This window comes from Papaver somniferum, unplaced genomic scaffold (genome assembly GCF_003573695.1).
Source record: "Papaver somniferum cultivar HN1 unplaced genomic scaffold, ASM357369v1 unplaced-scaffold_21, whole genome shotgun sequence".
NCBI classification, from domain to species: domain Eukaryota; kingdom Viridiplantae; phylum Streptophyta; class Magnoliopsida; order Ranunculales; family Papaveraceae; genus Papaver; species Papaver somniferum.
Window position 1 is genome coordinate 10970224 of NW_020631041.1, and position 72089 is coordinate 11042312.

General features: G+C 36.2%; 3 protein-coding genes and 1 long non-coding RNA gene across 4 annotated transcripts; 2 read left to right on the forward strand and 2 right to left on the reverse strand.

Annotated features, from left to right (window-relative positions):
• Positions 1–11401: 11401 nt before the first annotated feature.
• LOC113339276 (protein ECERIFERUM 1-like) lies at positions 11402–16129 on the forward strand. The gene is made up of 9 exons (XM_026584577.1): positions 11402–11536; positions 11683–11909; positions 12003–12235; positions 12326–12545; positions 12654–13074; positions 13197–13307; positions 14879–15235; positions 15349–15558; positions 15670–16129. Exons 1-9 carry the CDS (start codon positions 11477–11479, stop codon positions 15874–15876), a joined length of 2046 nt encoding a protein of 681 aa, XP_026440362.1. The 5' UTR covers positions 11402–11476; the 3' UTR covers positions 15877–16129.
• Positions 16130–17668: 1539 nt separating this feature from the next.
• On the reverse strand, positions 17669–18488 carry LOC113339584 (transmembrane emp24 domain-containing protein p24beta2-like). Its single transcript, XM_026584826.1, has 5 exons — positions 18386–18488; positions 18258–18301; positions 18002–18187; positions 17797–17905; positions 17669–17727 (listed from the first exon to the last, which is right to left on the reverse strand). Exons 1-5 carry the CDS (start codon positions 18486–18488, stop codon positions 17669–17671), a joined length of 501 nt encoding a protein of 166 aa, XP_026440611.1.
• A 10969-nt stretch (positions 18489–29457) lies between these two features.
• On the forward strand, positions 29458–33007 carry LOC113340194 (protein ECERIFERUM 1-like). Its single transcript, XM_026585406.1, has 9 exons — positions 29458–29971; positions 30096–30328; positions 30426–30664; positions 30757–30976; positions 31069–31480; positions 31567–31674; positions 31915–32250; positions 32404–32592; positions 32682–33007. Exons 1-9 carry the CDS (start codon positions 29912–29914, stop codon positions 32868–32870), a joined length of 1986 nt encoding a protein of 661 aa, XP_026441191.1. The 5' UTR covers positions 29458–29911; the 3' UTR covers positions 32871–33007.
• A 14522-nt stretch (positions 33008–47529) lies between these two features.
• Positions 47530–48061, reverse strand: LOC113340261. The gene is made up of 2 exons (XR_003355422.1): positions 47871–48061; positions 47530–47772 (listed from the first exon to the last, which is right to left on the reverse strand). It is a non-coding gene; the product is annotated as an uncharacterized LOC113340261 (long non-coding RNA).
• Positions 48062–72089: the final 24028 nt, after the last annotated feature.

Below are 72089 nucleotides of genomic sequence, written 5' to 3' on the forward strand. Positions count from 1 at the left end.
TCTTGATTTCTAGCCTACATAGCTAAGTCTCGGACTAGGATAGAAAAGTGTAGTTGAGCTCAAGCACTTCATGGCGATTCATCATACAACGACGAATATCTATACAAGGAACCGTGGAACTTCATCGACAAAAAGGTATGTGGAGACTTGAACTTATCTATCACTCAAAAGTCTATCTCTTCTATCTCCTACTTTTTATGAGACAAAAGTCATATGCTATATAGACTAGATCATACACATTTGACATTTCGAGTTGAGCATTCATTGCTTATCTTTTATCTCGAAATAGTGTGTTGGTAAATCGTTTCGCTTTGATCAAGTTTATCTTCACCTAGTGACGAAAGTCATGAAAAGTTTCAATTACTTTGAGAATTGCTCTGACGCTAAACGGTCTGTGAACAACGGCTATATAACGTCCTCTGAGAATGTCTCAATGACTGGAATGAGAGTTTAGATTACATAACCATGTATTCCTTAATCCGAAGTTTTCGAACTTTGTTTATTGATAGAAACCGGTGGAATTGGATTTGCCAAGTCCCTGAACCCAGTCCGCGAACTGACGGAAGTTCTTGTACCGAGAATTTATGCTGGGATTTTCCAAAAACTCGTTTGCGTGTAAGTCCACGAACACAGTTCGCTAACCTAGTCCACGAACTGGCGAAAGTCTCTTTGCCGAGATTTCTTGCTGAGTTTGGAAAACTCCACCGGTTGTCTTAAGTCCGCGAACTTGTTTGTGAGATTAAGAGTTTATGATCTAAAGATGTCTCTGAACATGAAACTTAAATTACTAAGGAATGTTTTATGCAAACCGTGGCTATAAAGTTCATGATCCGGTTCAATCGAATCGAATCATCTTTGTTTCAATTGTGTCTTGTGTAGTTACATAAGATCTCATAGCAATTGAACAACTCTTTAGCTAGTTCATTTGAGTCAATTGAACTAGTTATGGTGAAGAAGAACAAGGTTAATATGAAATTCTCATATGGTTAACCTTTTGGGTTGCTATGTTGAACCAACATACACGTACACGTTTGGGCATAGTTTTCACAAACCCACTAAACGTCTACCCAAGTGTGTGTGAAAAGTTAAGTTTTCAATCTAACGGTTGAGAAATATTAGCTTGAATCTAAATCAGGTTTTCATCTAACGGTGAATATGGATTGCTTTGTAACTAAGGCAAAACCCTGATTTGAAGACTACATAAATGAGACATCTAGCATTGTGCAAAACTAATCCCCACACGTCTGTGATATACTAGTGCGCTCGCTAGAGTCGATTCTCCTTTAACCTTTGGTTTTCTTCTCTAAAACCAGGTTAACGACTTAAAGACTTCATTGGGATTGTGAAGCTAGACCGATACTACTTTTATCATAGTTGTGTCATCTGATCTTGCATCTTCTATCATACGAGTACGATCTTTGATTGACTTGAGATCGTGAGAGTTCTCCGATAGGAAAGATAAAGAAGTCACAAACATCTTCGTCTCACTGTTTGTGATTCCTCGACAAACCGCCTGCGTAGTCAGGAAGGATTGTAGAGAGGTGATTGATTAATCTAGGCTGTTCTTGGGGAATATAAGACCGGATTATCAATTGATTCATGTTCACCTTGATTTCATATCTTAAGACGGAAAAAACCTAGGGTTTATCTGTGGGAGACAGATTTATCCTTTGATAGACTTTTCTGTGTGAGACATATTTTTTTATTATCAAGTCTGCTATTTTGGGTTGCAACAACTCTTGGTTGTGGGTGAGATCAGCTAAGGGAATCAAGTGCGAAGTATCCTGCTGGGATCAGAGGCGTAGGAGTACAACTGTACCTTGGATCGGTGGGAGACTGATTGGGGTTCAACTATAGTCCAGTCCGAAGTTAGCTTGTAGTAGGCTAGTGTCTGTAGCGGCTTAATACAGTGTGTATTCAATCTGGACTAGGTCCCGGGGTTATTCTGCATTTGCGGTTTCCTTGTTAACAAAACTTCTGGTGTCTGTGTTATTTATTTTCCGCATTATATTTTATATAATTGAAATAATACAGGTTGTGCGTTAAGATCATCAATTGGAAATCCAACCTTTGGTTGTTGATTGATATTGATTGATCCTTAGATATTGGTATTTGGTACCGTCCAAGTTATTCCTTGTGTTTGATTAAAGACTCGCTATTGTTTTAGCTTGAGTAAATCAAAACAAGTGAGAGATATTGACTCCTTGAGATACTTTAATCTAGATTGAGTCTGACTGTCTAGTTGATTTTCTAGCAAAGTATTTCGGAGTTTGTCCATACAGATTGCTAATCGAATTATTGGGTGGTGTTGTTAGACCCCCGCTTTTTCAGATATGATTCCTAGTTTAGATGAGTTTTTAAAACTCATAACTTTATTTCTTTTCCAGCAAGTTTACATCCATATAAAAGGAGGAGACTTGTAGGCTAGAAAAAAAAGAGAAAAACGAGAGAGAGTGCATCCATAGTTTTAATTTGTAATAGAGTTTTTCTTTCAAAGCAATAGAAGAAGAAGTTAGAAGAATCAATCGTGTTCTTTTCTTTGTATTCTGTTATTTTTCTTTGCGTTCTCCCTAACTTCTTATTAAGCAACACTGACTTTAGGTACCCTTGATCGATTACGTATCAGTATACAAATGGAACAACGTCTCCACCACCACCTTGCACAACCAACTATTCTTTTATTTTCCCTACTTATTTATGAATTACACTGCACTAATTGCACATGTAAGGAGCCAGCTTTAGAAAAACGAATGAGGGAATCAAGTACTGTCAAATATGAATATTAGTACTGTATGCATTTTTTTCTTTCTTTGTTTGATTTTCATATATATGAGCTTCTACTAATTAAGTAGAAACTATGATCAAATTAAGTTCATTTGTTATTCATTTTACATCCTCCTTTACACAGTAAGTACTGGTGCAAGACACGGAGGTTGCCTTGTGTTTTCTAATTGTAATAAATAATAATAATTTAAGTAGCTAGCTAGCATATCAAAAGCAAATCCGATTTGTCATGTTCTATGTATAAAATGGGGAGGAAAACGGATATGCTTACTTCCTTGTCATCGTTTTCATTATCACGCCTGTTTAATTACCACCTAAGTTTTTGTCATCTTCTTCACCTTCATTATTTAGTATTTGTCCAGGATGAATTATTTTTCCATTGTCCTAGTTAGAGGTATAAAACGTGTCGGTCCGGCATAGCCCACGAAGTCACGTGTTGCGTGTTATTCCATCCTAAATGGCGTGTTGCGAGGGCTGTGCTAGAGATTCAAGCGTGTTGTGATGTGCCGTGCTACTGTGTTGTGTTGTGTTAGAAAAATAAACGTGTTGTGCCGTGATGTACTGTGCTAGCCCACTTATTTTATGTTTTCCAAAATAATTACTTCCTAAATATTTTAGTTAATATATGTATTATTATAGAAATTAATCAACATAACGAAAAAAATGTCAAAAACCGACTAAAATAAAGACTTTTTTTTGTGAAATATATATGCATGAAATGTGATGTATTGTGTAGTTTTTTATGCATGATATGACGTGCTTTTTTCGCGTGATGTGCTGTGTCACGTGCTGTGCCGTACTGATGTGCCTATTTGTATGGCACAACACAACACACTTAGCTAACGTGTTGCCCGTGTTGTGCCAGATCATGTGTTATGCCGTGTTGTGCTCAAATTTTAACGTGATGTGCCATAAATGTGCTGGCCCGACCCAATTTACACCTCTAATCCTAGCCCAATTTACACCTCTAATCCTAGCCCTCTCATGGCCTTACCCGAAGATCTCCATCTCCATTAGTGTAGTGTTATAGCCAAACTAGGATATATATAGCTATGTAGTCTTCAGAATTTAGGGAAATTTATCTACCCTACGATGACGGGTGAGCTTTTTGGCCCGTAATATGCGGATTAAACCAGGAACAACCGTATTTTTGTGGATGGATGCCCAAACCGTTCGCTAATGAGTTGGATGCAGATGATATTTTAAAATTCAATGGATTACGGATGGGGTCCAGATACAACCTTGAAAATTCATTATACCCGTTAGATTAGGGGGTATTTATATAGTTTTTAGAAAGTATATATATATAGTTTAGGAATTCTTAAGGTGTTTGCTTGAAGTGTTGTCCATGACACTTTTATATTCATATATATATATATATTGAATGTGTAGGTTCTAAAACATTCAAAAGATAAAGCAGCAATCTAGTCCACTAATAAAACATTCAAAAAGAAGACTCTATTATCTGGGGGTCAACTGGCAATGGAAGGTTCACTGTCAAATCCTTATATGAAAGTAAAATACATTATAAGTACAAGAATGATGCTCAAAATGCTGCATGGAGTCAGATATGGAAACTTCACACCTCTCCTTCTATTCATATGTTTGTGTGAAAATGTGCTCAAAAAATTTTAACAACAAATGCCAAAACTGCTAGCATCCTAAATTACATTGACTCCACCTGCACATTATGCAATAATGCTAAAGAAGATATCACTCACACAATTATTTCCTGCCCTTATGCCCATGAAGTCTGGAGAATAATTTTTGGTCATTATCATCAAATCTTCAGTAACTTCAACGATTTTACTCATTGGCTTAATAGTTGGTTTCATCCCTAAAATCATCATAAAGATTGGGTTCCAATATTTGCCACTATATGTTGGTTTATTTGGAAAGAATGCGACTTCGTCTTTAACAAGATCAAACCTTCTGCTAGCATAACGGTCAACAAGATCTCTCAGCATCTCTGTTCCTTCAACAGGGTCACGCATAATACAACATTCTTAAGGATATATATTATAAGAGGGAGAATCAGCAGAGGATGGATATGATAACTAATGATGATAGACAAAAATTTGGTTAAACTATCAGCATAAGCTACATGAGCTTTATTTACATGGAGCACAATACTGATATTATATCGTATACTAACTGTTCCCTTATTGCCATGAACTACGCAGGAACGTATGTGGGAGTAAGAAATGTCAAAGACTCAATCACTGGAGTCGGAAGAACCAGACGGGGAGATTAACTAGCCATTCAATGTGCCAAAGAAATGCAGAGAAGTAATGTGGATTTCCAGGCAGAAGATAGCACAACTCTGACAAAAATACAAGACATTTATCAAAATGAAGTACATCAAAGATTAAACCAAAATCATCAAAGAGATGGAAATTTTAAAGCAGTTTCTTTTGTTCTGGGCAAGTTGATCAAGATAGACAGGCAGCTTAACGCTGCGGCAGTTAAACTTCACACTTGGCTTTTAATTCTAGTGGCATTGAAAACTTTAATTGGAAAGGACCAAATCTTGTGTATCTCTTTAATCAGATTCAGTCAACAGAGATCCAACCTGGTACGCTAGAAAACTCTATTCGTATTATAGCAGAGTTAGATGATATTGATGGACATTCAAGTGGTATCGTAACTGCCCTTTCCTAAGGGTTCGTTTTTGTATATAAAAAAATATGTTCTATAAGAAATTATCTATGTTGGCTTTGTTTCTTCATTTAACTTAAACAAATTCATTGGATTATCCGTACCCAATCTCTTATTCGTGCATCCATTGGATGTTGGATTGGATGCAGATGCCAAATTCGAAATCCGTAATGAATTGGATTGGATGGAGATGAGGGAAAAACAGGCCCATGCTTACCCGTTGATGATGAATGATTTTTTGTGGACCATTCTTTTACTTTGGGTAGGACATTATGAATTAAAGTTCAGCACCCCTTATCCACAAATTTTAGTTAATGGTCAAAATACCCTTATATTTTTTATTAATTTTTTTTTTAACTTTTTTTCTAATTTTTTAATTAATTTATTTACCCCTTTTTACCCCAATCAGAATTTATTTATTAGAGTCCACAGTGGTGCCTGCCGGGGCGGGCTCTACACTCTTTGGCTATTTAAGTTATTAAATGTACGATCTTCATTGACTTTCGGAAAAGAAGATGCATGTTGACGCTGATTACACGAGAGGGTACAGGAAATCCTTTTAATGGCCGCCAGTACTGTCTTAGCTAACAAATACATCGGAGCAAACCATTTAGGCTTTCGAACAGGGCTTCGTTTCTCACAAACGAGAAACTAATATTTACATATATATATATATATATATATATATATATACCATGTCGATTGATTCAACCGGTAGTTATTTCATGCATGGTTCGTTAGAGAGATCCATCTGAAGTGTGGCTCAAATTTGATCGAGTCACAGTACATAAGTTTTGTCGACGAACCAAATTCAGGAAAAGCGATATCTGTACACATGTATATAGTAGGAAAAATTGGGCTAGCAAGCTAGACCAGTAAATGTGGCAGTGATGATGGAGGGACTAAATCTATATGTATCTCATCTTGGCCTTACCGTCCCAACTCTCATCCGACGGCTGTTGCGTTTTTAACCTCTTTAATTTTCTGCATGCTAAATGAAAAAGGTCGGTTGTGTACTCGGTAGCATTAAAATCTGATAACTTTTCCATTCCATTTAATGGTGTCTCCGTACATACGTATGTATTCTTTTCATGCATTATATGTGTAGAGTTTAACCAAATTGATGAAACATATATAGCCATCTGTCTTACGCTGCATAGATACTTAACCCCATTACGTATCTATCTATGTTGGGTGTCATTAATGCATGCATATGGTGGTGATCGATGATGGTGATGCTACCACGTGAAATTGCTGCTTCTGATTGTGATTTTTTTTTTGTTGGAGAAAATGAGTTATTTAATAAATAATTTTTTTGGTCTTGGTGTGGTTTGATCTAATGATATAAGGGTCTAAGGATACTCACTCATTTTTGAGTGAATGAAATGGAACCTTTAGCCCCACATTGTGGAAAATTAAAGAGGTGCTCCACTATATTACCATGTTCTCATGGATATGTTGTAAAACAATGCGGGTGGAGCTTGAGGAATGATAAGCCTTATCATTCCTCATCTTGAGGAATTTACCATGTTCCCATGCCCATGCGCTTGTACCAAGCACCAAGTTCGTGTCTACTTGAAATCATTTTTTGCAAGTTTTTTAACTTGATAAATAATTTATTTAAGAGTTTTATTTATGGAAAAATTCTTTTTTTGTGTTTAATTGTTTTACAAGAAACAAAACTCGTTTTATAAGAAAAAACCTAAACCTAACTTGATTTGAAAGTTAATTTTCCTATAAATACAACTCGAAAATATTTTTTCAAAACACACAAGCAGCGACCATCTCTAGGTCTTCTTTTCTTCATCTTTTTGCTTTTATTTTCGTGCGGCGTTTTACTTCCATCCCCGTTGCGGAGTTTAAGAGTGGGTAACTTGTATTGTACTAATACAAGTTATATCGGGCAGTCTTATCCTGGACACATCTTCACACGTTGGGGTTTAGCATTACTTTAGAGTATACCCGCAAACTAATGTGTTAAGGACAGCTTGTTGAACCTGTGATTCTTCCCTCATCAATTTGTTCGTCGTAGAGTTGTTTGATACGGTTCTTTATATTTATTGTTTGATACATCTGACGTTTCTTCTATTGTTGCAAGACGCCAACAATCTTAACACATTATTTTATTCCTTGTAACAATGGGAAAGAACGACGTTGAAAGACCACAGAAGTTTAATGGAAAGGATTTCAAGATATGGCAATCCAAGATGTTGTTTTATCTAAACCATCATAAACTGGATTATGTACTTGTTCCACATGATGAATTGATGAATGCTGAAGCTTTAACTGAGGAGGTGATCGAGTATAACAAGCGGTGTAATTTTCTGGCGAAAAATCGTATCATGAATGGTTTGGAAGATACGATGTATGATTTTTACAATGCTAAAGAAAATTTCAGTGCTTATGATTTGTGGACTGCGTTAGAAGCAAAGTATCAAGCGGAGACTGCAGGGAGCAAGAAATTTCTGGTGGCGAAGTTTATGGACTTCAAGATGACGAATGATAAGCCTGTTGTTGATAAATTCCTCGAATTTCAACAGATTATTAATGAGATTCTTGCTGAAGGTATGGTCATTGATGAGACGTTTCAAGTATCTGCGGTAATTGAGAAGTTACCAACTTCCTGGTCTGAGTACAAGAAAAAGCTAAGACATGAAACTGGCGAGATCAACATGGTTGAATTAGGGAAGAAGATTCAAGTGGAAGAGTTGTTGTTCTCCAAAGATAAGAACGTGTCTTCTGCAAGGGACATGAGTAATAAAGCTCACATGACCGAACATAGATCTTCCAAAGATGGAAAAGGTGATAGTAACAATCGTAACTCTAAGCGTGGTCCTCCCAAGAAAGGTATGTTTCGAAAACCAGAGTCTAGCATTACTAAAATTAAGGGTGCTTGTTATGCGTGTGGAGTTACTGGCCATATGGCAGTTCACTGTAGACATCGTAAGGAAAGAAGGATAATGCTAACTTGGTTGAAAAGAACAAGGATGAGTTTTCTGCTGTAGTGTCTGAAGTTAATTTGGTGACCAATGTGATGGACTGGTGGGTAGACTCTGGAGCTACCAAGCATGTTTGTGGGAACAGAGACCTGTTCACCTCCTACCAGAGGGTAGGGGAAGGCGAGAAACTCTATATGGGTAACTCATCTGCATCATAGGTTGCAGGAAAAGGAAAGGTCGGTCTGAAGCTCACATCTAGAAAGACTCTCACATTGAATGAAGTTCTTTATGTTCCAGACATCTGCAAAAATCTTGTTTCTTGTTCTGTTTTAGATGATAAGGGTTTTAAAGTTTCAATTGAGTCTGGAAAACTTATAGTAACTAGGGGCAATGATTATGTGGGTAAGGGTTATAAGACTGGGGGTCTTTACAAACTTAATGTAACCTGTCCTGAAGTGAAATTGAATGATTCTTCTGCTTACATGTGTGTGTCATCGAATATTTGGCATGGTAGACTTGGTCATGTAAATTACAAATCAATGCATAAACTGGCTAGCGTAGGCTGCATACCCAAATTCACTTTAGATAAAAGTCATAAGTGTGAGATTTGCGTAGAATCTAAGCATGCTAAGAAATCATTCAGGAAGAATGTCCAGAGAAACACTAAACCCTTAGAATTGATTCATTCAGACGTAGTTGACATGAAGTCAGTTAAAACTAAAGGTGGTAAGAAATGGTTTGTCACTTTTATAGATGATTGTACGAGGTACTGTCAGGTTTATTTGCTTAGAGGGAAGGACGATGCCTTAGAATCTTTTAAGATATATAAACGTGAAGTTGAAAACCAATTGAATGCTACCATTAAAACTTTTAGGTCTGACCGTGGTGGTGAGTATCTAATTCCTATTGGAGATTTCTGTGAAGAATATGGCATAATACATGAAATTACAGCCCCTTATTCACCTCAATCCAATGGTGTAGCTGAATGAAAGAATGCTATGGTTTGGTAAACAATTTTTTTTTTTCATTAATCGTTTTCCAACAATTCTACTTCTTTTACGAAAAAATCATTTATTAAATATCTATGTTGGGTGTCATTAATGCAGGCATATGGTGGTGATCGATGATGGTGATGCTACCACATGAAATTGCTGCTGCTGATTGTGATTTACCAAACCATAGCATTCTTGCACGTAGGAAAGGGGCTACCATAAAAAATACTTTAGTTAACAATAAAAGTTTGCCCGTCAGAATTTTTCAGGAACATTTGTCTGTTTTGTAAAATATCAAAAAAATACTTTATAACTCCAAAAATTCTGAAATTTTGCATGGGTAACTATCAGGATGTCTACTACGTTGTTTCAAAAGGGTTCATCGAAATTCCTTATAGGTTAAGAGATAATATCGAAACTCTACAGCTGACCAAAAAATTCGTTTTTGTTTTTCATTCCACAATTAACATTCATGATTCACAAACCAACCAACCATTTTTTTATTATTACACATATTAATGTCTTAAGATTGTTGGGTGCAATAATTAAAATAAAGAAACAATCAAATAAGCAAAAGTTATTGATACTTATCTCCTTTATAATGGAATTGATCGATTGACGAAACGAACGAGCTTCTCATATCTCCACAACAGCAACAAGGCAAAACTTTGGAAAAACAGAGTGAGTCACGTGTTCAACACGTTTCCCTTAAGACATTAGCGCCTGGCTACACTCAAGAGTGATGCTATATCTCTCACAGGACGGATATCTGCAGGATAAAACACCCTACTACACCTACTACTAGCATATGTAGTAGATGCTCAACTTGAGCTTGGCAATTCCGGAAAAAAAAACCGTTAAGGAAAGTCTCGAACTCTTAAGAAACGCTATAAAATTTTTCCCGTAGGGGTCCCTCTAAAATATAGAGCAACCCCTTTCCCATAGATTTTACAAAAATAGTGAATTTCTTTATATAATTGACAAATACAACTTAAGAAGAAAAACTCCCAGATGTGGGACTAAAAGATTTATATAGTTTCTTAAAACTACTAAAAATTGAAAACTCCACGATGTGGGACTAAAAAATTTCATTCACAAAATAAAACAATAAATATTTATTTTTTATTAAAACTTTTAATTTTTTTTTCTTTTTGTTAATCGTTTTCCAACAATTCTACTTCTTTTACGAAAAATCATTTATTAAATATCTATGTTGGGTGTCATTAATGCATGCATATGGTGGTGATCGATGATGGTGATGCTACCACATGAAATTGCTGCTTCTGATTGTGATTTACCAAACCATAGCATTCTTGCACGTAGGAAGACATTGCCATTCCAGCTTGCTCACACGAATTTATGTTGTTGATCATCGAATTTATGTTGTTGGGATGATGATCGACTTATTTAATTGAACCTCCAACACCTAACCATATACGAATAAATATTGTGGCATGTAATAACCAGGATTTAAAGATACGTACAGAACATGGTATTCAAATAAACGTACGTTCTGTATACGTATAGCAGGGCATGCCATTAAGATTTATAAATAGGTACATACAGTAACATATTATATACCATAAGTGCACGCTGTTTAATTTTGATTTACCAACTCTCAACACCTAACTACCTCTATCAGATGAGTGTTGATGTCACCAGTCAGTTCAATTTGGAGCATCCTACCATGTCGATCTCTTGGACTGCCTCGGTAATTACTAGTGTTGGTTATGCTCGTCATTTTTGTTTAATGAACTAATGTCGGACTTGAACTCAAAATGGTGCTGCATTTATGTACGTTAACATACATTACGAAGGTTAAACATACTAATATGTGATGTTAATGTTAATATTCAGTACCCAATTATTCGATTCTAGATGGAGAACCCGAGTAATTAACCAGATCCTAATTAATTAAGCAATCTGAAAACAACGAATTATACTCAAATCCAAGACATCTCTAGCTGTATATTCTGGAGAGGGATATATATGACATATGTACCATGACCAATTTAAAGCCATGCCAGTAGTGTATATATATGTGCCCATCCCTCTTAGCCATTTATAAACACACACAGTGAGCATTTGAAATATATCAGGGACATGGCATCTAAACCAGGCATCCTCACTGAATGGCCATGGGCAACTCTTGGAAGGTTCAAGGTATGTAGTAGTACAAATACAATCAAATTTTGCTCATGCATCCTTCAATATTATCATCAAGTCATCGATAAACCACAATCGAGATTATTTGTTATATGTGTGAATGAATGAACTGATAATGTTTGTTTCGGTACTTTGTCATGTAGTACATTTTGTTGGCTCCTTTTGTGTTGGATAGCCTGTCTCCATTGTTCTTCGAATCAGATACCAGGAAATGGGACTTGAGTTACTCCCTCACGTTTCCATTTCTCTTGTGGAGAGTGATTCACAACCAGATATGGATAAGCTTTTCTCGTTTTAGAACTTCCAAATCCAAAAACAGGATACTCGACAAATCTATCGAGTTTGAACAAGTCGACAGAGAAAGCAACTGGTATGTTAGATTTTATGTGGTAGCTAGCTAGCTAGCAGGGTTCAAAGTTCATAAATCAACGTATAATTACTAACATACATGTAAATCTTGTAGGGATGATAATATCATATTGCAAGGACTGATGTTTTATCTGGGACAAAAATATCTGGAGGGCGGTTCACACCTTCCCTTGTGGAGAACTGATGGTGTTGTCATGACTATTCTACTTCATACCGGTCCTGTCGAGTTCCTCTACTATTGGCTTCACAGATCTTTGCATCACCATTTTCTCTACTCTCGCTACCATTCCCACCATCACTCTTCCATTGCTACTGAACCCATTACTTGTAAGTAATTACGAACTGGCCTAACATAATTCATCTGTGATTTTAATTAATTAATATAATGAGGATATTGATATTGGCATCTCGGAGCAGCTGTGATACATCCATTTGGGGAGCACCTTATGTATTTCGCACTGTTTATGATACCATTGTTAAATATGGTTTTCACCGGGACTGGGTCGATAGTAGCTTTCGCTGCGTATATCACTTATATTGATTTTATGAACAACATGGGCCACTGCAATTTCGAATTTATACCGTCTTCTCTCTTCACAACATTTCCATTCCTCAAGTGCATTTTCTACACTGCATCGTAAGTATATACTTGACCGATCCCATTAAATAAATTACTTCCTTGCTATATATTAATCTTCATAAATAAATAACATAATATGATTATATGCATGGTATGATTCAACAGGTATCATTCACTTCATCACACCCAATTCAGAACAAATTATGCATTGTTCATGCCAATGTACGATTACATATACGGTACAGTGGACAAGTCCAGTGACGAACTTTACGAAACCTCGCTGAAAAGGGCGGAAGAATCACCGGACGTCGTTCACCTAACTCATCCAACTACACCGGATTCCATCTACCATTTACGGCTAGGATTTGCATCCTTAGCCTCAGAACCGTATACGAGAGGAGCTAACAACAAATACTATTTCATCATCAAATGGGTTCTATGGCCATTGACATTTTTGTGGAGCATATTGTTTCAAAGGATGTTGAGCCACACATTTGTACTCGAAAGAAACATTTTTGATGATCACCAAGTGACCAAGAAGCTACTCCAAGTACAGACATGGGCAATACCTAGATATTCTAATCAAGTAAGTAAACAGTATTCAAGGGGCATGCAATATTATTAATTACTTGAATTAGTGACATAGCTAGGATTATGAAAACCATGGACCTAACCCACCATACGTGTTGTGCTGTTGTTGTTTTGTAGTACAAAGGGTTGACAAAGCAAAGAGGAACAATAAATAGTTTGATTGAGAAAGCCATACTTGATGCTGATAAAGCTGGTGCCAAAGTGATAAGCTTAGGCCTCTTAAACCAGGCACGTATATATTTGATCTCTTCATTACCGATATGCTGTTATTAGGTCAATCGTTCAAACTATTGCATAGCTAGCTAGCAAGCTTTTAAAAACAAAATTAATGAAAACGAACCTACATAGGTATGTATTAACTGTAATGCTACACCCCCAAAAATCTCCAGGAAAATTTCGACAGAAGCCCACAGTGGGAAAAAAACAGGTGATTTCAGAGAGCTATGCCTCTCAGGATCATATATGCTTCTCACAAATTTTATTCCGTTTTCTTTTCCCGAAAAATATTCTTCCGGCCAGTCATTGTTGGTCAAAAGTTGTAGTTTTTATTCTTCCGGCAATGACCCAACAAGGTAGCTCTCCTGCTTAGTCGAATCGTATTCATTCATTGTACAACAATACTACGTATGCGTATATAGTATATATATAGAAAAGGGCATAACATGTGAGTGTACCTCCATGGATATTTATTTCTGAGTAAATTAAATAGTAGTTAAGCAGTGCATCAAGATAAAATGCCGGCTGGCCATACATATGGCTGGTGAGGAGAGAGCTGAGTTACCAGACCAGAGGATCAGCTGATCATCCGGCGTTTCATCAGAAACTTTATGATTCATTTAATAGCAGACAACATTATCCCACTCATTTCCAGTTCACATTTACTGCTCCTACATTTTAATGTGGACTGAAGCCTTCTAGTCCACATTAAAACTTCCATTTCACATTAAAATGCCTCGCTAAATTGGGGCCTATAAGAATTAATTTGGGCCTATCACTATGTGACAAAAAAGAGACATTTCGAAGTAAAATGGAAAACCCCTTAACCAATTATTTTTTAATGGCAAAATTACCCCTGACTACTTAGTTAATTTGGATGATTAGTGATAAAATTTCGTGTTAATTATGAAAGATTTTAAAATTTTATATCTGAAGCCTTCTAGTCCCCATTAAAATGTCCTAGCCTTTAGGGAACAACTTTAATATTAATCATCTTGAATGCTACCTAGTAATTTAAATTTCAAAAACTGTTAAAATTCAAATCTACCGACCACAGTGGAAATATGCACGTTTCTGTTTTTTGGTTTTTTTATTTTTGGCTGATGAATTTTATTTTAGAGGTTGTTGTGTTATTTTTATCTATGGTACCGAGATATATGTTCTTAGGATACCCAAATGACTACGTTACTTATTGTGTGTTTTCATTTCCATACATCTAAGCTAATCAATTTCAACTAAACCTCTCGTATTTGGTTCAAAAAGCCTAATGGCAGAGGATATTATTCTTGATGTCAAGGCATTCCTAGTTTTGAATCCGACTTATTATTTAGGTAGTATCTTCTATAATTCTTCTATAATGGGGGGCTGTGGTCTTTTAGTTTCATAGCCTGTGGTTTTTTCTTTTTTTCCTTTTAAGTGATCCATGTAACTCTTAAATTTTCTTTTCCCTGCAAGTGATCCATATAACTCTTTAAAATAAAAATAAATAAATGTTGGATTCTGGGCTGAGTAGATCCATGGGTCCTAGACTCTTATGCATGTTTCAGTGTGATAAGTTTAAACGTATATTATGGATAATGCAGGGAGGAGAAATGAACAAAAATGGTGAAGTTTATATACAAAAGCATCCAAACTTGAAGATTAAGATTGTAGATGGGAGTAGCTTAGCTGCATCTATCGTGCTTAACAGCATCACTAATCTTAAGACGCAGCAGCAAGTAGTTGTTATGATGAGAGGGAGACTTACAAAGCTGGCTTGTTACATTGCCTTGGCTTTGTGCCAAAGAGGAATTCAAGTTGTGGTTAAGTTGCAGAGCACCGATGATTTTGAGAAGCTCAGGTCACGGTTTTTCAGCACTTCGTCAGCATCACAGGCGTCGTTATTGGCAGCAAATAATTTGATTCCCTCCACAAAATATAGTGCTCATGGAAACCGTCAGGTACATACGTATATTACCTACTCATGCATGCCTATGTTCAGGTTATCGATCGATCCCAGATTGGCAGATTATGTAGCTATTACTAGTTGCTGAAGTCTCAAATACATGTGTAGGTGTGGCTAGTGGACGACGAATTTAGTAGCGAGGAGCATATGAGTGCACCAAAAGAAACCATCTTCATTCCATATTCACAGATTCCTCCTTGGTCTAATTTTAAGAAGAATCCGAAAGGGGCAGCTAATATTCTTCGCAAGGATTGTGTTTACTATAGTACACCAGCCATGATGATCCCTTCATCTCTCGAGAATGTGCACTCTTGTGAGGTACGTAAATGGGTCGTTTTGATAAGTTAGACGTGTGTACGTTGTAACAACACATAATCATCTCTATCTGTAGTTTATGTAGATTTCTAACTGGATGATAATATTTAACAGAACTGGTTGCCAAGAAGGGTAATGAGTGCATGGAGAGTCGCGGGAATGTTGCACGCACTGGAGGATTGGGAAGGACATGAATGTGGGAATTGGTTTATCAAGGAGAATGACAACATGATCGATAAAGTATGGGCTGCTGGTTTGCGCCATGGTTTCCGCCCTTATTATTTACCTGTTCCCTGCACCAGCGCTGTCATTGCTGCTTAATTGGTCACGTACCTTGTTATCATCTATAATCAGGATTATTAGTATGAGACGTGAGATATATGTATTCTTTTCTTTCTATATATCCTATTTGTAATGTTATATAAGTAAACTCTAAATAATAAAACATGGAACCAAGAAGCTTTAATTTTAATTGTAGCATTGAGATGGGGTAGAGCGCTTATAGGTTCTTGCGCCTGCCTCTTTTGCCACCATATAAGAGAATAATAATCTATTACTCGCGCTTCTTCTCGCAGTCTGTTTAGAGAATTTCCCATATATTATGATTATATACTTACCTGAAATCTTTTGCATTCAGTTTATGAGAATACAAATTTATGAGAATATTTTTTGTTAAGTCCATGGGTCTAACTAACTTCAAAAATCGGCTTGCAAAGTTAAGGTTGTCCAAGACAGATACAATTCACAAACCCAAAAAATCAAGGCGATGTGGGGTTATACTCTGACACACACCCTCCTCACACGGAAGGCCAAACAATACCCTTATGGGGTTACACAACGAAGAAGAAGAGAATAAGAAAGAATCAGTACTCTTAATGAATCACAAACAAACAATCCCTTAGCGGGCCAAACAAACAAAGCCAAGCAAACCAACAAATGTCCACACACCACCTAAACACCTATCCTGTTTTGATATTATGTTAAAGTCCATAGACCTAACTAACCTCGAAAACCGACTTACAGTGAGGAAAGCAGCCCACCCCAAAATTTCTAAAAGCTTTTTAGGCCCGTAGGGACGGTCCAGAAAAAATAATTTAGCCCACCCTGGAATTATAGTCGAACACTATAGTATAGGGGAAATTAGGGGGATACCCAAAAAAAAATATTCTCATTCTCAGACCCACAATTAATTTTGGGTACTGTGAACCCATAATTATTTCAGTGACACCCATAATTATATGAAATTATTAAAAACTTCTGCATGACGGATTATGCATCTGCATGACTGAGTTAGCATCAGGGGTATAATTGGCAACTCAACTTGGACATAACATATCTAAAAATCCGCACCTTAGAAATTTATAAATTTTATATGATTGGAAATCTTTTAAAGAGAGCTATGCAACGAGTACAAACAACAATATCAAATTTTTGTTTTTCATGAAAAAATCGGAGGTGATCATCGTTTTAGGCAAAATTTCGAAAACTGACTACATAACCATTATGCAGCCACCAAAAAAGATGCATAACACATTCTGCAGACGCATAACGAATTATGCAACCATTTTCTCGACTGCATAAAAAATTATGCATATGCATAACAAATTTATGCATCTATAACAAGTTATGTAACGAATGTATTAGTGCGTGCATAAAAAATAGATGCATAATGCATAATGCATCTTTTTTCTCGATGCATAAAAGATTGTGCAACAATTTTCTCGATGCATAATGCATTATGCAGCCGTATTTTCAAATGCATAACAGGTTATGCATCTATTTTCGCGACTGCATAACATGTTATGCAGATATTATTATAGGTGCATGACAAGTTATGCAGTCTTTGTTTTTGTTGGTTTTAATAGTGACAAAAAAATTGCTGCATAAAGTGTTATGCAACCTTGTTCTGGACTTCATAATAGGTTATGCAAAAAATTTTGTAGATGCATAATAGGTTATACATCCATTTTTATAAATTCATAATCATATTATGTGCTTTTCTTTCCCTGTATTGCACAACAACAATTCGTGCTTCTCTTTCCCTGTATTGCATAACAGTCATACATTAATTCCCGACAGTAAAATCATTTCCTGTAACTTCTTCTTGCAATAACTATCTTCTCATCTCCAACATTGCTTTGTGCATTGCCCTCTTACTCATTCCTTGATTCACTGCCCAAAACAACAATTTTAAATCAGACTGTTGTCATCACTTTTTTGACTATGGGAGATAGATACAACATATAGCTTGGCGATCAGTCTGAGCTTCTAGGCAGTGCTGTTCGAACTGGACGTCAAAGAGAGATTGTTGCAACTTTGCGAGTTGTGTCATCAATGGGTTAAGGTGCTCTGCAAAACCATGTGCAAGAAACAGGGAGGTCACCTTTTCCATTTTTATCAAGAAATACGAGAGTATTCAAAACCTTAGATATTCTCCAATCATCCCGTCCTTAGCACGCTGGCCATGATATGCAAAATGGCGAATATGAATATCAAAGTCGACGGTTTCGTAATGAGGACCCTTGTTCTTGAAACAAAATTGGTGCAGACCTTCCCTGTGAACCACAAACTCAAATTTCTCGCTCGTCTTGTCATGAGAATAGTGAACCAATTCTCCTCTTGGATCCTTTGCCTGCATTATCGTTACTCCTATAGAACATCATTTTAACACGGCAATCAAAAAAAAAAGACATAAAACTTACAATAAGATCGATACCGTCTTTCAAACCAGAATTCCATGGTACATCTTGGATTCATTCACAGTACCACTTTCACCTTCCATATGATCAGCTGCAACCATTAAACCAACCAAACCATCTAAATCTATTACAATTGCTCAATAACATCTCAACCCATTCATTCTTGGCTTCACTTTCTCCTCCGTAACAGCTGCAGTTCCATGTATTTCCAGCAATCAAAACCCTGTTAATCATAGATCTACAACTTCACTTTCTTGAAACAAGGTTTGATATAATCATATATCTACCGCTAAAACTTGTTTTCAATGAAGAAATTTCGGATTTTTATGAAATCAGATTGAAATCAGATAGGATCTGGAGATGGAAGAGAAAAAGAGAAGAAGAAAGATGAAGAGTACGATAAAATTTAATTTCAATAATTTTGGGTTCCAGAATATTTTTTCCCTAAAAAATGGGTGCGCCCCTTCAGATTTCTTGGCGTGGGTTTCACAGTGGAAAAAATCTGAAAAATGGGTCTCCCTGTAGTTTTCACTATAGTATATCACTCCTATCTTAACTCCTTTGCGGCATTTTCTTTTTCTTTTTTACCTCCTCATTTGTAGTTTTGTCGTTGTGAGGTAAAATTGGAGATTTCAAATTTGAGTTGTTTATGATCTATTAAGCTTCAGCTAGCAAGTTTTCTGGTTAGGGAGGTCAATGGATGAATATCCGTCGGATATTTGGAAATCCGTATCCGATAGGCTAAGCTATCGGATATCGGATATTTATCCAATAATATCCGGTTCTGATAAAAAATATTAATAACCTTGTACAACATGTTCATAATTGAAATTTAATTTCAATTTCTCAAACATTTCATATCGGATATTTTTCCTTACTCTTCTACTTGACTCTAATATGGTTAGGGTAACAAGTAAGTCCTTGTTCTATCAGATATCAGATATTAACAATTCGGATGGAGCCTAATCCAATTACGATATATTAAGGAAGAAATATCTGATAGAATATCCGATCTGATATCCGATAAAATGGATAAAATCCTATAGAATCTCGAATACTCGGAAACGGATTCCGGATATCGAACAGATATTGACAGGCCTATTTCTGATCTCTAGAAGCACTATTCTATATTGTCTCCCCCTGAAAATTACCTCTATTTAACTTTATGTAAAACTTAAAGTATATATATTAGGTTGGTTTAGCTTTCCATTTGATTTTATGTCTAATTGGTCGATGTTGATGCGAGAAGATTTAGATATAAAATTGGTGCTTGTCATTTGATTAATTTGTAACTTCGTATTTGCATCTCATATGAAATTCATAATTTCATTATCTTTTGTCAAACCCATGCGCGAAAGCCATGCATATAAAAAATAACATTTGAAAAATTGGCCTTCGGACGCCATTTCGTATTATGATACTATCCATTACTACTATACATAATTCTATGCCCAAGTTAAAATATGACAGTATACGGGAAATGAAACAAAAAGTATGTAATTGTTAAAATATGACTCTGTCACCTAGCCGAACCTCAATATACAAGAAATAAAGAAAAGTATGTAATTCCATATGGGAAGAAGAGAATTTTTTTTCCTTTTTCGTTTAGCCTCAGCCCCCGAGCGCAGATTCCTGGTTCTGTTGCTGCCGGCTTGCAAGTTCGGAGTTGCCCAAAGCATATACACTTCACATAAAGGGACTACAGGAAATGGGGGGCTATACTTAACATGATCCACTTGTAGGAGTTAAATATCGCACAAATAATAAGTATGCGAAGTAAGGATTATGTGATGTAAGCGAGGACTACCGCACCTGGCAAAGTTGAGGTGATGCATTGGGTGATATCAGCAAAGTCACGAGTAAAGTGTGATGTTCTATGCGAAGTATAAGTTGTGCGAGAATTAGTGAGTGTAAATGAGTGAATGTATCGCACAATGATTCCGAAAATAGTGGATTTCTTAGCTGTCATCCACTATGAGGAATCACTATATAAAGGAAAGAGGTCGTCATGTAGCAGATAGATCTTTTAGTGTGTGTGAGACAAAAAACTAGGAGAGAGAAAGTTTATTTGGAGAGAAAGTAAAGTCATTGTTATCCATTGTATCCAATTATAATCCTTGAAAGTTAATAAAGAATTCATTATGTTTACTTGAGTAATAATCTAGATACATTGGAGTGTGGTTGTAGGTTTTCCTGCAACTATATTTTTGGCGCCAGGAACAACTTTGGGTGATAAATCCTGGTAGTAAATTCGTAGAATCTTGGAAAAAGTAAGATCTGGAAATTGAAGATGGTGATACTTGGATCTACTATTGAACAGGGAACAACAACCAGAAGGAGCAATAGAATTGCTGAAAGAAGAAGAATTACAAATCTTGATCAACAAGAAGAAAGAGTAAGAGAAAATCAAGGGAACGAAAATCCAATTGGACCTCAGTGTGAACAAGAGAGGAATAATGATATTGATTATGATAGAGTGAGCGTTCATACTTTGCAAACAAGTTCAACTGAAGAGGAAATACAACGAACTGGGGATACAGGAAGAATTGAGGGGAATGATGAAAATATGACACTTGCAGATCTTAGACAAAGATTGATTGTGGAACGACAAAGAGAAGGTGAAGAGCGTGCGAATTTGATACGTCAGAATGATGAATTAAGAGAAGAGAACCTTAGATTGCAAGAACAGAGATCGAGAAGTGCCACACGATCCAGGTCGAGATCAAGTAAGAGTTCATCAAGGCAAAGTCGATCCAATCAAGAAGATAATAGGCGAAGACAACGCATGGAAGCTATTGAAGAAAACATGCAAGTAGATGATAATCCACATGACCAACAAAGGAGAAGGGATGTATCTCAAGATTTGGAAACTAATCGATATGAGCATCCGCGTGAACTTCCACATCGTACACATAATTATTTCGAAAGAGAAGAAGAGGATCTGAGGCAAGGACATATGATGTTGCATGGAAGAGAAATGTTAATATCATAGAACGAACGCGAAAGGGAAGCTACTCGTGTGAGGAATGAAAGAGACAGACAAAGAAGAAGGGAAGAAATTGAAGAGAGAGAATTGCAAGAAGCATTACGTCAAAATAATCATGATAATCGAGTAAGGCGGCGCGAACTTCATCGCATGGATGATATAGAGCAAGGCTGGGTTGCACCACAAGAAAGAGAAATGTCAATACATCAACATGATCGCACAGGTGAAGAGGAACGACAAGATAGAGCACAGATCGAAACGAACATTGATAGGCGTAGGAGAAGAAGAGAAGAAGCTGAAGAATATGAGATACAAGAGGCAATACGTCAGTATAATCATGCAAATAGACTGAGACAAGCAAGATTAAAAAAACCTATGCGCGAAGATATAGATCAAAGCTTCAGTGAAGAAATTCTTAATGAAATGGCGGAATTAAGAGAAATGATGACTGCGAAAAGAAATGGTGGAAGGAGACAACTAGAGGAAGCAGTGGAGGAAACTAGGAAAACTCCATTTACAAAGAAGATTCAAAGGGCAGTGATACCGTCTAAGTGCAGTTTACCAACATTCACTAGCATATTTGATGGAAGCGTTTGTGCAATACAACATGTGAAAGCTTACACACGATCTCTGTTGCAGTGGGAAAACAATGACGCAATAATGTGTAAATATTTCGCTGTGAGCCTGGCAGGGGAAGCTCTGAAATGGTTTGAAGGACTACCGATAAAATCCATTGGATCATTCCACCATTTACAGAACGTCTTTTTAGGACAATATATTAGCAATAATATGTCAAGACCAGAAATTGAGACGAAATTCGGACTTCGCAGAAGAACAAATGAAAGTTTACATCATCTAACAACACGTTGGAGAACCATGTGTAGCGAAATGGGAAGACGTGTGGATGAGCGACACCTTATTCTTGCGTTTATCAATGCTCTCTTCGCTACATATTTATTATATACACAAATATTTAGGATAAAGGATACAATAACGATGTCAGAGCTGCGCGAATTTCAAGAGGAGTACATAGCACTTGAGGAGAAACAAAGAGATATGGAGTTATACCCAGTTGCAGTACCTGATGCGAAAGGTGGAAATGCAAGTTTACTCCCAAGACTGACAAATGCTGTTGCGAGTACGTCGCAGGGAAATCAAGGAAGGAACATTACAGAAATGGAAAAAAAAACTAATAGCCATGGGTAGTGCAGATCAAGCAGAATTTAACAAAGAGTATAGAGACAGACAATTTCAAAATCCTGGAGGTAGTAATAAGATTCAAAGAATGGATAATCCACCAGAAATTTCAGAAGGTCAACGACCATATTATAATAAAAGACAAGGAACTTAAACGATAGTATGGGAACAAATAAACATTCCGAAGTTGAACACTACAGTAGATAAAGTATGGAAAGCTTTCATCCTAATGGAAGAAATCCCATAACCACATAATTTAGGGGATGAACCACCCCCGGGGAGAAGGAGCAGAGAATTTTTTGTATATCATTGCTTTCATGGTCACACAACAAGTAATTGCATGTGAGGAAAATCATATTGCGAATGATTGAACAAGGAAAATTGGATCATTTCTTAGCACAACAACCAAAGAATTTACCACCAAGACCATCGGGAGGAAATGCATATGCAAAAGAGAAGGGAAAGAATACATTTGTAATTGAAGTAGGCGCGAAAGCGAAGAACCTATATTGTAATTCAATTGTACATTCATTCAGAAATATAGAAGACTTCCACGAAAACGTCTTAAGTAGGGTGTATGCGAGAGATGCTAATGGAAGAGAAATCCTCAACCTTGCGAAAGTATCACCATTGAAGGATTGGCAAAAACAAACTATCTCATTTAGTGCAGAAGAAACACCAGGAGGAGGGGAATCGCATGAATGTCCATTAGTAGTGAGATTAGGAATTAATCAGAAACCAAAGGTAGAAGATGACGAGGAAGATGAAGCAAACACTTGGGTAATAAATAGAATACTTATAGATCCTGGAAGTTCCGTCAACATTCTCTTTTATCCTACATACAAAACCATGGGTGGAAGGGATGACGAATTGATTCCTTCAACGTATAAAATTTATGGCTTCATTGGAACTGCGAACAAGCCAAAAGGTGAGGTGACTATGAGGATTCTTCTTCAGAATATGCCAACAGAAATTGTATTTTGTGTTGTGGATGTCGAATCACCCTATAATGCTCTAATTGGAAGACCATGGTTGCATAGTATCTTGGGTGTGGCCTCAACATTTCATCAGTGCATAAAATTTCCTTTACCCCAGGGTGTTGGTATTATAAGAGGAGATACAATTGAAAGTAGAAATTGTCAAGAAATTGACATTGACAAGTGCGAAGAAAGAGAGAGTAAACGAAGAAATTGGAAAAAGCATGCTGCAGATAGTCAAAGAGCTGAGAGGTTAATGGTGGACGTATTATATAATGTTGGACAAAAAAATAAGCAAAATACTGAAGCAGGGTTTTTTGTGAAGTAATGATACTAAGCGAACCATAAATATTACTTCTATAGAAACCGAAAGAATGCAGAGACAAAAGTTGTGTTTTCAAGACAAAAAAGAAGTGTGCGATGGTTATCGCACAAAGGAGATTGAAAGGGTTATGCGAAATAATATTCTGAAAAGCATCTGCGAGCTTAAGGAGATACAAAAAATGAAGGGGATAAGTGAATAATATGAGGAATGGACATGTATTTCTTTCTGAGAAACAAGTTAATAAATCTATGTACCGGAGTTGTATAAACTCAAAAATTGAAAATGGAATGACAAATTCTAATTTCATGAAGTGATATTGTGTCAAGAAGAGAAAAATTAGAATCTTTATAATAATACGTTAATAAAAGGCACCAGAAATGATAATTTTTATCAAGATAGACTAGGAATCCGGATATGGCGTGCAACCTAGTTCGCATACATGCAAGAGGAAAAAAGTAAGACCTATCTCACGTCATAGTCGGAGAAACCTAGAAAGCATAACTCAAGGGAAAGCTATACCGACCCTGGAACTTGAGTTATGGAGATTTGGGGTGAGAATAAACGAAAATTACCATCCGAGAGAGGTACCTTAAATTTTCAGTCTAAGATAATAATCTTAGATTGAGGGACTAAGGTGAGAAAGTCTCTCCTAAGGAGTGCAGAAACTCTATCAGCGCGCCGAGGTACACGGTTGAGTCAAGAGTGCCCGGGACCTCTGGAGCGTACCTTTCCACTCTTGACAAGTCCTGACTATGATGCACTCGGTCCGAAGATACCCCACTTAGGGTGTGGTCTCGCAACCATAAACCTCATCGTTGTTGGGATGTGAGACTGCGAAATCAACTGGTTGCTGAATTAACCAGATGGGAAAAGCCATAACCTTAACCCGGTAGAGGTAAGCTTCCTTGAAAGGGAAATCAGGGGGAAGATAAGGACGACAGCCTCCATTAGGGAGATGAATTGTGTCAAAAGACGTAAATGTCATAAGACTTTTTACTCAAGGGAGTATTAAGACTTATCATATTTATGCGATAAAACCTGAAGAGGAAATAATACAAGAAAAGGATAAGATGAGGTCAATGGGTCGATACATTACGGTGTAAAGACCTCCTGCGATCTCATCGCACATAATTGAGGTAAGATAAGACCTTTACATAGGAAGGCAAAATAAGACCTTGTGAGAAACATAAAATTTTATACTAATTTTGTTTTGCAGGAATTTACAGGGAAAAAGGAATATTGCGAACGCATTCACACCAAATGCATGAAGAACTATAAAATAGAATTAAGCATATTAAGTCTATCAAGATGTGTCAACTAACAGAGGCTAGAATGGGAATGTAAAGAGAATGTTTTTTGCCCCATTTGATAGACTCATATACATGCGAGAGAATGATATTTTGGACGCGAATGCGAACAAAGGGAATTTATATTAAAGGAGTGAAAATTAATGCTCAAAAAGTGTATGTTTTTAAGGTTACATGAAAATATTCAGAAGGCAAAGAATTTACAAAGAATTTACAACAAGTGAAAATGATTAATCTTCATCTCGCTCAGCCTCAGAACCACTTATTTCTTCTTCAGATTCTTCATCTTCTCCTTCACTGTCTGAAATATCAGAAATATGTTCATTATCAGGGATTTCTGGAAATTTATACTTTGTAAGAGAATGTTATTCTCAACGCAGACTTTCTTAACAACAGCTTCGCGAGCACGATTAACATCATTGATATTGTTTGAAACCATGATGATGAAGTTCTTCTTCAATTGCTGATACTTAGAGTTGCGAGAAGATAAATCTTTTTCTTCAGAAGCTAAGCGAGTTTCTAATTCTTTAATCTTTTGAAGATAATTCTGCTCTTTCACAGAAGCTAAGCGAGTTTCTATTTCTTCAATCTTCTGAAGATAATTCTTCTCCTTATCTGCGAAATATGAATAAACGAGTTTGGATATATAAAAGAAGATGTTATTCCCAAAGAAAAGACAAGTATTAAAAGAGCAATATTTGACCTTTATAATTGGAAACAATGTCTTTAATCAATGCGGAATGATCATCCTGAAGACTCACATTTATAGCTAAACCCTCTCTAGCATCATTCAGATGCCTAGCATCCCAACTAAATTCAGCTTCGCTCTCTATGAGAAGCTGAGAGCGAATTAAATTTCTTTCTTCGACAAGTATGTTATTTTCGCTCACAGCTAAATCACGTTCTTTTTGAACCTCAACAATGGATTCTTGGAATTTTTCCAGTGCACCCTTAAGAGCAATCTCGTCTTTCTCATCAATAAGCTTATTCTTCTTTGATTCCAAAATTTGAATTTGTTCTTGGCTCTCATGAAGACGACGTTTAAAGTTATTAAATATAGTCAATAAAGATCTATGGCTTTTTCTAAGATCAGCATATTTCAATCTTAATTCTTCCAAATTCAGATTTTCAAACCCTTGGTCGGGATAGTTATTTAAAGAAGAATTAAGGTGTTCTAAAAGGGTTTCACCATCAGGAAGATTGGCAGCCTCATCCGAAAGGTTATACAGGTCTTCGAATATAACAAAATAAGAAATGCGAATTATCGCATAAAAATAGAAGAACGAGGAAAATAATGGCTACGTACCAATGAGTTCATCATTTCTTTCTCGGGCTCTGCGAATCAAATCAGAATTAGTTGAATTCTCAGCTTTAAGCTTGGCATTTTCTTTCTCAAGTTTAGTAAGTCACCTTTAGTAGTCCGAGGAGATTACATAAGATAAACGGGCTCCCTGCGAGAATGAAAGGAAGTATTACCATTAGGAATAAAGAAAGACTAAAGAAAAGACAAAAGGTAAAGTTATAAATATTACCAAAGAACCGATTGTGAATTGGAAGTTCGGATTTATCGCAGAGGAAGATCCACGAAGAGATGGATCATCTAAAGTAGGAGCGTCACATATTTTAGAGACCATTCCAAAGGCACGATTAAATTCTTCATTATCAACAGCAATCAAAAGATCTCCAGCAAAAAGATTGGACAACTCTCTCAAAGAAGAGGGAATTGATGAATCCTCAGAACCAAGAATGTCATCCTCACTAGACTCCGAACTTGAAGAGGAATTGTATATTTTACGCTTCCTAGAGAGATCATCCATTGCAGATGTCGTTTTTGATGAAGATTTAGACGTAGGCATTTTAGGAATATACTTACCTTTACTTGAAGTCTTATCACCCAAAGATTTCACCCACGCGAATAATCAAGATAAGAAACAGAGGCAACAATATTGTTCAAATAAAAAATAATGTTTCTTACTTTATTGTTATGCGAAGCTGATACATTGTGTGAAGTTTTGGCCCTCTTAGCAGTCTGCAAAAAATGGGATTATTATGCGAAATTGAGAACATTTATACGACTATAAGAAATTGGAAGAAATTATGCGATATTGATAACATTTGTGCAAAGCCCCATACCATTTTCTTTGTCTCAGCTTCGGAAAGTACAAACTTCCAAGGTTGGTAAGAAGAAAACTTTTCAGGAAGAGGAATATCAGAACCATCCTAAGCTTTACCAGAAATATAAGGACCCTCTAGAATGATAGGGAAATTAAGCCAGCTCGAGTCATTAGATCTACGAGCAGAATTTTTAGATTTATCATTCCAATCAACATCTCGCATGATCCTATCATCTTCAGCGATACCATCTTTTCTTCTTAAGCGAACGTCCCATTTAGTTAAATTTCTTTTCATAATTGCAACATAGTAATTTTTGAAGAAATTATCAAGAGTATTCGGTGAAACCAATGACCTTATCACGATGCGATTCGTTTTGCACCTCATAAGGATAAGAGGACTCTAGCCCAGCTGCGGGACGATAATATTCCAATGATATTCTGATCGCATCACCACTTAGTTGGAATATTCCCCGTGCGAATCGATCATCAGCGAGAATTTCATAAAATAGGGGTATTTCGGGGTTGAACAAGGGAATTGGAAGAATAGAAAGTTGTTCCAATGAAACAATAATTTTTTGATTGTTTCATTGATCGGAATTGATCAAATCAAGATTAAGTTTGGATGAATAGTCAGATGATAAGGGAATAGAAAGTGAGTAACCTCTCGAATGGAATTCGTTCTTCAACCTGTTGAATTTTGTCTCCATCTTCTTACCAGCAAGAGCCATTTTTAGAATGGGAATGAGGATGAGTAAAAGAAGTAAGTTATTTGATGAAATAAGTTTAGTTTTGATCAGAGAAAGCAGTAGCAGAGAATATGAAACAAGGAAGTAGAAAGAAGAAGGAAGAAGACGAAAGAAGATATATAAGGAAAGATTAATCCCATTTTTCAAGATTTCGTTAATGCGAGGAATGAATGGATAAAAACAGGAGGTTAAAAGGACGTGTCAGATGATAAATGGTTAAAAATACACGCGTAATTAAGGAAAACTGGAATTCCGGAGGAATGTCGGCAAGATGAATACGAAAAGATACATACATGCGATATTATAGGATGGAAAATTCTCATATCGCTCACCCCACAATGTAAGCGAAATGAGAAGAGGCAAAATGTAGGAGTGGAATATCGCACAAATAATAAGTATGCGAAGTAAGGATTATCTGATGTAAGCGAGGACAATCGCACATGGCAAAGTTGAGGTGACGTATTGGGTGATATCAGCAAACTCACGAGTAAGTGTGATGTTCTATACGAAGTATAAGCTGTGCGAGAATTAGTGAGTGTAAATGAGCGAATGTATCGCACAATGATTCCGAAAATAGTGGATTTCTTAGCTGTCATCCGCTATGATGAATCACTATATAAAGGAAAGAGGTCGTCATGTAGGAAAGAGATATGTTAGTGTGTGTGAGACAAGAAACTAGGAGAGAGAAAGTTTATTTGGAGAGCAAGTAAAGTCATTGTTATCCATTGTATCAATTATAATCCTTGAAAGTTAATAAAGAATTCATTATGTTTAGTTGAGTAATAATCTAGATACATCTGAGTGTGATTGTAGGTTTTCCTGCGACTACACCACTCAACAGCCCGTCACTAAATTGATGAGTACTGACGGACGAGGCAGTACAGACAATTATAAAGTAAACTCAAGTACAAAACAGAAGAAGATGCAATGAAGTGAAATTTGAAAACTCTATGGACCTGTCTCCCTCGTGTTATTCAATTTCCTACAAGTTTTTATGAACGATCGATCTCATGAATTAGCTAGCTAGTACATTTGAACATGAAGCCAATTAATTAATCAAGCCAGTTGTTGAAAGTATAGTCCCCACATGGCACATGAAGAATATATATGCAACAAGATTGAATATCATGATATGATGATTTTGGGCGCATCACTTAACTGTTTAGGTGTTCACAGTTCACACACTTTTATCAATCTAGCTAACTTGTGGTTTCAAATGTTACAGAGTATCTAATTGAGTAATTTTTGCCGGCCGGGAGGAATCTAAAAATCCAAATCGGAATATATTGAGTACTTGTACTAGATATAAGAAATGCATGTGCATTGCAGCAGAAATTAGTTGGCGGGATATGGAAACAGAAGAATGTACAAAGCAAAGTCAAAGAGAAGAATAAATTGAAGTAGAATAGTAGATATAGGACGGCTAGTTACATACTCACATCACATGGATGTATACCAGTAATATTGTCTAGTATCCTAATTAAAATGGCAAATTAGGCCTCTTCTTTATTCTTTTAGTATGGCTGATAAGATTATTATGTGTATCATCTGGTGCAAACAACAAACAACGTAGACGTACCGATCCAAAGTCCAAATCGCGGTTGCGAGAGCTAGTTTGAATTTCAATAGCACCAGAACCATATGATAAATTTTTGATTTTTCAGAAATATTAATAGTAGTAATTTTCTCAACAATAACTCAGCAGCAATTATTAAATGAACACTGTTTGTTTGATCGTTTTGTTGTGTTCACACAGTTTACATTTTCCTACTTAAAGGGGAATTGTTGCAAGGGCTTGTTATCGAGAGAGTCCAAGGTACATGACCATATATGTTGTTTATCTAGCTGCACTGCTATGGTTTTGTGTTTTCCTTCTTTTCTTTTCATTGCAAAATTCTCTTCTTAATCTTTCGATTCAACTGAGTTTACATACAAAGAAGTGCGAGAGAGAGAGAGAGAGAGAGAGAGAGAGAGATCCTCAGTCGTCCACATCGCAAATTAATATATGGCTTCTAAACCAGGAATCCTAACAGATTGGCCATGGACACCACTTGGAAGGTTTAAGGTAATATGTACAACTCTAATCATCATGATCACATCATTTTCTATACCAATCATCCTTAAAGAAAGGCTAGTAAGTTAGTGATGACATCTAATATTGTTATGTGTGTATCTTTTGATGATTCTAGTACATGGTTTTGGCACCATGGGTGGTGGATAGCGTCTACTCGACTTTTCTGAAAATCCCGAACGACGACAGAGGAGTAGACCTGACTTACATCCTCATCTTTCCCATTATGTTGTGGAGAGCCATTCACAACCAGATCTGGATAAGCTTATCTCGTTTCCGAACATCCAAATCCAAGAACCGAATAGTCGACAAACCAATGGAGTTCGAACAAGTTGACAGGGAAACCAACTGGTAATAATTAATTATCACGGCCATCCTACTGATCATTCATTTTCATGTTTTTTCTTTCTGAGATTTTTTTAAAGAGTATTACGTCGTACAAATGCAGGGATGATCAGATCATATTGCAGGGTCTGTTGTTTTATCTAGGTTACAATTTTATACCACTGCCAGGTGCTACATACTTACCCATCTGGAATACAGATGGTATTATCTTAACCATTTTACTCCACACCGGTCCTGTCGAGTTCTTATACTATTGGCTTCACCGAGCTTTGCACCATCATTTCCTTTACTCTCGCTACCATTCCCACCACCATTCTTCCATTGTCACTGAACCCATTACTTGTAAGTATGCTTAATTCAATCCATAGGCATTTTACTTAAAATTTTAACGGTAGCCACTGAACAACTAACGGTATGACTATGCGAATGGGCAGCTGTGATCCATCCATTTGGGGAGCATCTCATGTATTTCGTACTTTTTGCGATACCAATACTATCAATGATAGCCACTGAGACTGTTTCCATCGTAGCTGTTACCGGTTACCTAACGTACATCGATTTGATGAACAACATGGGTCACTGCAACTTCGAGCTTGTCCCTCCATCTCTCTTTACCTTCTTTCCATTCATGAAATATATCTTCTACACTCCTTCGTAAGTATACTACGACACTACATACCTATTCGATTCGTTCATATGGTGCACATAACACATATACGTAATTTTGCATGATTGGTGATGAACAGATACCATTCACTTCACCACACTCAGTTCCGGACGAATTACGCACTATTCATGCCTATGTACGATTACTTATACGGGACCATGGACAAGTCAAGTGACGATCTGTACGAGAATTCACTTAAAAGGAAGGAAGAATCGCCTCATGTCGTTCACCTAACCCATCCAACTACACCGGACTCGATCTACCATCTACGCATTGGATTCGCTTCCTTCGCATCCATACCGTATAACAACGCTACTCCTAACAAGAAATGGTATCTCTTGATGACTAAGGGGATATTATGGCCGTTGAATTGGATGTTTAGTTACATCAACAACACATTCGTAGTCGAGAGAAACATATTCGACGAATATGGAAAAGGAAAAGGAACACTCAAGATGCAGACATGGGCAGTACCCAGATACTCTTACCAAGTTAGTAGATATAAATTAAGAAGTTAAATTCATTGATTAAACTCAATAATTAGTACTAATTGCACTAATGACTTGCACTCTTGCAGTACACATCACCGAAGCAAAGACAAGGAATAAACAAATTGATTGAGGAGGCCATACTTGATGCTGATAAAGCTGGAGTAAAGGTCTTGAGCTTGGGACTCTTAAACCAGGCAAGTACAAGCAGCATCAACTTCTCATGAGTCATAACTACTGTTGAGTACTACTAGCCAACTGGTACCATCTCTATTGATCTCAGTCCCGTGTCCTGTCCAACTTAGTTAAGCATTTAGTTCTAAACCCCGTACGTATTGACCAGTCCATGCATGTGGGAACCTCATCAGGAGGTGAAGGAGCTCGGGTGGGGCTCCATACCTCTATTAACTTATTTTGCATTCTGAATGATTTACCAGGGAGAAGAACTGAACAGGAATGGTGAAATTTACATACAAAAGCATCCAAAACTTAAGACCAGGATTGTAGATGGGAGCAACTTAGCTGTGGCATTTGTTGTTAACAACATGGTCCCTAAAGGAACAAGTCAAGTGATAATGAGAGGCAACCTTACAAAAGTTGCTTATGGGATTGCATTTGTTCTATGTCAACGAGGCGTTCGAGTTATTACGACACGAAGGGATGAATTCGAGAAGCTCAAATTGTGGTTAGGTAGTAATAATGTTGTTACTGGTAACTTGACCCTCTCAATATCATCTACAACAACTTGTACCGATAATGCTCATCATCAACAGGTAATGGATTAAAATCAACCATAAATGTAGAGACAAAAAAATATCTACATTAGCTTTATTTGCATCCAACATAATTATTGAGCAACAAAAGTAAGCCAGCTATGAGCTAACAATAGCACAGCAGTAACAACAACTTCGACACGATGCGTGCAGGTTTGGCTGGTGGGCGATGGATTCAGCGTGGAAGAGGAAAAGAGTGCACCAACTGGGTCACTTTTTATTCCCTTCTCCCAGTTTCCTCCTTGGATGAATAGAAAAGAACTAGTCCGAAAGGATTGCGTGTATTATAATACTCCGTCACTGACGGTTCCTCCGGCTCTTGAGAATGTCCACTCCTGCGAGGTAATTACAGCCACGTCATTACGTGTATGTGTCGTAATAATTACAGTTAAAATCGATTTTTAACTAATCATATTGTTACATGGAAACAGAACTGGTTGCCAAGAAGGGTGATGAGCTCATGGCGTGTGGCTGGTATAATTCATGCACTGGAAAAATGGGAAAGTCACGAATGTGGCAGCTCAATGTCGTTGATGCTCGAGGAAGACATTGAGAAAGTATGGGCTGCAACTTTACGACATGGATTCCGTCCTCTGGATGTTCCGATTACTGATGCTTAAAGAAATTAGTGCTTGTTTATTATATGTATGAAATTGAATACATCATTACTACGATTGTCTTATTATTATTGCTTCTAAGTTTTAAATCTTTTGCAACCAAACAAAAAAATAAAATTAAATCTTGAATGTTTACCTAAGCTAAGAGTATCATAAATTCCAACCTGTAGGACGTTTAAGTTCTAAATCTTGAATGTTTTTCTTTTTTTACTAAGAAGGGAGATCTATTTCATAAAGCTTTAACTTACAATGTCATCCTCTATTGAGGTAAGTAACCAATACGGAAAAAAAAATTAAATCTAAACAAAGAAGAAGCATAATTGTAAGCTTTTTTAGCTAAAAGATCAGCCACATTGTTAGCCTCTTTTAGAACAAAAGAAAATTTCCAATCCTCAAAGTTCTCTAAATGATGGAATTAGATGTCTATTTGAATGTCGAACATCTTCCATTTATTGCTTCTACTACATTCCTACTGTCTAGCTCATGCGCCAAGACTGTTGTATAACTAGAGATAATCTACTCATGAAACCCAGAATTAACTTCATATAGCCGTTAAACTCAGCAGAACAAGTGGTGCCATATATTATATTTTTAAAACCTATAGCAGGCAGACATATGGAGATAAAAAGGTGGATGCAACTGCAACAGTTTAGATACTAATTATTCAAGGCAATGAGAGAATTTGAGAAGATAGTTTTACATAAATGGCTGAGTATCATAGAAAACACGGCACTTAGTTCTGAAAAATGTCACAGAAAAGATTCACACATGCACTGATTTTATTAGTAATAATAGACCATAAATACATCTGTCGTGTGTTATTATGGACCTCCAATGCTTAGACACGCACTTAAATCTCATTAACGACTTGACAGGAAGCCTACTAAATATATGAACCAAAACTAAATCATTACAATCAAGAAAACAACAGCTTCTTCTATTTCTAATCCTCAATGATCTTCTTCTTTTCATTTTTGTTTCTAATCATGTTCAAAACTCTACTACCAAAGCTGCTACTACTATTATTGCTTCTTCTATTTCTAATTCTCAATGATCTTCTTCGTTTCATTTCCATGTTTCTAATCGTGTTCAAAACTCTACAATTAATCAAAGAGAAATGTATATGCAGAAGTTGAAACAGTTACCTGATGAGCATCATCTTAAGAAATTGTTCAGGCCAGGGTTGTGACTGAAAATCCCAAAACTGAGTAGCAAGCTAGGGTTTCTAAGAAAATTTCATTTTGTCGATCGCCCAAATGGATGGGCACTAAAGGGAAGTCCGATCCGTTTTGTTGTTGAAAAACCTGCCCGGCCCATAAAAAAAAATGAAAAAAACGTCACCTGAGAGATTCGAACTCTCGCGTGCAGAGCCCATATACTTAGCAGGCACACGCCTTAACCTCGGCCAAAGTGTCACTTGTTGACACTTCCTTTGGTCATTCGCTGATATACAACATTGTTTGACCTCTAAAGACTTATAAATGGCTAACCAAATAGAATTCCAAGTGTGGACGACGAGGGCCAGAATGTGGTTCAACCAACACAAAAATGGCCGGACAATTAGATCGTCCCTCCGGAACTGGTTAGGACACATATTCATCATTTGCACATCACTTGTACATTCCAATACATACTAGATTGATAGTTTTAATTAGTGACAATCATTGTCAAAAACTTACAATGTACTTCTAATTACCCCGGTGATGATAAATGAAGAGTCTGGCGCCAGCTTATGCTGATCATAGAGTGTAACCGCATCCGCACTATGATTTTTCCTCTAGTGAAGGGTCGTAAGCAAGAATCTAGTGACCTAAAGGGAAGAGACTATCAAGACAAACCTACACTATGATTTTTCCTCTCTAGGAGCGGATTTCTCTGAAATTTATTTATGGGATTTGTTAGTTTTTTTTCTAGAATTTTGGCTTTTTTTTTCTCCTGAAATCAATTGAATATTTGAATAGTCTATTTACGGATTCCACTGTATTCAGCTGCTCTTTATGAATGTTTCTTGAGCTTTCATCTTGTCTCAATTTTATGTGTCATAATAAGAGCAGCAAAGAAACAAGTATAAGATGACAAGTCCTGAATTTTGAATCACAGCAATGACAAATCCAAGACGAATTCCAACAAGATAGTAAACTTGTTTTTAGCCGTCTCTCAGATCCATTAATATAATGCATTCTTCAGAACTTGTATAAATTCAAGTTTTAGAATTCTGGGATTGTCGTAGTTCTTATCATTTTTTCCATGAGGATCTGAACAACAACAGGGATGGTGATTTTACTGATAATCGACTGCACTAGCATCAACCACTACTCTTTATATAGCTGTGTTTTCACATCTTTACTGGATTTTACGATTTATTGCTGTGATTTTTTTGCTGTGATGGAGCCCTGCAAGACAATTTTCGTTCTCCATCTCTTGTCCCTTATCTGACAAAAGTTCTTTTACAATAGGAAACTCTGCAATATGCTGAACTTGGTTTAATAGGCAGTATGGAGCAGAGAACAAAGTCTTTTCACAGCAGGGATTCGTGTGTACCTAATCGAAGCACCAGGTGTACAGAACTCAGTTGGTTTGAGATGGAGGCAACGCTGTGATATATCCCTGCGAGACATTTTCCGTTTTCTGGTTACATATAGCATAGTCTGCAATACTCTCCATGAATGCTGATCAACTTTGGTTTTATAGGAAGTAAAAAGAAAAAGAACAAAATTTTCTCCCAGCAGCGTCAAGAACAGATTTAAGTCTACCCAATTGAAGCACCATGTCTACAGAACTCCTTTGTTAAGCGCTATTCCTGATCCTCATCCTGTAATTAAATCCACCTTCTTGTCTAAGAAAAATGCCAGATTCTTATCATCTGGATTTCTTCTTGTTTCTACTCTTTACTTTCTTTCATTTTGTATCAATCTGATTTTCTCTTTTAACAAGTCTTGCACAGAAAAGGTTAGCTTGTTTTTAAACGGATTTTCCAGTAACCAGTTGTAGGTCAATATACGTGCTGAAGAAAATCTCCTTGTAGCTCTCAGAACCTGCTGCCTTCGGCACTCAATTTGCCAACAAGGCTATGTTATGTAAGGGTATAACCCTTACATAACATAGCACATTTCATGAATCTAAACTAGAGCCGTGTTGCAGTCAATTGCAACATTTCATGAATCTAAACTAGAGCCGGAAATAGGTCCATTATCAAACTTGATCACACCGCAATCACTCGCCTGTGTTCTTCAGAACTTTCTTGCATTCTGTATGATTGTTTCTTCCTTGTGTTGCATTTAGTTAGCCGTGAAGGGAATGTATCAGTGTCTTGATTTCACTTGACTAGTAGTCTTATAAGGTTTCGGGCTGAACAAGGCCCATTAGGGTTAAATATCTCATCTTTATATATCACGCACTCACTCAAACATAAGACTTCACAAGTGTTTTGGGGCGCCGCCAGTAAATGAACAAGATCTAATTCACTCACTCTTATTCTTCTTCTATTTTGATCTTTTGATTTTCTTTGTATTTACATTTGAGAGTTTTTCGATTTGATTGATTTTGAGTACTGCAGGCATTTATAGAAATCATCTTGGCATGAAGAAGAAGAAAAAGAAGAGATCCGTGGGTATTATAGCTGATGATACATCAATCAATTACTCGGTATGAGCAGGATCGGAAAAGAAGTCCCTGAATATGTCCGAGTTGGGGAAACACTGAGTGTCCAAGAGAATAATCCAAAGGGGATTTTGAATATTTAACTCCATCTTCACAATTCAGTCTCAGAGGCGTCCAAAGTGTATAGCAAATAAGATTAGTGGATGAAGGGGAGATTATAGAGACAAACCTTGGATGACATCTATGAGTTCTCCTTTCAAACAAGAGTGAAATTTATGGATTGCATTTCATTCTTTGATATTTACAGAGTTTTGGGTGTTTAATTTTGTGTATAAATTATTTTTTTTCAACGAATTATAAAATGGATTGAATATATTTTTTTTTTTGAAAAAGGCAAAGGATATATTAAAAAAGAAAGAAAGAGGGCCAAGATGACACCCTCCAAAGATACACGAAGATAGGCGACTAGAGAGTTTACATTGGACTACTCTCTAAACAAATTCACCCAATCGAAAACAAAATCATCAAATTTGATCTGCTTAATCGACTCAACGTTAACAGTCCAACTAAAAATCAACCACTTGATATCTATAATAAGAGAAGTTAAGGTTTTTCTTCCTTATTTCTGCGCTATTAAGATGTCCACTTGATATCTATAATAAGAGAAGTTAAGGTTTTTCTTCCTTGTTTCTGCGCTATTAAGATGTCGTTCCTTTCTAACCACACCGACCACCATATCCCAAAAGGTAAACAATACCTCAAGAAAATGAGAGGTTTAGTAGAAAACTTCAATTTCCACTTCCAAAGGAATTTCATAACTGTCGTAGGATGAACCCAACCAATACCCAGCTGATGTAAAAAGTGTTCACAAATCTGCCCAACAAAAGAGCAATGAAGAAACAAATGCTCTACTGACTCCTCACTAACATTACAAAACGTGCACACATTCACCACTGTCATACCCCTTCTTGACAACAAGGAAAGAGTAGGGACAACCCTATTTGCAGCAGACCATACCAAGTGCTAATTTTAGGAGGAATAGTCTTATTCCAAATATAATCAGAAGGAAATTTTGGAGGTATAACTTGTCCTTGATCGCATAGCAACAACTAACAGAAAATGTACCTTTTGGATTAAGACAACTCTTGATAGTCTATGGGTTGAATATTTTATCAGTCTATGAGTTCCAATTTGAATCTCTCTTTACTGTCTTTCAATTTGTATCAACGTTTCTTCCTTGTGTTGCATCTATGTGATTGATAATGTAGGCAACTCTTGATAGTGTTGGGTGCAATAATCAAAAACAAAGAAAAATCAAATAAGTAAAAGTTATTGATACTTAGCTCCTTTATAATGGAAGTGATTGCTTTGACGAAACGAACAAGCTCCCCGTATCTCCGCAACAGCAACAAGGCAAAACTTTGGAAAATAGAGTGAGTCACGTGTTCAACACGCTGTCCTTAAGACATTAGCGCCCGGCTACACTCAAGAGTGATGCTATAGCCCTCACAGGACGGATATCTCCAGGATAAAACACCCTAATACACCTACTACTAGCATATGTAGTAGATGCTCAACTTGAGCTTGGCAACTCCGAAAAAACCGTTAAGGAAAATCGCGAATGCTTAAAAACCGCTATAAAATATTTTCCCTTAGGGGTCCCTCTAAAATATAGAGCAACCCCTTTCCCATAGATTTTACAAAAGTAGTGAATTTCTTTATATAATTGACAAATACAACTTAAGAAGAAAAACTCCCCGATGTGGGACTAAAAGGTTTATATAGTTTCTTAAAACTACTAAAAATTGGAAACTCCACGATGTGGGACTAAAAAGTTTCATTCACAAAATAAAACAATAAATTATAATTTTTTATTAAAACTTTAAAAAATTATTTTTTTATTAATCGTTTTCCAACAATCCCCCACATGAATGAAAACTCAATAAAACATGAAAACACAGATAGATCTTGGTAAATAAACATCCCAACCTCACGATCCAAACAGACCGATCGTGCAAGTGTTGAAATCATACTAGTCATTTCTACGTCCTCTCCCTCACACAAAAGTGTGTTGACCCCAGGGTCATACTATGGATTGCATAAATCATACTAGTATTGAGAGCTTTCATCTTTAATTCTCACATGGTGAGACTATAGGTATCTTTCACCAAAGTGAAAAAACATGAACTAGTGAACCCTTAGTGACCTTTAGGTCCTAAGTTCCAGTAATACCAAAACCATCAAAATGAAAATCACATAAAAAACGCAGGAAATACCATTTTAGGCAGAGGTGTTCATGAGGTCTTGAACCTTTGCTTAGTGAGATATTACCAAAATTACTTTCTAGAGACAGTGAACTATGTCTTGAACTGCTAGCATTTGATGTAATTCGTGATAACAACCACGGGTGATATCTCCAAGATTGCTTCCAAGCTCGTGCCGTTTTGTCCGTTTTGGCCCTGGACGTATCCTGTTTCTCAGAATGCTCTAGAGAATCAGCTCATATTCTCACAGGAAGCGACCCACTTCCTCATTCAGATAGGTGAGTTTCCATAAAGAGTGTTACTGCTACACCCCACTTCAATCTTAAATTGAAACTATAGAACTCATTAAGACTTATTAAAAAGTCATCCTCCACATGCAGTCACACTATCACGTCTACACCATAGGGAAGGGACAGAGAATGAAAAATCTCTGATAGTGTTTACCTTTACCCACCACAAATTAGTTGTCTCATTCGAAACCTTGATCATGGGATCTCCAGTCAGCAAGGTTGAGTATCCTTCATGGCAAGTTTAATATATGAGCTTAAGCCCCAACCCCCTCGATGCATTTTTAACTATCTCTTTGTACAAACCTTTTGTCAAAGATTGCGCGATATTCTCCTTGGACTTTATCCAATCAATGGAAATAAGTCCGATTGAGATTAGTTATTTCTTAGCTTTAACTATTATAGCTTGGCTAACACAATGTATAGATATAGCTGGCACAGGCCTATGCCAAAGAGGAATGTCTTCTAAAAAGCATCTTAGGCACTCGGCCCCCTCTCATGCTTTATCTAACGTAATACTCTCAGATTCCATAATGAATTGAGCGATATGTTTGTTTGGAAATCTTCCAACAACAAACCCACATGTTAGAGTGAAACCATATCCACTCGTAGACTTAGACTCCTCTGAGTCAACTATCCAGTTTGCATTATAAAGTCCCAAGGACAACAAGATACCTTTCATAAATCAAAAGAGTATTTTAGGTACCATAATACTCTACTCAGTGCATCTGAATTCTCTTGCTCTGGACTACAATTATATCCACTTAACTTACTCACAATATAGGCAATGTCTGGACTCTTACAGTTCATTGAATTCATCAGACATCCTATAACTTTTGAGTATTCAAGTTAAGATACTCCATTACCCTTATTTTTCTTGAGATTACAAGAATAATCGTACGAAGTACAAGCAGGTTTACAATTAGACTGATTGTATCTCTTAAGCACAACTCAACATAATGAGAACGACTAAGACTTATAAATGTTTGATTATCTTCTAATCCTCATCCCTAAGATTACATCAAAAGGGCCCAAGTCTTTCAAGTCAATGTTCTCATTCAGTGCATGTTTTTAGTGGAATTGATCACATCTATGTTTGTATCAAGCATATCATCAACATACAAGCATACAATTACACAGACATCCTTAACAAGTTACTTGTAGACATACTTGTCAAATTCATTAATTTAAATCCACTATCCATTATCACATGATTAAATTTTCCATGTCACTGTTTACGTGCTTATTTGAAAACCATACAAAGATTTTTCAAATTACAAACTTTGTATTCACAACCTTTCACTACAAAGTCTTCAGATTGATCTATGTAAATTTCTTTACCTAATTCATGGTTTTAGAAAAAGCTGTCTTAACATCCATCTGATGTATCTCTACATTCTTTATGGCAGCAATAACAATTAGTATCTCAACGGAAGTAATTTCCGTCACAATTGAATTAGAATCAAGCAAATCTACACCTTCTTTTAGTTTATAGCCTTTAGTTACCAACTTAGCTTAATATTTTTCCACAGTTTCATCTACCTATCGTTTCCTCTTAAAGACTCAGTTACATCCCATGGTCTTACACCCTGGAGGTAAACTAGCAAGCTCCCAAGTCTGGTTCCAACGGACTGAGTCCATTTCACTAAATGAAGCTTCTTACCAGAATGGGGTTTCAGTAGATATTAAGGCTTCTTTACAAGTCTGTGGATTCAGACTAAGCTAGGCATGTTATGAAGTCGGTTTCATAAGAAGTCTCAAGTCTAATTATTTTACTTCTCTTAGGCTCAACATCAACTTCATCTTCCTTTAAAATAAGTTCTGACTATTTGAAGATAAATCTAGGGGATCAACAACACATCTCTAATGAGGTACAGGTTTAGAATAAACATGTTCAAAGAACTCAGCATCCCTAGATTCCGTAATAATATTCACACCAATGTCAGAAAAAATCAGAACACACAACCAATAATCTATTTGTAGAAGTATACTCAATATACCCTATACGAAAACACAATCAACATTTTTGGTTTCAATCTAGTTCTTTTAGGAAGAGGAATTAAAATCTTAGTCAAACGCCCCCACACTTTGACACATTCATAAGAAGGTCATCTACCGTTCCATAAACCATATGGAGTTTCATCTGATTCTTAAAAGGGTACTTTATTCAGGATATACTAGTTAAGAGGACTGCCTCCCCCCACAAGGCCGCAGGTAATCCTGAACTAATCAACATGGAAATTATCATCTCCTTAAAGATACGGTTGTTATGTTCAAGGCTTCTAATTGGTTTCCAACTTCAAGTTTATACATCTTAAGGCTTCTAAGGCGTCATCCTTATCCTAAGCAAGTATACAAGATAGTACCTCGTACAATCATCTACGGAAGTTATAACCATCTTTTACCACAGTGGTTTTGGGTTGAACTCATGTCAACTAGGCCTAACTGAATTAATTCTAAAGGCTTAGAATTACTCTGAACATTTGTGCTAAAAGATTTTATAGCATATTTTGATTCTTCACAGATTTCACTTTTGTGTTCAAAATCCAAACTAAATTTGGGTACGAAGCCTATGCTAGCCAGTTAAGCATTGACTTTTAAGTTTACGGTTCCAAGTCTACTACGTAAAACAATCAATCACACAAAGATATCACAAGAATCAACTACGTTCACATCATCAGTTTTTCCGTTAAGCTTATATAGACCCAAAGTCCTATAACTCTTGCTTAAAAAATCACTGCCTAGTTACAACAAGTTTTCCAGATTCAATTAAGATCTTAAATATTTTTCCATCTACAACAAAACAAGATACAAGATTTTCGCATATGCTCGGAACATGAAAACTTCATTCAATGTGAGAATATTACAGATATGAGCTTCTACTCGACCTTTTCCTTTTATGCAACCTCTATTGCATATGAGTTACTCAATAAGAGTTTCTCGACATCCCCTATCCTATGATAGGAGGTGAACAGGTCTCTGTTTCAACAAACATTCTTGGTGGCTCCAGAGTCCACCTACTGGTCTCTCACATTGGTTATTAAAATAACTTCCGACATCATGCCACCAAACTCGTTCTAGTTTGTTTCAACTAAATTAGCATTAACTTTCTACTTAATAAGGTTTTTATGTTGTCTACAATTTACTGCCGCGTGGCCAAAAATTTTACAAACATAACACTCACCCTTAACTAAAGTAATTCCGGATTCAGGTTTACGAAATATACCTTTATCATGAAGACCATGCTTAGAGTTGCGTTCGATGTTCTCACCTTTGCCATCTTTGGAAGATTTGTTTCCAACCACATGCGGCTATTAGCCATGTCCCTCGGAGATGACACCTTTATTCACAAATCACAATTCCAAATCAGAAAGTAAAATATGAGTTTTGAAGATAACATCTATATATACAAACTTCGTTTGAATCAGCGTTTCAAAAAACTCATGGTTACCCCACAAAAATTAATTTAGTTAACAACAATTTTCTGCTCGTCAGAATTTTTCAGAAACGTTTTTCTGTTTTGTAAAATATCAAAAAAATACTTTTACAACTCTAAAAATTCTGATATTTTACGCGGGTAACTATCAGAATGTCTACTACGTTGTGTCAAAAGGGTTCATCGAAATTCCTTCTAGATTAAAAGATAAAATTGAAACTCTACATCTGACCAGAAATTCGTTTTTGTTTTTCACTCCACAATTAACATCCATGATTCACAAACCAATCAATCGTTTTCGATTATTACAAATATAATGTCTTAAGATTGTTGGGTGCAATAATCAAAAACAAAGAAAAATCAAATAAGCAAAAGTTATTGATACTTAGCTCCTTTATAATGGAAGTGATTGCTTTGACGAAACGAACAAGCTCCCCGTATCTCCGCAACAGCAACAAGGCAAAACTTTGGAAAATAGAGTGAGTCACGTGTTCAACACGCTGTCCTTAAGACATTAGCGCCCGGATACACTCAAGAGTGATGCTATAGCCCTCACAGGACGGATATCTCCATGATAAAACACCCTAATACACCTACTACTAGCATATGTAGTAGATGCTCAACTTGAGCTTGGCAACTCCGAAAAAACCGTTAAGGAAAATCGCGAATGCTTAAAAACCGCTATAAAATATTTTCCCTTAGGGTCCCTCTAAAATATAGAGCAACCCCTTTCCCATAGATTTTACAAAAGTAGTGAATTTCTTTATATAATTGACAAATACAACTTAAGAAGAAAAACTCCCCGATGTGGGACTAAAAGATTTATATAGTTTCTTAAAACTACTAAAAATTGGAAACTCCACGATGTGGGAATAAAAAGTTTCATTCACAAAATAAAACAATAAATTATAATTTTTTTATTAAAACTTTAAAAAATTATTTTTTTATTAATCGTTTTCCAACAGATAGTCGTCTGCAATAGGGAATAAAGCAGAGAACAAGAACCCCTTTGGTTTAAGATGGAGGCAACGCTGTGATGGAGGCCTGCCAGACATTTTTCGTTCTCTGTTTCTTACTCCCTGTCCAACCAAAGTTCTTGTTGGTTTATTTTCTTTGGAGATAAATGAGCATAGGATTAGAATCGCTGATATAGAGCTCCCAGTATGGAACAAGATTGTTCTCTCAACACTCACTTTTTTATTGATGTTCTTGTTCAAGTCACAAACTGGATACACGATAGGCTTTACATTTGCCGACCATACATACTCTAGTTATATCTAGAGTTTTCTTATCACAGTCTAATTTGACCATTCTTACAACTTCCTACAGACCCTAGAATTTTCTTTTCACATTACACACATTTCTAGACTAGACATGCTCTAGGTAACTCCAGACTATTCCAAACTTGGTTCACACTACAACTTACTCTAAATTCATTTGGACTTTATTTGGACCTTACAAATTAGGTAATTCCAATTGGGTTAATGCCCAAAACTGTTTTATTGGAAAAGCTTTTTACTGGAAATATCTAGTTTTTTCAAAATTCCCAAAAATGTTTTATCAAATTTTTTTGGTCTATTTTACCCTTGAGTTATTATTGTTACGACATCTAAGTCCTGCACATTATGATTTTTTATTATTTTTTGAATAATTTTTTGAAATAAGAATAATTTTTATTAATATTTTAATTGGTTGAACGTGTACTTATTGTTTAAAATTGTGTCCACAATACAAAATAATAACTTTTTATTTTATCGAATGTGTACCCATTGTTCAAAATTGTGTCCACAATACAAAATAATAAATTTTATTTTGTTGAATGTGTACCCACTAGGGTTACATTGTGCACACAATGTGAATAATCATTTTTTAATTTAATGATTGTGTACCCACTCTTCACATTGTGTTCCCAATAAGGATTAATTATTTTCTAATTTAATGAATAATAGGAATGTGTACCTATTGCTCTGCATTGTATACACAACGAAAATGTGTACTCACTGCTTCACATTGTAAGCAAACTGTGAGTAATGCGTACGCATCGCGTAAAATTGTGTGCACAATACGAAATAATAATTTTTTATTTTCTTAAATTTGTACCCACTACTTCACATTGTATTCACAATAAGTAATAATCAATTTTATTGGATGAATATACGAATGTGTACCCATTGTTTCACATTGTGTGTGCAATGTATACAAAAATCATTACCCCCTCTTCGCTTTGTGTACCAATTGTTTCACATTGTGTTCACAATAAGTAATAATCATTTTTTATTTGATGAATAATAATAATGTGTACCCATTGTTTCACATTGTGCGTGCAATGTATACAAAAAAACTCATTACCCTCTTCGCATTGTTTGTTTTATATTGTGTATACAATGTATTGAATGCGTACCCACCGCTTTTTATTATGAACACAATAGGGAATAATCATTTAATGTGTACATTTTTTCCTCCAATGTACACCCATCAACATGTTTTGTGACACGTGACTCCACTCACTCGCTTCACACGCGCACACCCTCTTCTGTTAACACTTAACTCATTCCATCCCCATTTAACACTTAAACTCATTTCATTCCATCGTCATCTTTCTTATCTCCTCACCACTGTCGACTCCCGCCTCTCCACTGCCAGACTGCGACGAACCTAGATTTAACAGCTGATAGATAGAATACGTCAATTTCTTAAACTTGGCGTGAAAGCTCGGGGATGTAATGGATTGAGCTATACCCTAAATTATGCTGGGTATTTCGTATTTCGGTTCTGTTTCTCTCTGAATCCCTTGGAAATTTTTAATCCCTAAAATCAATTCATTCAATCTTTTACGATGTTAATTTCTAATTTACTTTGTCTGATTTTCGATTGTTATAAAATTAGGTTTCTATGTTGCAATCAAAAATTAGCATGAAATTTATGTCTCAGAAAAAGATTTGAGATGGGTTTAACTCGAATTAGAATATGAGGTTGAAGAATAACTCAATATTAATAGTTAGGGTTTGATTCTCTTGATAAGATGATAATTGGGTTTCTCAATAAGATTGTTTAAAAGTTTGGCATACAGCAACCAACACCGTTTTTAGGCTCACAGTTTGGTTCATAGTGTTTGGCCTGTCAGAGTTTCAGTTCACTGCTTTTAGCAGTGTGTCAACGGCAGTGTGAGGATGGCTGTGTGTCAAACGGCTGAGTGCCATTAGGTGCAGGGTGATAGTTGTGTGTCAGTAGCGCAAGCCTATAGCTGTTTGCTTTATGCTTACATAAGGCTAACCCCTATGGGCTAAATTTGAGTGCTAGATTGGCCAAAAAGTGTTGCAAATCAAAAAATAAGTGTTGGAAAAAAGTTAACAGTGATAGTGGATAGTTCTCTTTCCTAACAGCTGCTCACCATCCAACTATCAGTGAGATTAAAACCCTGAATTGTTCGGCGCACAAAAAGTGGTCACACCGCCTAATGGTTCGGCGCTATATATTTTTTTTCTTAGAAAGAGAAAAAGTGATAGAGAGAGAAAAAGAAGGAAATAAAGTGATCGACAACCTAGGGAAAAAGGAAGAAATAGAGAGAGGAAAAAAAAAAGAGGAAGAGAGGAATGAGGAAAAGAGGAGAGAGAAGAAAAAAAAGAGGAGAGAGAAAAAATGGAGAGAGAAGAAAAAAAGATGGAAATAAATGTAAAGTTGTTTGGTTTGGCGTTGAACGCCGAATTGTTAGGCGTTTCGCGGTTAGATTGGCCATCCCCATTGAGGTTAGGAGGTTACCCAATCTGACGTGGATGGCCAATTTAGGAGCTAAATATCTAGCCCACTGAAATTAGCCTAAGAAAACTTAGGAACCAGGAGCTTGTCTAGGTACTAGAAATTGGTAAAAAGACTAATTACGGGATGCTTGTACAGCTAGCTAGTTAAGAAATGAAATCGAAATAAGCAAAATTACGTTGATGATTTGGTACCTGCATTACAAACACAAACAATTCTTTATTTTCAATGAGGAACAAGAAAAATTATAAGTAATATGAAAGGAAGGCACTAAAACAAAATGTAACCCCCAATTACGTTGGTCTAGAAAAGCTACAGAGAAAGTAAAAGAAGTATATAAGCTATCATAGGAAAAGTAGTGCCATCGTGAGCATCATCACACTACTAGTACTACAGTACAACTGCAAACGGAGTCGGCATGTTTCAAAAGTGAAAACTGTCATCTGCCCTTGAAAATATTTTGACACTTCCTTTTTCCTAGATTCTGTTTATTCATGGAGGAGTTTGTTAATTAAGTTGGGGGTAGGCAATGTTGCAAGAAGACTTTGTTCCCTGTTTTTCACTCCTTACTATTGAACCAAATTCAGCATTGACAGAGAGTATTGCAGATTATCAACAGTTGCAAGCCTATATATAAAAGAACTTTGGTCCAACAGGGAGTAAGAGACAGAACAAAAATGCCATTGCCTCCCCTAACTATACAATTGAAGAGTCTAACAAATTGAATTGGTAGCTTAAGCTAAAACAAGCTGCGGTGTTAAATTATAGATGATAACATTGGATTTATATACTCGACTCAGACCCTTGGTACCAAACAATTGCTAAACTTGGATCAGGCATAAATTCTATGATTTTCTTCCCTTTTATACTAAACATTTACCAATACCAGCCATAAACAGACATTCATCAATCGGATTTAAAAACATTGGCATCGCAATTTCAATTCGAGCTTTACCTGTTTGAATTTTTCTTGGATTTGTCATTGCTGTTCCTTTGGCTTCCACCAAAAGGTATATCTGTGATGTTTAAATTTAGCACTGAAATAAAAAGCAACAGCGAGCACTGCAGACCCACAACTAAAGCTAACCGCTTTCCACAGCAATACTAGTGCCTAATACAGGTCACCAGAGCGTCAATGGACTTTCTTCGATCAGTAGTTAAAAATTGACCTCCCAATGATTGCTGGAAGACCTATTGAAGCACAAGTTTCTCTGTGCAGGAGAAGTTATGAATCAAGAAATGCAGACCAAAGAAGAAACAATAAACAAAATGATAGTAGAGAGCAGAACAAATGAAGATGAATCAAAGATTAAGAAGAGTTTAGGCATTCAAATATTGAATTCAATTCATAACTGGAAAAAATACACAATAATATGAGAGGAAAAATCATTGTGTCTTGCAAGATTGCTATTACGTGGATTTGCTTGTTTTGCTTTGTTTCTGGAATTGCAAATGTGCTAAATCATTACTTTATGCTTCTCACCAGCTAAGTTGCTACTTTAGCCGTTTATTATTCGATTTGTGTACTGAAACAAATCCTCCATCCCCTTCCTCCTTATAACCTTTTATTCAAAAATTAAAAGCACATCAAGCACAGGTCATCAGTTATGTTTCAATTTCCGAGTCTGCTCTTACCAATTTCAAAAATACAAATCAGAACCTATCTTTTTCTTCCTTTTTTTCTTCTTCTTCATTGTTCCAGAATCTATCTAGTTGATGATGATTTCTATAAACCCCTCTTTCAAAATGATGCGGTATCCAAAACGAGAGATCGGATCCAAAAACTGAAAGATAAGGTATACTCTGTGTGAATCGGAAACCAAACCCTAGAAAATGAGAGAGAGAGAGAGGTAGTAGATGCCCAAAATGAAACCCTAGAAAGAGGGTGAAGCGATCATATATAATCGTTCAGAGGCGCCCCAAAATATTCACTGTGAGTGCTAATAGTAAACATTACACTGCTGGGTCTTGTTTTGCACAAACAATCAGACAAGATTTACCACATCAAGTAAAACGTTAAAAAGTTACCACATCAAGTTTTTCTTATCTATGCAAGATGTTGAGATGCAACACAAGGAAGAAACATTCATACAAAACAAAACAAAGTAAAGAAAAGAGGCAGAAAACAGTGCTTAAACAGTGACTTTTTCGAAACCACTTAAACCAACTGATTTGTTCAATAAACATTTATGAAGTAAGCGCCCAGATACAGAAGGTTGAAAGAGTACAGGGAACATCTTCTGAAGGTAAAATCATGTATGGAGCTGTTCAGGCACAAGTTTTCCTTGTCGTCTGTACATGACGTTATTATCGATTGAGAGATACAATACAAGGAAGAAGAAGCATTCATGCAAATACAAAATGAAAGAAAGGGAAAGAAAGTAAAAGAGTAGAACAAATTAAGATCAGGAATAGACAAAGATAGATTTAAATATTCATTCCTTCCATAATTCTTAACGGGAAAAGAAAGATAGAAGGAAGGATTCGATCCTTGTACATGTATTTTTATTCAGTCCCGGTCCTCAGTTTCCTCCCAGATTTGTCATCAGCTTCTTGTTTTCCCATGATACGTCGAGGTGGGTCTGCCCTGACTAACATTGATACCACTTCTGCAACAAGGTGGCAGGAATCCAACCAGTAAATTGGTTATTCTCGACATTCCTGAAAAAACCATAACAAAAAGGAGTTAACCAAACATGATATATTCAATAAATAGGGAAAGAAGCAAAAAGGTTATAGCATGATACTCGTATGAGTCACTCACAGATTATCCAGGGGAAGATTTGCAAGGACCTCAAATAATATATTACTATTATTCGTAAAAACAAAGAGAGAAATTCAAGGGAGTCATCTCACAATGTGATAAGTCGAGGAAGGTTGTTGACTAAGTCGCCCATGCAATTGGTTTTGCAGTTGATCATGACTGCAAAACAAGCACGTCGTTCAGATAAGAGTCCATTAGAGTAGAGTAGATTCAACCACAAGTTTGTTTATTTCCTAGTCTGTGCAAGACGATATAATATCCAATCAGTGTGACTGAGTCTCCTAAAAGTGATAAAACATTCTTCAGACTCAGCAGAATATTAACCTAGTGGGTCTTGTTTAGACAAAATTTTCGTTTAACAAGTGGATGTCCTTTCATTTCATTTCAGACTTTGTAAAGGTTCTTGGTTACACTTGGTGTTTTCGTCATATGGCATCTAAACAAGAGGTTCTTTTATTGAATCACACTTGATGAAGATAATTCGACTAGCAAAGGATAGGATATTCTGAATCTGATATATTAAGCTAAACCAAGATACACTGTTAAAGATGGAAGTTGGATGTACAAACTCTAAAGACCCTAGATAGCTAACTGACCCAGATCAAACACTTGCCAAATTTAGATCACGCACCTAAACATGTTTGTCTCATGCTTTCATGTACAATCGAGAAAGAAATTCAGTATACTTGGTCGCGAAAATGCAGAATTCTTTCCACAGAATCTATCAATATTTTTGATTTCTGAAGAAGTGGGTCTCTCGCACATAGGCCTTTGAAAAATAAAGGACGGGTTCACAAGTCTGAATATAATTTCATGTTTTGGATAATATGAACGTACTAGCACTAACCTCTATAGGAAGAAGGAAAAAAATGATGACAGAGAAGTTAGTCAGATAGGTGTTAATTCTGTCTACTGCAGCAAAGGGAGATTAGCGGCAGAAGACAGGATCAGTAACCTACCTGACTAACTTCCCTATCATATCTAAGGGTGCACAGGAACCGAGCCGGACAGAGGAATCGTCCCGGAACCGACGGAACCGTACCTGTTTTTGTCCCGAACCGAGGAAGGGGGTACAGGTACCGGTCCAAAAAATAGGAACCGAGGCTGAGGAGGTACAGGTACACGGTCCTGTCCAAGTCCCGTACCGTCCGGACCGAAAGAACCGACCATTTGTCGCCATTAGATTTAGGGATAGTAGAGTAATAATAGCCGTTAGATTAAGGAGGGGTATATATACAACCTTAACGCTAGGGTTTTCATTTTTCATTTTTTTTTTGTTTTCTCACTGAGATGGAGAACTCAGAAGAACTCTGATTCTCTGATTCGTATTCGCTCTTGGTGATTCGTTTCTTTACTTCACAAGAATCACAACTCCACGGAAAACAACACCAGTTACTCCTCCACCTCTCGATCCACGAACAACAACACCAGTTCCGGTACGTGGTTTTCTGTAAGTTTGAAATTGTAGCTGTATCTACATCTATTCATGAACTATTGCAAAACATTCTCTTCATTTTTTGGTATAGGAAATAATTCGTCCTTGGCTTGAAATTCACAGGTGAGTGTTAGGAACAAGGCAGCAGCAGCAAAGTCCTGTGTTTGATCAGAGTCATTCAATAAGGTACCGTTAGATTACAAACATGATCAATTTTGAGTTGATCTGACATAGGCTTTATTTCATACAATATTTATGTTTCCGTGGTTTCTTTAAGCTGAGTATACAATAAGAAATAATTTGTTTACTTCTAATTCAAATTTTGAGAATAGGTAGAAAAGGGAAAACCATATTTGCTGGTACAGGAGGATTAGCTCACTATTCATTTGAAGTGATGTTAAGCTCCGAAGTAGACTATTTATATGGAACAAATTCTGATAGTTCTACCTACTTCCTGCAGTGACGTTAAGCTCTGAATAATTAATGGAGTGAAAAAAAAATCCTGCTTGCAGTTTCGTATTCCCCCTTGGTGCCGGAACCGCATCGGAACCGAATGGTACCGGAACCGAAGTACACGGTACCGGTCCAAAATTTTCGTACCGATCCTAGGGAGGTACAGGTACTCGGCCTCGGCAAGAACCGAGCCGAACCGTGTGCACCCTTTCATATCATCTCTTTTCTTCCTACCAAGATTGTCGCTAGTACTTACATATTTTCCAAAAGATGGAATTATAATTGGATTTCTGTCACCATCCTCGTATAAAAATGCAATGTGTGCAACACCCACTTCTTCAGACACGAACACTTAAAACAAGTAACTTTATGCTAATTGAAATAAATCATCTCTTAAATCAAGTGATTAATCTAATTGTATTTATATTAAATTTAAGATTATAGTGCAAGTAAACCATTCAAGCACAAATTTTCCTTTTTTGTGCAAGAGATTATCAATAAAGAGCATTCAAAATCCAGATATTCAGAGTCTGGCACTGACAATATAACTAGTACAATCGTTGCCACGGTGTAAGGGCCGACCAAATAACATGACGAAACGACACCACTACGTGATTGCACAGATTCAAATTCGTAAAGGAAAAAAAATTGTAAAAGAGATGCACGAATACATCCTGCATGCTGAGAGGCCCATATTCTCGAAGTGCTTCATTTCTACGAGTTCAGGTAAAGATGCACGAATACTTTCGACATAGTCCTCCGTGAGAACTACTTTTGGAAGGTCTGGTTCAGGGAAATATCGATAGTCCGCAAGTCCCTCACTTCTGGAAGGTCTGGTTCGCAAGTCCCTCTTTTTTTCCTCATGGTCGCCGTTTTCTGAACAGTCGACACAAAAAAGTTGTAAGCATTTATGCAATTTGATCAATCTTTTTGTGTCTATTGATGACTTACTATTGACAAAAAAATGACCATATAAAGATCCTTCCTCGCTAGGCATCAAGTACCTACAGAAACAGAATCAGGAATAAGGCTTAACATAACAAAGGAGTCTTTTTATCTGCTTTATGCTCCCTATCAAACCAAAGTTCAGCATATTCACACTATCAAGAGCTACCTATGTGTAAAAGAACTTTTGCTACCTGCCAAAAGCGGACATTCATCAATTGAATTTGATAGACTATTCATTCTTGAAAGGAAAAAATTAGTTTTATACACAAAAATAGCTACCCACAACTCCGCAAAAAACTAAAGGATGAAATACTGCTAGTGATTAAGAGGAAAAATCATAAGCCTCACAAGGTTTGTCTCTACAATCTCCTTTTTCAGCCACTGAAAACCCCTTTCATAATTTGTGCTCCAATGGCTCCTCCAAGATGGTAAAACAAAAATAAAATCTCTGTATTGAAGATGTATTTCCTCATTCCCATTACCTCCCTTCACCGTTGTAGAGGCTTGTGTTTGAATGAATTCAACATCCTCATACCGATTTCAATGATCCAAATCTCCATCTTTTTGTTCTTCTTCATGGAATCTCGCTAAAAATCACTCCTTCCTTGATGACGATGCTGCACCCTAAAAAACGAGAGGACGATTCGGAAAAACTCAAAGCTATCGAATGGAAGAAACCCTAGAAACCGAGTGAGAAGCAAGTGAATGCTGCTAACATCAAACCCCAGAAATGAACTCAAATGATTATTTAGCGGCCCCCTTGTTTAGCCCAAATTTTTGGTATCAAGAAGACTCAAAGCTAGAAACTGAGACATAAAACACAAAATGAAAAATTTCAATCTATACAATTATTGTGCAAAAACTAGGATCAAATGCACTCCATAAATTTGATAGGCAAAATAGATTATAATGGCAGTAATGGCAGTGACAGATGAAGCTTGCATAGTTGCATTCAGCAAACAATGTAACCATTTCCTCACATGTGTACCTTAAAAGTTGATTTCAATGAAACATAACTGAAACAAAATGATAAAGCTGAAGAGGTCAGTACTTACTATTGGTCTTACGAGAGGAAATAGTATCATGCTGTTGCATTATTACAAGATTCTTGCATCAACATGATAGTATATCCTATCTAAGACCGATAATACATACTACTCTCTTCATTTTTATCATTATGCCTCAGCTATGTTTCACTTAAACCATTCCATTTTATAGATTTGAGCTTTTGATAAGTGTTCTCGTTTGCAATTTGTTTATCAACGTACATACATCTAATGAACTCTATATATCCTGCCACCAAACTGATTTCTTTTACTCTTTGTAGTTAATTAGCTATGTACCTTAATAAACAATTGCAAATTTATCAAAAAATTAAAATTCAATCTAATGTTTTAATTGAAGAGGTCAATACTTACTATTGGTCTTCAGAGAGGATATAGCATCACGCTATTGCAAGATTACAGGAAGAATCTTGCACTAACATGATGGTATACCCTCTCTTAAGACCAATAATACGTACTAATCTCTTCATTTTTATCATTGTGCCTCAGCTATGTTTCACTGAAATCATTCCATTTAATGAATTTAGGATTTGACAATAAGTGTTTGCGTTTGCAATGGTACATTTACCTAATTAACTCTATATATCTTACCACCAAATTACCTGCAACTAATTAATTTGCAGGCCAACAACGCAAAACTCATGTACCACGAAGTTAACTGCCTTTTTCCTCCATTCCTGACAAAGTTAGGGACCTTAGGGTCAAATATGACCTACAAGGAAGAAAAGTTTAAGTTATGAACTGTGAAAAGAAGATATCCGTACAAATGCATTCGTACAAAGCGGAAGAGTGTAAAGAGCAGAACAAAGCGGAATAAAGAGTTAGCAAGATTCAAATTTGCATTTCATTTCATAATTCTAAAAAAAATAAAGAAAAGAAAAATTTAACACAATGACTTCCCACAACTCTGCAAAACCTAAAGGTCAATTTCACCAAGTACCGAAGAAATTCCGTCACCAATTTCCGATTACCATTATTTCGGAAAAACTCGGATTATCCATAACGGCTACTAGAATTCGGTATCCCATTGACTGTCCTAGGACGAGGTAAAAATATTCTTACAAAGATGTTATTATTATACAGAGGTAATATTTACAAAGAACAATCCAAGCTGGGATTAGAAAAATTTATTCATTTTATGTGTATTATACAGACGTTCTACTGTACTTAGGTATTTTTATAGTTCCAAAATACTAGAGTTTATATACCTTTCCATAAAACTAATTAAAAAAATTATATCTTTCATTTTCCTGAATCTGCATGAAAACTTCAACACCTTAGACTTAAATGGAACAGAAAAACATAAAAAGCATCCTTGAATGCAAACTATTTTAGACAGAGAGACGAATTTACAAGTCTTTGATCCATGATTCCACGGTCTTTAGGAAAAATATGAAGAAAAAAAAACATATAAAACATGTTCAATGGAAAGCTGTAGTCCACAAAGTTTCCCACCTTCTGATGTCCTAGAAGTGCTTCAGGTAGCACTAGAGTCCCTAAAGAACATATCTGCTACAAACTGTCCATGAGAGACCATTGTTGTGATTCAGTTCCGAGCCTACGAGCGAGCGCAGGCTCTCCTTGATCAAAGAGGAGCTTGGCGCTTGTCCATAATTTTGCAAAGCTTTAGTCTGACTTTGGCTAAGATCGAATCAACTGATTATACGCAGACACATACACAAAATAAAAAATTCAAGATAAAAAGATCTACCTGAGAAAATGAACCATGCGGAAGGTAACATTGAAAGCTACTGCCGCTGATTAAACCAGGATTAAAAGATTCAAAAATAATAACTTTCATTATTGTATATATACTTATGTATACGCTGTCGGAGTCATGAGTTTACCTCAAATCAGAACATTGTGGCTCAATGCAATTTAAATATCTGATTTGAGGTAAACTCATCGATTCCGATAGAAATAGAATTTCAACATCCACCGGATTACCTTACGAAACCACTTATCATCATCAATCTACATGCCATTGATGATTTATGGTTTAAGATGCTGAGGGAAGAGAGTTAGAGGACAGGACGGAAAAGAACTATAAGATTATGAAATATTTATATGCGGTAACAACTAGATATGATAAGAACAAAATTTTAACCCTAATCCATTCCTATATTTAGGATTATATAGGGTTTGTTGAAGGCCGGGCCGGGATGCTCAGTTTGTCAAAGTCGGATGAGTCAAGCCTGGTCGTTGAGTGCAATCCAAAATTCATTCGAACATTTGGGCATACAAAGTGCCTTCTTAGTATGAGGAAGGATCCCTTTACAGGGCCTTTTTCACAAGATCTAACATGGTCTTAAAGACGTTGGATCTCGGTATAAAAACGGCCAAGATTTACTCGAGTTGATAACTCTCATCTGGGTACTTTGGATCCACCAGCACCCACAAAAATTTCCGATGGAATATACCAATATATAAAGAAATGGATGTAGAAGGCGCCATGCAATCACTGGTGTTACGTTTTTTCTTCGGTTGGCTCTCCCCACCGTGGTAGCGGTATTCTAGTTACTTATAAAAACACTTCATAGGTGAATGTTTTGATCAGTATTCTCAATGATTTTGATGAAATTTCGTGTTTTGCACGACACTTGGGCAACAATTTGTTTATCATTTCCTCAATCTCTTGAATAATAAGAAACTAAATTGTTGCCTAATTGGGTGGTTGCAGCTGTAACTACTTACCTTTCTATCCCATACGTCTGCTAATAAATTGTTTCTTTATTTTTGTAGCATGAAAGTTTTTTAGATTGGTATGTAGGGATTGGATTGTTTTATTATTGCTCAAGAAGATGCTTAACCTCTACTTGATTGTCAAGACATTTTTAGAAAGTTGACTTAATTCTTGGATGGTGTGTCTCTACTAAGCCAATAATATAGGCGTTTGAGTACGTAAAGCTCCATATATATAAACCTAGAGCAGTCAGTTCCTTGGTGCTTAGTTTGGAGGAATTGTATTAGCAATAAATTTCATAGCTGAGGTTTTTGCAGTAATCAAGGCTTTAGTATGGGCAATGGTTTTCTCAAGTTACTAATTAATCCAATCCGACTCAAAGTCTTATATTAGTGCTTTTAAGTCTGGAAGCTCCCATGGATTCTTCATGCATAGGTGGTATATCACAGCTTCAACAGATGATTCAATCATTCAAGTTCTGAAATTCAAACATAGTTTTAAAGAAATAAATTTCTCCGCCGGACTGCCCGGCTAAAAAGGGATGTAATATACTAATATGGATAATGGTCAGATTTTTGGTTACTATGTCAGGCCTTCCTTCTAATTACTAAAATGTATTTTTAGGTTTGGGTGTAATTTTCAGCTTAACAAAATTTCATGATTTAGCAAATAAACCAAAAAAAAAGATATTACGGGTTCATCGTATCGGATATCCAATTGGTTAGTCACATAGATAAGATGACATGAGCTCCACTCTCTAAAAAGGGATGTAATATTTACTGTGTTTGCAAGACGTAATGAATCAAGAAATGTAGAGTAAGGAAGAAACATTCTTACAAAATTAAATAACAGATAGTAAAAGGCAAAACGAAGTGGAATCAGTAGACTATTCAAAGTTATGCTGCTTGAACGTGTAAATCTACTCATTCATGTTATTCTCTACTGATCATTGCTTTGGATTCTTCTTCTCATGGATTGTTGCATGACCAACATGTGTTGCATGAAAATTGAGAAATCTTGGTTATGGCTTTAGGATTTTTCCCGACTCCGAAACACTTCCTGTCCGGTTCTCATAATTGAACAAACATCTCCTTGTAGCATTGACATAAGCTATTCCTTTGATGAAGCATTCAGTTGGTGATTGCCTTGCTCACCTGGTGCCAAATAGCAAACATTTAAGGAAATGGATCATCAATTTCTCGTCTATTGATATCCAGAAGCTCATACCTGCAGTTAATAACAAATAAAAAACAGCGACTGTTAAATGCAAGCGACATGATTTATTTATTTGATATAAAGCTGAAGAGGTCAATACTTACTACTGGTCTTCAGAGAGGAAATAACATCATGTTGTTGCAAGATTATAGGATTATTCCTCCTCCACCAGAATCCCACGCAAAACCATCATTCCATTGGAAAACAACCCTTCTATTGATGATTTTGTTTGGGATTCGGGTGGACGAAGAATCTTGCAACACCATGATGGCCAATAAATAACATCACGTTATTGCAAGATTAGCATATGGGGTTGTTGCTCTCTAAGGTGTCTATATGATTCAATTTCTTAGAATTCTTGACTCTTTTTAGTACCTGTTAAGTCCATTACTTCGGGCTCAAGCTCTAGTGGCATGATTTATAATCTAGATAGCCGCCAAATGATGAGTTCCCTACTAATGTAAATTCTTGCTGATTCTACACCAGATTGATTCACTCAACAGTTGCATCCTCTACTAATGTAAATTCTTAGAGGATTATTCCTCCTCCACCAGAATCCCACGCAAATTCTTACATTAGTTGCATCCTCTACTAATGTAAATTCTTACACCAAATCCACCAGAATCCCACGCAAAACCATCATTCCATTGAAAAACAACCCTTCTATTGATGATTAACCATCATTCCATTGAAAAGAAACCCTTCTATTGATGATTTTGTTTGGGATTCTGATACGGGATGTATTTTGGCAAGTTTCATATATTTCAAGATTTGGCTAAATCTTGGATATCTATTAGGTTTGGTATTTTAATTATTAGGATAATTAGTTTCTTTTTTTATATTTATCTTGTTTTTATGAGAATAAATATTCTCTTAGGCTAGTTTGCAGGCTTTTAGGTTTTACATTTGCAAGCTTAAATAGCCATGTTTATTGTCATTTCTCTTTAGCTGCGGCTCGCTATTTTTATCTGATTAATGAAACTATCAAGTTGTTTGGTTAAACACCATTATTATTGTCTTTTAACTCTTGGATTAGAGTCTTTGCTCCTGGATTGGAGTCTTCTATCATCACCATTAAGGAGTGGATTCTCCCAACGAGGCTACACGTGAGGGGGCGTGTTGAGATTATTAGTCCCACATTGTTTGGGCATTCTAAGATCCTGTGGTTTATAATCCTTAGAGCCTCTCCACTCATTGCCAATTGGTTTTGAGTTGGATGCCCGTATTCTAACAGAAACATGGTATCTCTACCATTTTAATCGAGTCTCCTAACATTCTTAGAGCAATATTTGCCTAGATGGCCTTGTTTGAACGAGTGGATGTCATTTCATTTCATTGCAGACTGTATCAAAAGGTTCCTGGTTACACTTGGTGTTTTCGTCATGAATGTATGGTATGATTCGTATCGTATCTAAGCATATTTAACTAAATCACACTTGATCATGATAAATCTATTATATTCATTCTATTCATGGTTTGTTTATATATCGATAACCGATAACAAGGGAGATTGTGCGGGGGTATGGTGAAAGTTAGATGCAACTAACAAAGGATATTTTGAATCTGATAAATTAAGCTAAACCAAGCTACATTGTTAAAGATGGAAACATTCTTTATATTAACTACACAAAAATAAATAAATTACTGAAGCAATGCAATTGAAATCGAGGTTTACCTTGTTAGAATTGGTCTTGAACTTGTCATTGAAGTAATTCAGAATAGTGGACTTGTCACCGTATACTTGTTTCTTTGGTGGTCTCCTAACAAGCTCGAAGAAATGGTAGTGACGCCTGCACATCAACCACACGAAGTGTTACTAGTTTTCTTTTTTGGATTGACTAAATGTTTAGACATGACAGTGCTGAACTTATTAAAATTTGATAGACAGAAAAGGTATACATAGTTCAAATTTCGCATTGAAATAAATGCAAACAGGCTTGCATCACTGGCTGCAGACCGACAACTCAAAACTCATGTACCACGAAGTTAACTGCCCTTTTCACTATTCCTGACAAAGTTGGTGCCAAATACAGGTTTTAAGACCTACAAGGAATTTCTTCAGCAGCTAAAATTTGACCTACAAGCTATATATTGTGAAATGCTGTAGCGAGCAATATATATAGATTCAAATTTCCATTTCATTTCATAATTCTAAAAAAAAAAAAATGATGACTTCCCACAACTCTGTTGAGGAGATGTGCTGCTGCTGCTGTTCGAGTGGGAAAATGACCAACATGTCGCGTTGTTGCACATAGTTCCCTTTAGCATAACACGATTCTGCTTTCCAGCTGGTTGCATAGAATCAAGCAATTACATTAGTATCTGAAAGCTCGTACCTGCAGTTAAACATACGAGTTATATTTTTTCTTAGAGTCTGACTGATAATATTTGAAGGATTACATTCCTAGTGTCAAATAACTTGATGTTGCTATATGGAGAACATCCTTCTGTTAGCCGGTCCAGTACTATCTTAGGTCAGAAACTGACAGGTCCAGATGATATTGCTCTATGAATTTAATTTTAGCAGTCTACAATTACACTTGGTGCTTTGTTAGTAGTCGAACCAAATTCTTTAGCTTTGGGTCGACTATGACCAGAGCACCAAGGTCAATCCATCTCTGGGTTGAGGATGTATGTAACTCGTAAAACTGATTTCCTAGACCACTCAGTTAAACGATCCAAGTATACACTTACGCTTGGGGCTCTGTTCGTAGTCAACGTTGAAGACTACTAAAGCAATGCCAAAAGCTAAAGAATGTGGGTCGACTACGAACAGAGCACCAAGTGTAAGTGTATACTTGGTGTAGGGATTTTGGTCGCCGTCCATGAAAACGTCCTCTATTGGTGTTGCTTCAATAGGTTCCTTCGGCAGTGTAAAACCTTCACTAGTCGAACCACATTCTTTAGCGCAGGAATTGAAGGGCTGTTGAAGACTAGGAAAGCAACACCATCGCTAAAGAATGTGGGAACAAAGCACCAAGATTTTGATCGCCGTCTAGGAAAGCATCTTCTGCATCACTTTGCTTCAATAGGTTCATTCGGCGGTGAAAAACCTAAATCCATATAGCAAGGGTTGAGGCTCAGTTAAACGACAATAGTACCCTGAATCGGAGCTCCATCTTAGAGAGATGAGAACATTGGATGGGATTTATATACTCGACTCAAACCCTAGCTAATCAAAAACTTCCCAAACTTAGATAAACTTAAACTACTCAAGAATCGGAGATTTCCATAATTCCAATGATTTTATTCCCAGTTATACCAACCAAATAAACTTAACTACTAAAAATCGGAGTACCATAATTTCTATGATTTTATTCCATTTATACCAACCAAACATGCTTCAAAAAATTAAAATATATACAAGTAAGGGGTACATGGTGTCGGCCGGTCCAAGCCCGATTATACCATAGGTCGGGCCTAATCGGATGGGCCTAACAACATACCTACACATCAAGTATAACAGGCCAGGCCGGGCCGGACAGTAACAAAAAATTACAGCCCATGGCTTGTCCGAGCCCGTGACACAAGACAGTCTGGCCCAGGCCAGGCCGGATGAGTATCGGGTCCGGGAAATAATTCAGTAAAAAGGGATTTTATTAATCCATTAAGAGGTTCGTACATGAATTTTGGTAGGTAGCCTAACAACAAGCTGAGCATCAACACCTTTTTGAATAGCAATTATTTCACTTGATGATAGATCTATAACCCATTCAAATGATAGTTCAGGATTGTGAAATGTATGGAAGACTAGTCCCTAAGAAAAAAGGTATATCTGTAACCCGTTCCGTATCCAATAAATTATCCTAACTTGAAATTTAAGCGCTACTCAAATCCAGCACGTTACTATCATTTTTATCAGCACCTTCGTCTCCGATAGAGAAAAAAGAGAAAGAAGGTATACTTGTATTTTAGTTTTTCCAAATCTGCCACCAAGATAAAAAAAAAACAACAGCAAGCGCCAAACGGGGCTTGCACCACTTTCGACCACATGTAAAGCTGCACATTATTCCTGGCAAAGTTAGTCCCTGAGGCACAGGAACCTCTTGATCAGATTAATAGAAGAATGTCCTCTTGCATGAGAGAAGTTTAGTTTTCCAGTCCTTCGGCAAGCGATTGGTTTTTTCCTTGAAGGAAATGTCATAGCTACCATTCTAGTCAACATGTAAGAAGAAGTAAGAAAAACATGAAGCAATTTTCTTTTCTAATCAACATTATGTAGTCTACAACAAGTGGTAAACGGGCTCTCTACAACCACATATTCAAACTTAACATAAAACATAAACTTAAACGCTAGTTACACTAACTAGTAGATGTAATCATAACACTACATTATCTAACAATGGTTCGTAAAGCTATTAACTCAATGCAGTGCTCAAGTTACTAGCTATTATCCACATTGGACAAAGAGGATAAGGGGATTCCAAGGATGGTCTGGATGCCGCACTAATAGTCCGACATGGAAGGTTTTCACTATGTTGGAATCTGTTGGAAGTTAGTATGTGAAGATAATCGGAAGACCAAGTCTCTCGCATATAATCCTGTATTGTAGCTAGATAAATATAGTGTACCTGGTCAAGATAGTTTGTTGCTCTAGGTTTACTGCTTATTCAATAAACCTATAAATAGGATTCATTATGTAAATGTAACTTATCCCAGAAATGATCAAACTCTCTGGAGATCAATAATCTAATTCACCCTACGGGGTTTCTGTCCGTGGACTTAGGCGTTAGTGCCGAACCACGTTAAGTTCTTGTGTTCTTAATTTTTCTTTGATTTAGTTTTCTGTAATCGATGATCCGTCTCGATACTCATAATTTATTATGGTATCAGAGCGGGGAGATTCGCTCGAATTGCTTCCGCATCAGTATTTTTTTTTGCGTCTGTTATCAGACTGATTTAACTCTTGTTTCAATTTATGCAATCCCTTCATGCTTATCGTGTATTGACTAATGATAGGTCCTCAAGCAATCAAAAGTAAACCGTTGCTTGCCATTTCTACCCAAAGTTTTAATGAGGAAGATTATCATATTACAATTCTTTCTCTTTAACAAACTTTTCATTCTGGGTTACAGATTGCATAATTAGTTTTTATTCTCATCGATAGCTTATCACTACGTGCTATCAATAAACAGAGAAACCAATATTCATGGTTTTCTCTGGACGTCAAAGAGAGTTATCATCAATTAACATAACTCTTCTTATTATTTTTCTGTGAACAGAATTAATCTTCGGAAAATACATCTTTTGCGATCTTATTTCCAAAAGAGAAATACATCTTTTGTATTATCGTACTATTTGTTGGATTCTCATGATTATGAGTTTCTTCTCATAGCTTTATGACATTGGGTATCGATCATAGACCAAGTGGTATCTTAATTTCATTAGTCCTACACGATTTTGATGTTAATCAAAGTTTGTCTCATCTCTGATTCAATTAAACTGATCACTGTCGGATTTTCCAAGTTTATCTCACTGAGGTCTTGTTTTATTAAGACCTAATATTTTTCATATGTTCTATCTTTACCGTTTTTGGTAATCTCATTTAGTGAAAATATTTTCTATATTTCTGGAAATTAAACTCATGCTTTCCAGAGATATCTTTATTCTGAATATTTTCTTTGATATCCAAAAAAAAAATATTTTCGGAAATCCATTCATTACCAAATATACCATTCCATATTTTAGATATCTCAAAATTTCTGAACATATTTCCATGTTCAGTTTTATCTCCTTAAATATCGTCTACAAGTGCTAGACTACAATGCTATGATAACAAGAATCAAACTTGTTTCACTCAGTTTTTATGTATTGCAAACTCGCAGTAACTAATTGCTATCTTTCCATTAATGGTGTTCCACCATAGATCAGTAATGGTTCGCATCTATAGCCATTGCAATGGTTATCTATAGCAAATTCTCCTGCTACCTTTTTGGTACTCCATTTTTTGTTGGATATATATATATGACACGTCCAATAATTTCATATCAAATATATTTCCTTTATCATCTCTGAAAGTAGTGATCTTTTGGATTTGATTTCCAATAGTAGTTAAATTTTTCTGTTTGTTCAATTTGTCAAGAATAGATGGACAATTCTGATTTACCTGAATACCATGAATGTGGTTTTCTTGTTCTGCTTGTAGTAAAGCTCTGGAGAAAGATTCCATGCATAAAATAAACAGGTAGGGAGAAAGAGGATCTCCTTTCCTCAATCCTCTTTGAGGCTTAAAAGTATACCATTAAGTAATATAGAAATAGAGACAGTAGTAATACATTCATGTATCATATTAAAAAATGAATCACAAAAGCCCATCGCTCTAAGAGTGCTAATCAAGAAGGACCATTCTATCCTATCAAAGGCCTTAGACATGTCTAATTTTATGGCCAGCCAACCATTTTTTGACTTACTCTTTTTCATTGAGTCTACGAATCCATGTGCTATCACAATGTTATCAGTTATACATCTCCCTGCAATGAAAGCAGTTTGAAAAGGAGTTACGATTTTTGGTAAAATGGTTTTAATTCTAGGATCTAGCAGTTTAGAAATAACCTTATAAGAGGTATTACATAAACTTGTGGGCCTGAAATCAGCAGCATGTTTAGGGCAATTGGTCTTATGAATTAAGGAAATGAAATTATGATTCATTTGTTTAAGGATATGACCAGAATGAAAAAAACTTGCACTACCTTCACAATATCATCACCTACATTCACTACAAGAAAACCTGGCTTAAGCGACCAAAATCCCAGCGAGAGCCCATAATTTTAGTCACTTTAAGGGTTTAAGCATCCAAAGTTGCAACTGCCGTAAAGTTTGGCGACTACAAACCTGTGTCATCTAATATCTAGCCACGACCGAATGTGTTTGCTCGCTACATCACTCTTTCAAGTCATCTATAGCAGCTTGAAAAGTGCTCAGGTAGCTATTCACTTTGAGGCACCGACTCCTAGCAACTAAAAAATGAATCGGTTGGTACAACCTCTCTGAGAAACCAAGTTTAAGGCGTTTGAAACCGATAATGATCTCATTTTAATTTCTTATTGGTTAGATTAGTGTCATACGGATCATGGTTGTTATCTTAGGTTACTATTAGGGGTGCACAATGGCCTGTCGGTCCGGTTTTTAGGCAAAACCATTGATCAAACCTTATACATCTCGGTTTTCGATTTAAAAACTGCCACTGAACTGTTGATGGATCGGTTGCGTCTGAAACCGATCCCAGTCCGCTCGGTCATTTTTCTGGCTACTACTGTTTTAACTGGTTCCAAATGAGAAAAAAAAACAAACAAAAGAAACCAAAAAACTATCCTACAACATGAAATAGATCTCGGAGCTTTACTGAAACCTTGAAAATTTAAAACTATATCGATAATTCCTCTGGTCAAAAAATCTGTGGAACTTGGTCAATTATGCCGATTAACGCGTCAGTTCTCATCTCGGTGAAAAATAGAAATCAGCTTGGCCAAGGTGAAATTTTTGGTCTCGGATAAATTAAGTGAACTAAATGGATATCTAGGTTGACTTAATAGTCAACCATATAAACGCATGGAATCCAAGAAAAATCGAGTAACTATTGAATAAAATTGATTAATAACGGGTGAAATTCGTTTGAAATTAATAGGTAAATAATAAAATTATACCCATGGAATCCAAGGAAAATCGTGTGGAGCGAGCGATGTTGGATAAGGTTAATATATAACAGGTGAAATTGACTAAAAAGTATGGACATTCGGCTAAAATTATCAATAACATGAGAAGCCGATATAATCCAAGAGAAAGTGGGTGAGGCCGACCTACATAAAGTAAAACTGACAGATAAAATAAATAAATTAAGTGTACTAAATGAAAATTCGATTTAATTTAATAGTTAACCATATAAACCCATTGACTCCAGGAGCAATCGAGTGATGTCGAGTGATATTGAATAAAATTGATTGATAACATGTGAAATTGGCTATAGTCAATCGGCGCATACGGTTAAAATGATGAATAATTAGAAGAAAATCGATATATCTGATTGAAAACGAATGCGGCAACCAAATTTGGTAAGATTGCACGTACACACACAGGTATGTACACTTTTTGATATGATTTCACAACTGCCAAAGGTACCCATACTCGGTACGCATACCTGGTTGACCTGACATAGTTCGGAAGCGTAAGTGCAAAGGCAAAAGTACTTGAAGTACCTAAGGTTAAGCATACTTGTTGTGAAAACCTTGACCATGGCTATAGTTCACTTTTGCTATATTTCTCACACACACTTCTAAGAAAAACTGCAAGTTCAAGCTTGTCTTGTTTAAACTCAGGAAATATTTTTCGAAGGAATCTTATCTGTAAATGGATGAATTCATCGTTCATACGAAGTAGATGGACTTATAGTAGTCCACTCACGTCCAGGTTACGATCTCGGAGCCAAGGCATGTGTACAATATGCCAGAACATGGTTTGTTTAACGTTTCAGGGTATCTTCCGAAGGAATCCTATCTGTAAATGGATGAATTCATCGTTCGTACGAAGTAGATGCACTTACAGTAGTCCATTCATGGCAAGGTTACGATCTCGGATCCAAGGTATGCGTACAATATGCCAGAACATGGTTTATTTAACGTTTCAGGGTATATTCCGAAGGAATCCTATCTGTAAATGGATGAATTCATCGTTCGTACATAGTAGATGGACTTATAGTAGTCCACTCACGGCCAGGTTACGATCTCGGAGCCAAGGTATGCGTACAATATGCCAGAACATGGTTTGTTTAACGTTTCATGGTATATTCCGAAGGAATCTTACCTGTAAATGGATGAATTCATCGTTCGTACATAGTAGATGGACTTATAGTAGTCCACTCACGGCCAGGTTACGATCTCGGAGCCAAGGTATGCGTACAATATGCCAGAACATGGTTTGTTTAACGTTTCATGGTATATTCCGAAGGAATCTTACCTGTAAATGGATGAATTCATCGTTCGTACGAAGTAGATGCACTTATAGTAGTCCATTCACGGTCAGGTTACGATCTCGGGCCAAGGTATGCGTACAATATGCCAGAACATGGTTTGTTTAACGTTTCAGGGTATATTCCGAAGGAATCTTACCTGTAAATGGATGAATTCATCGTTCGTACGAAGTAGATGGACTTATAGTAGTCCACTCACGGCCAGGTTACGGTCGTATGCATACAATATGCTAGAACCTTGCCAAAGCTTCTTGGTTCACATTTTGTATTCCGTTATACCACATTTGAAGTTCGAATCAACACCGAGCTTCATATTTATCGATTTAGATGATGTATCATGCTATGTTTGAAGTCAGAACCCTCCCAGAGCTTCTTGACTCATAGTTTGTATGTTGTTATACTAAATTTGAAGTTTGAATCAAAACTGAACTTCATATGTATCGATTTCGATGATGTATCATGCTAAGTTTGAAGTCAGAAAAACCTCCCGGAGGTTCTTGGCTCAGAGTTTGTATGTTTTTATACCACATTTGGAGTTCGAATCAACACTAAACTTCATATTTATCGATTTCGATGATGTATCATGCTAAGTTTGAAGTCAGAAACCCTCCCATAGGTTCTTGGATCATAGTTTGTATGTTGTTATACCACATTTGGAGTTCGAATCAACACTGAGCTTTATATTTATCGATTTTGATGATGTATCCAGCTAAGTTTGAAGTCTGAACCATCATGAATTTTGTGGTCCATCTCTAGTAATCTTATAACCTGAGTTTACCAGTGTGAATTAAAGCTACTTCATGACCTGTATGACTTGTAAAAATTATTTCATGACTAGTCGAAATTCAAACCCGAAGCACAAAGAGAAAGCACAAAAACACAAAGAGAAAGCACAAAGAAACAAACCAATTATCGAATTCATTTTTCATTTTCCCGATTCATTCTTATACATTTTTTGGATTTTTTTATATCAAAATGTCGAAAACAATGTTCTAAATTTATTTATATTTTTTTTGGATTTTTTTTCATGTTAAAGGTTGATAATTAAACCGAAAACATGAGTTCGTATTAACACAAAAGAAACACAATGCTTTTCAATCCGCATGAGCATCAAAAATATAATCTCAACCGTCAGATTCTTTTCTCAATCCGTATGGCTGGATCCAACGAACTCCGTCCATCATTTTCATTCACCCATCAAACCCTCCCAACCACTCGAACTCTATCTGTTTTACTTGAGAAAATCTAATTCACTCAACCCATCTTTACTCATCATCGCCATCTCCTCTCCCTCTCTTCACCTGATTCACCAAATCTCTTCAAAAACCCTAATTCTTTTACATAAAATCAAACCATTTACTTTCTATGGTTCTCCTAGGTTAGGTTAGGTCTTGGTCGGGAAGAACACAGACTCAGAGTAGACATGAATTGTGCTGCTACCAGTTGCTGGTTCGATGTGGGGTTCTGATTTTAACTTTGATGTCGTGAATTAAATGGGTTTACATTTAAATCAGAGAAGAAGTGAATCGGAAGGAATTAGTGAGGATTTTGTGGAGTTACTCAGCGGAGAAGTGAATCGGAAGGAATTGGTTTACTTATGGGTAGGGTTCCTTTTTTTTCTTTCAATTTTTCTTAAAATCCTTAGATTTATGATCGAGATATCCTTTTTACTACTTAGGTTTTTGTTTTTTTATTTCAATTACGCCCTGCAATTCATTTGCTTGTTTTTTCTTATTTTTTCCCAAGATCTGGATTCGATTTGGTTGGATTGTGTGGTTTTCAAACTTTGATTTTCTTAATCTTTGTCTGTATATGTTGGATTTTGGGGATTTTTGATTGAATTTATTGGATTCGATTTGGGGTATTTTGATTTTTCACTCTTTCTTTCTTAATCCTTGTACTTGTTTTTGATGTTTTGATTCAGAATTTGATGGGGGTTTGATGTTATGAATGGCTGAGCAGTTAGTGAATATGACTTTTTCTGTTTGAATAATATGCTAGAGGTGATGGTCAAGTCTGATTTCCAGCTTGTGGTGCTCTTATGTTATCAAATTTGAATAAATGAGTAATTCATTTGGTATTTTATTTGAGCAGGTAATTTGCTGTCTGGAGGGAGCTAGAATTGGCATCCAGTATGAGACATCTTTTGTCATTAAAACCCATCATTTCTAATGTTTATAATTTTGGCACAAGCTTTGAACCATACCAATGGTACACAGAGCTTTGCCAGAAAAGCGTATGAAAGGGTAAATCCTAAGTTCTTCATCCCGCACATTGATTGGCCTTTATCTAAGCTTATTTTATACATGTGACCTACATAGTACGTACACTATTGAGGGTGATAAAAAGGTTCTACTGGTTTACAAATGTCACGTCCTTGGAGTTTTTGTATGCTTTTTTTCTTCTAAACTTGATGTTGTTTGCTAGTGATTATAGTGGTTGTCCCCTGAACTACGTGAAAGTAAGAAATAACTTATTGAAGGTCTAATCAATCTGGATTGAGTGTTCTGCCGATCTTAAATGATGTGATAACATGATATGTATCAATTTGATCTTAATTATTTTTAGTTGTGGTACACTCACAAGTTCTCTTTCGTTAGGCGCGCAAAAATCTCTCAGTTAATCCACTCAGTATGTTCATGGTAACTCACAAGGCTAGTAAGCTGGGTAAACTGTGTGAAGATTGGCAGGTACAAATTTTCCTTGATTCACTACTAATATATTAGAATAATGATTGAGGCTTACTGTAAGTCTAAATGCAAACTAAGCATCCCAACCTACAAGGTACAGATTTGTAGCATGTGTCATTTGTTACTGTTAGTAGTAATTTATTTACAGGCCATAAACTATCTCTGTCCTGTACTACATTTTTCCATTTTGATAAGTTAAGTTCTTTGCTTCTTTTTTTTTTCTTTTTTTTTACCGTAACACATATTTAGAATTTAATCCATTTTCAATAGATAGTTTCTAATTGTCTGTTTTTCTTTTATTAGAATTGGGTCTATAGTTAACACGTGTGTTAGTATAATGTTGTTAGTCAATTGACAGTAGCACAAAGTTGTTGACAATGAGTATCCTACCAAGCTACTTATTTTTAGTTCATAGTTTATATATGTAAAAAAATAGTAATTATATGATGATTTCGAGTAACACAGGAATATATGATGATTTCGAATAGTTTTCGGGATCCATTAATTTTTTGTTGGTTGATATCTTAAATGTCCGCATGTTTTTGTGTTGACAAAATATGATTTGTTGTAAACTTTTTTTTTGCAGTGAGTTCTTTGATCATACATAGAACCTTAGTTGTTTAAATGTAGTTTTAACATAGTATTTGATCCATCCGTCTTTTGCTTTTTTATGCTAGTTACTACACTTTGAATGAAAATTCTGCTTATAAGACAAGGATATTTTTGTAACTGTTGTGTTGTTTTGTCTTATTTCATGATAGCTGCATGTGTTTGAACTCTAAATTAGTTGCATGTTTCTACTATGTGTGTATGCAAGCAGAGATGAAATGGATTAGTGAGAAGGTTCATCTAGGGAAGTCAGCTACACGCCTGAGGAAATATATGCAATGGTTGTTGATCCTCGCCGTACTGGTGTTAAGCGTGCTCGTAAGTCAAAAGTTGCTACTCGCTTCAGTCTATATGAGAAAAATGAAGCACACATGTCTGCTCTCCAAGAACAGCTGGACTCTGAAAAGAAGAAAGTTGCAAAGCAAGACAAAGATATCTCAAAGCTTCAACGGGGGGAGCGTAATCTCAGAGAGTATTTGAATGAGGCTTTGAAGATGCTTGGTTGTGAACCCGTGCCAGATGATCTAGAAGATGAGTCTGAAGATGAACGTCAACAGGAGAATGAAGTTGAAGATGGATTTACTTGGGATGACTTGTGCGAAGATGATTTGCAGGATGATGGATGTGCTGATGTTAATCAGGAGAATGAACTATCTGGAGAGGAAGATGGTGAGGAAATTAATGAATGATGTGTGTGCAGTTATGTTTTGATGAATATACAGGTCTCATGCCGTTCCCTGGACCCTTTTTTGCCCTTTGTTCAGACCTTTTGTTCTTTTCGGGGATGGGTTGTAAACCAGTTATGTTTCTTTTTTTTTGGTAACAAGTTAACGTCTTTTACTGGGTGGGGAAACTGAAGTATATATCACTTGTAATAAAGCAACGGTTAATTAATGATATATAAGATGTTTTAGTTACTTTTAATCTCAATTAAAACCGGATAATTATAGAATCTTATTAGTAATTACTTCCATTAATTTTGCACCTTAAAAACTGAAGCAACCAACTTAATTTTGGCACCTTAAAAACCGAAGCAACCAACTTCAGGCCGGTTGTTTCATAGCTTTCTAATTGCTCCTAGGATGGTTGGTCTAGCCTTGAAGTGATGCATATTTCATTTGCTCTAAGATGGTTGGTCTAGCTTTAAAACGATGTATTTTTTACTTGCTCTATGATGGTTGGTATAGCTTTAAAACGATGCATTTTTTACTTGCTTTAAGATGGTTGGTCTAGCTTTAAAGAGATGCATTTTTTACTTGCTCTAAGATGGTTGGTCTAGCTTTAAAGCGATGCATTTTTTACTTTCTCTAAGATGGTCGGTTGATGACTAAAGCGATTGCCTAGCTGCTTTAGACCTTTACAAATCCCACCTTTTGCAACCACAGAGCAAGTGCCACTTTTTATTGCTATAAGAGTTAGAGCGACTTAATACGGGCTTCTGCAACTTAAACTACCTGGTCGCTCAAGACCATTTTTCTTGTAGTGATTATCCCACATGATTTGATAAAATCCAAGAGGAAAGCCATCAGGTCCTGGAGTTGTCCATGGTTTCATATCAAAGATACCAGCCTTAGTTTCATCACAATAAGGAATAGCAGTCAGCATAGCATTATCATTATTAGAAATAGCGAAATAAAAGTATGATAATTACTAGCAGGAGGAGGGTTAGAAGTTCTACTCATCTTGAGAAAGTGAGATTTCAAACAACTTGCAATCTCATATCTTCCCGTTAACCAAATACCTGTACTATCTTGGATAGTATCAATCTGAGTCCGTCTTCTCCAAAAATTTGTTTGATGATGGAAGTAAGTTGTGTTCCTTTCACCTAAAAACATATCATCCTATATACCTCTCTGACCATAAAAATCAGCCTCAACATTATACCAATATATATGTCAATCTTTCTTGAAGAAGAATTAATTGACTATCATTTGGACTAATATTAAGAGCATTCAAATTTTCAATTTGAGCTTTAGTTTTAGCAATTTGAGTATTGAAGTTACCAAAACGCTCATGGTTCCATTTCCTTGAGATCTGTTTAGTATGGAAAAGAGTTTTAGTAAATCTAAAGCAGCAGAACCATTTTCATTCACATGCCAGTTATTGGTAATCAAAATCCTTACACCTAGAATCTCTGAACCACATCTTATTCAATCTCTGAACCACACCTTATTTATAATCATTCAGTGTTTTTATATCAAAATATAAGATCATCGAATCAAGATTGTACGTGTGCATGAGTAAACACATTGTTGAATCATTCAATCCATAAACAACGACAACTAACTAGTGAATCCATAAAAGAGAACTAACTGTTGAGCCAGCTGCTCTTATATGTGCGAGGATAACATGTCTAGTTAGCATATGCTTGCTCCGTCATCGATCATTATCTTGTATGTCTGCCTCAGTGACTAACATATGTAACAAGTATATGCACGATACTCGAGGCGAAAATGTAGATTTTAGAAACGGTAAAAGCGAAGAAAAAAAATTCTTCAAAGGTAATAAAAATGTGACATGTACAGCACCACACCACCATCATTGTGTGATGCATGAAAAAACAAGCTAGAGAAACGCTGTAGCCTATAGAGAAGAGAATGATGGAGAGATCTGATGTTGGCCCAACAGACGGATCCTAAGTCTTCTAAGAATATTTACGTGAAGACGACTAATTCTTTTGGGGAAAAAAAGAAGAAGTTTTCTTAAAGAGAGAAATAGGAATTGCCCCGTTGGTCTTAAATCTTGATCTGTTGTTGTGGTTGACATCTGATATGATTATGGTTAATATATATATTCAACAAAAGGAAGGATTAATTGAACTCCAACCCAAGAAATTATATAGGAGCTAAATGTTTTCTCAAAGCATATACGTCGTCATGACTCATGGCTCCCGTGAATAACCAGCCATAACAAAATATTGATATTGGCTAGCTTCAGTTGATAGAAACTGTTAACTGGGCTGGGAATTTTGAGTCTCTGTATTAGGCTGTAACAGATTTTTCATTCCATAATATTTTACCGCTTTCTTTCCAAATAAAATAAAATAAAATAAAAAA

Excerpts from the sequence above, each read along its gene's own strand:
- LOC113339276 (XM_026584577.1), top strand. The coding sequence starts at position 11,477 with ATGGCATCTAAACCAGGCATCCTCACTGAATGGCCATGGGCAACTCTT. Across the intron at positions 11,537-11,682 it reads CAACTCTTGGAAGGTTCAAG|TACATTTTGTTGGCTCCTTT; the intron begins GTATGTAGTAGT and ends TTTGTCATGTAG. Across the intron at positions 15,236-15,348 it reads GTGCTCATGGAAACCGTCAG|GTGTGGCTAGTGGACGACGA; the intron begins GTACATACGTAT and ends ATACATGTGTAG.
- LOC113340194 (XM_026585406.1), top strand. The coding sequence starts at position 29,912 with ATGGCTTCTAAACCAGGAATCCTAACAGATTGGCCATGGACACCACTT. Across the intron at positions 31,675-31,914 it reads GCTTGGGACTCTTAAACCAG|GGAGAAGAACTGAACAGGAA; the intron begins GCAAGTACAAGC and ends ATGATTTACCAG. Across the intron at positions 32,251-32,403 it reads ATAATGCTCATCATCAACAG|GTTTGGCTGGTGGGCGATGG; the intron begins GTAATGGATTAA and ends CGATGCGTGCAG.
- LOC113339584 (XM_026584826.1), bottom strand. The coding sequence starts at position 18,488 with ATGATTAACAGGGTTTTGATTGCTGGAAATACATGGAACTGCAGCTGT. Across the intron at positions 17,906-18,001 it reads ATGGCCAGCGTGCTAAGGAC|GAGCACCTTAACCCATTGAT; the intron begins GGGATGATTGGA and ends CATGGTTTTGCA. Across the intron at positions 17,728-17,796 it reads GACTGATCGCCAAGCTATAT|TGAATCAAGGAATGAGTAAG; the intron begins GTTGTATCTATC and ends TGTTTTGGGCAG.